We start from the raw sequence: 72,089 nt of genomic DNA on the forward strand, positions 1-72,089 counted from the left end.
ATCTGTCACAATCAGACCATCCGTCTTTCGGGGTCCTTTTCGGGAGGCAAGACAGGCTCGCTTCACCGGCTGTCGAGTCTTGGCCCTGAGTGGCACAGTTTGGAGTGGCGAGACTTTCGTTCCTTCGTTCCTACTGGGTGACGGTGGCGTAAACTTTACCACTTCAGGCATGCTCCAAAACCGGCAATCCGGTGTGTATCTGTGTGTGTCTCTGTGTGGCTGGTGCCAGAGACATCGTCAAAGCCCGGCCGGTAGTAGGATGCTGGCACCGAATCTGGCACAGCATATGGTACACTAAATTTCTTAATTATGGATGTGTAGCACCAGCGGGATGGTGCTTTTATCCAAGAGGACCAAGGCGCCCGACCACCCCGGCTGGTAATGAAGACAAACATGCTGTCGGAAACAGTAACATTTAAATTAGTGTTTAGGCACGAATTGGGGCTGGAGGTGGCAGTCGCTTCGAAAACGGAACGATTTGCTGGCGTGTAGCTGTGGGAGCTTCTGTGGCCCTTCGCCCTTGTTAAATCATATCCCACCTACCTAGCTTGCTAGATGGTAGTCCGTCTTTCCCTGATCTAGTGTTTGTTGGCAGCCGTGTTTTGCCAGCGTAAAGTGAACATGAAAAGTGCCCGTGCTAGTGACATCACGCGCGATGCGCTGGATGCTTAAGAGATGAATAGAAACGTGTAAGGAATTGAAACGGTAAGATGGATAAATTGATAAAGATGCATCAATTAGAGCCAGGTTGTCTGATGGCTTGTTGGCGCTGGCGTGGGAATAGACATTCAACATGTGTCACTTGCAGCTATTTTGGTTCAACTTGGTCGGGGGAGGAATGGTGGACCGAAAACATGGAACTGAAATGAATGCTTACACTGTTGCCAAAATTTCCCCACTTACCAATCGTCACAAAGCTAGGAGCGCTTGTGCGCCAGTTTATTCCCATCGAGCACACAATGCTGCTGAGCGAATCAATCCGCCAGCGGTGGAAAATGATGCTGCCTTTCGGCCGTGTCGTGGGCGTATGGCGTGGGGAGAGAAACGCAACGAAACTGACACGACTCCATCACTATGTAGTCGATGATGGAACACGGTTTTCCATTTAACCGTGTGAGACGTACACAAACACACACACACAAACACACAAGAACGGTTGACGGTCTGTCGACTGAATTGTGGGATGTGATGGGATCACCGCAAACAAGCTGCACCATTTCACCGGGACATGTTTTCGATTATTAACGATAGACGGTGCTGGATCAAGGGGACAAACTGTGTTCGAGCGGGCGTTTCGTTAGTGGACTGGAAAGTGTTTGAGGCCGACGTTTGAGCAGGGCGGGCTTTTAATTTAAAGAGGTGCTCCAGGGATATGGAATAGATTTTTAATGTTTCATAGCCGAAAAGGGTGCATTGGTGAGTATTCACTCAACGCTATCTCAATGCTTTGTATTGATTTTATAATGTCTGGTGCAAATGTCGTGCAAACTGCACAATTTCATCACACGAATAAGTCAAAAACGCCTAAATGTATACACGAGACACTACATAAAGTTGTTATTAAGCACTATGTTCTTACATTTATTGACGAAACTTGCTTGAAATAAAAAGTTTGTAACGCATTTTTCCTTCTGTTCTATCATCGCTTATAGCAATGACGATAAAAATGGAACGTAAAACTGAGAAAAAAAGTTTTACCTGTTTCTTAAAATAGAAACAGTTTGACCTTTGGTGCTGCGATTAGTACCATAAAAAACAATCCTTATCGGAATGTCCAGCGAACTGTGAACATAACCATAACGGGCAGGTCAGTCTGACAGTTTTAACTACCGCTTCTACAAGATCAAACCACAATACACGGTACGGTTTTGGTAATGAAAAAATCTTAAAATCATATAGAACGTTTTTACCTATACAACGGCTATAAAAGTACACTGGTACAAATTACTACCACACTTGTCGCGCTGCGCTGGCCATGCTATAAATCAACCGCTGAGAAAACATGGAATTATGCATAATAATCTCGTACGCGTGGTTAAGCTGGTTTGCGGCAGCACCTCGCTGGATACCTTGAAATGAGACCTTTGAACCGTTTGGAACTAAGAAGAACGCGTGTCTAGCATTTTTATGACCTGTTATTTAAGCCGCGATGAGACATGGACGCGCAGTACGGGTTGGGTGTATCGTTGCACAGTAGTTCAGCTTAGACTTATGGATGGACGTTGAAGATGTTTTATTGATATATCGTTCTAGTTATTCTGGATGAAGTCGTCCCACTCATATTTTCACCATCTAAATAATATAAGTTAATTATTATCATCATTTTTCATAGGCTCTAACGTCCTTCCACGTCGTCTTTGAAATATGAATAGAAGTGTAGTATTTATTTAACGGATTTTGTAGTATAGTATTTTAGCGGATGAATGGGAGCCAATTAATGAGCATTTGTGTAATAAATTTGAAAGTTTGAAAATTTTGAAATAAAGCCTCAATACTAAATTATTTTACCAAAACAAGCGGATTTTTTTTTTTTTATTTTGGGTTTTCTGTTTTCTGTAATATTCGCTTATCCCCCATAAAAATCTTTTCCCCTGCTTAAAATTAATCTTTGGGACTTAACCCATTATCTCTTTAATCCACGTTTCATGGTTGTTTAAGTTGATTTGTGAAAAAAATTGAATAAACTAGTTTAATTTTCAATATTATTGTCTATTCAATTGAAATAGTGACATATTGCAACACTATGAATTACCTTGAATGAACTCTGAGACTTACACTTTCAAAATCAGTATTTAATCTTCTAATGTTCACCCATAGACCATCGTGCTCTGCCCTTTATCGGGCTCAATTGGTGTGTGGTGTGCAAGCAAGTGTCTTTAAATTTGGGTTATCTCCTCAGTCTGCCCGCGCAACAACCATGCGGGCGACGGAACGCTCCGGAAACAAATGATAAGCACAACAGGCACAAGAAGATGAACTAGTTATCAAACTGTTAGCCTGAGCATCTGAGACACGCTGATGGGAAATATCTTTACAGCTCGCTCACTGCCCATCGGCTCAGTCGGTTGCGAGCCTTGGGACTGTAGGCACTTTTGGGCCACTTATCTCTCGGCAGCTGTTGTTTCGGTGAATTAGTAATAGGCAGATAATAGACATTATTGTACGTTCCCGAAAAGCTGGTGATCTCGCACACGGAATGTTGACGGGCGAAACGGTACTGCTCGTCCAGATCGCTCTGGTGGTGATCGCTCTGGTACCGCTTGCAAAATGGTTCAAGAAGCGGCTCAACTTGCACGATGTGATCAACAAAATTCCCGGCCCCAAGGCGTACCCGATCATCGGAACGATGTACACCTTCGTTGGGAAGAAGTCGGAAGGTACGGTGGTTGCTTTCGGTTCGTTTGAGGTCACTTAAAAACGCTCTGCTTGCTACACTTCAGAAATCTTCTACATCATTGACAAACGCACCCGTGACTACCCGGAGATTCATCGCATTTGGAACGGGTTCGTGCCGGAGGTGCGCATCAACAAGGCGGAGTACGTGGAGAAGCTGCTCTCCTCCAGCCGGAACATTGAAAAGTCGATGACGTACAAATTCACCCGGGACTGGCTCGGTCAGGGTTTGTTAACGTCAAAAGGTTAGTATCTTTGCCAATGCAATAAATCCGAAGAGAGAGAAATAGAGAGGAAAAAAAATGGAGAAAAAAGTACAGATATTTTCTCAATCTGCCAGATGATCGATGGTTTCAGCACCGGCGGCTCATAACGCCCACCTTTCACTTCAACATCCTGGACGGCTTCTGCGAGGTGTTTGCCGAGCATGGGGCACTGCTGGTGGAGAAGCTGGCGGCAGCCCGGGCCGCCACCAGTGCCAGCCAGCCGATCAACGTGTACCCGTTCATGACGAAGGCAGCGCTGGATATCATCTGCGGTGAGTTGTGTGGAATAGAGTCGAGAGTCGGCGAGGTGTGATGAAGCTACTTACGCGTCATGTTATTTGTTGTTATTTTTCCCGTTGTGCCCGGGCTCAGAGACGGCCATGGGTGTGAAGGTGAACGCACAGACCAGTGGCATGGATAATCCGTACGTTGCGGCAGTGTACGAGTAAGTGTGTGTGTGTGTGTGGCCCGGTGTTTGTGTGAGAACTAAGATTAATGTACCGGATTTCGTTACCTCTCGAGCAGCTTGAGCAGTCTGATACAGTACCGTCTGCTGCGGCCCTGGCTTCATACGAACTTTGTCTGGAACAGGACGGCGGAGGGTAAGCGGTACCACGAGGTGCTGGCAATCGTGCACGGATACGCTCACAAGGTACCACCGAAGCACCGGAGACGTTGATGAAGTAGCTCTGTGTGTGTGTGTGCTCTGGAATCTGTAACTAAAAACTCATTAAATGATGCAAATCACAACTGACCCATTTTGTAGGTGATACGGGAGCGCCGGGAAGAGCGCAAGCAGCTCCGCACGCAGGGAAAGGATGGAATGGCGCAGGACGGTGAGCGGAAGCGACGACTCGCCTTTCTCGACATGCTGCTGGAGAGCAACGAGCAGAACAATCTGCTGACCGACAACGACGTACGGGAGGAGGTGGACACGTTTATGTTTGAGGTGAGTGACAATGCGCCAACGGCCGTACCTGTGCGACCAGCAACGCCATGCCCGGAGTTGATTAGCGCCAGCTCCCTCCTGCGTGTTTCTTTATGCGCGTGCTATTGCTATTTTCCAGGGACACGATACGACCACCGCCGGCATGTGCTGGGCACTGTTTCTGCTCGCACTGCATCCGGACATTCAGCATCAAGTTGACCAGGAAATTGATTCGATCTTTGGCGGTTCGGACCGTGCCCCGACGATGCGGGACCTGAACGAGATGAAGCTGCTCGAGCGCTGCCTGAAGGAAACGCTGCGCCTCTACCCGTCCGTGTCGTTCTTTGGCCGCACGCTAAGCGAAGACATACAGTTCGGGCACTATCACGTCCCGGCCGGCACGGTCGTCGGTGTGCATGCGTACCACGTCCATCGGGACGAACGGTAAGTTGGTGGTTGGTCTGAATGGAAGTTTTTTTTGTTGTTTGGACTGTGGCGTGGGATGTGTCTCATGCGTTCGAATTCCGCTTCGATTCGTAGGTTCTTTCCCGATGCGGAAAAATTCGACCCGGACCGGTTCCTGCCGGAGCGCACGGAAAACCGACACCCGTACGCGTACATTCCGTTCAGTGCGGGGCCGAGAAACTGCATCGGGCAGAAGTTTGCCCTGCTCGAGGAGAAGAGTGTGGTGTCGTCGATTTTGCGCCGGTTCACCGTCAGATCGGCAAAGACGCGAAAGGAGCAGCTGATACAGCACGAGCTCATCACCCGACCGAAGGATGGCATTTTGCTGTACTTTGAGCCAAGGAGCTAGGGGTGAAGATGCGGTGTTACTTGGTTCGCTGGTGTTTGATGACGACTGGTTGTGAACGTGAAATGTCCCTTTTGTGGGATAGTATGGCTTATAGCGAGTGATTTCAAACGATGTAGGGGAAGTTTGAATGTCCGAGAAATCGATAAAATGCTATTGAAGCTGAATAAACGGTTTGGTTAGTGCTAATGAGAATACGTATGCTCTACCTTTTTTTTCTTAAGACTGCAGGACTCAGTCACTAGGCAAGAATCGATTAATCATTTCTTCACTAACTACGGGAAATGTAATATCCCTCCTGACGGCCACCTACTGTATGCAGACGACGCGAAGCTGTTCCTGCCTATCCGCGACCGGTCAGACCAACTCCGCCTTCAAGCCACTCTAAGTGCCTTCCAGTCATGGTGCTCTTTGAATGGTCTTGAATTGTGCGTCGAGAAGTGTGTTGTCGTTACGTTTGCGAGAAAGCGGTGCCCCTTAGTGTATGACTATGCGTTAAATGGATCTACCATTGGTCGCAAAAGCTGTGTCACGGATCTAGGAGTGCTCCTTGACGAAAAGTTGAGCTTCCACGACCAGCTAGAGCACGTTGTCACTAAGGGTAACCAATTGATCGGCTTACTAAAACAAATAGCACGAGACATCACTGACCCGATTTGCATCAAGACGCTATACTGTGCTTTGGTGCGACCAGTGTTAGAATACGCTTCTGTAGTATGGTGGCCTACAGCTGCTCGTCCCCTAGCTCGTTTAGAGTCGATCCAGCGCAAATTCACGCGGTTCGCTTTGCGCTCCTGGAGTGTCCAACTTGACTATGAGGGACGCTGTGCGTTGCTTGGCATCGAGACGCTGAAGCAGCGGAACTGCAACGCTCAGAGGCTGTTTGTCGCGGGACTTCTTGACAATCGGATCGACTCGCCCGCGCTTCTTTCGAGGCTCAACATGTATGTCCCGCCGAGATCGCTCCGAGCTAGATCGCTACTTGACGTGGAGGAACGCCGCACTCGCTTTGGCTCCTCTGATCCGTTTATTCGTATGTGCCGTGAGTTTAATGTCATTTGTGATCGTCATCAACCTGACATGTCGCGCACCGCATTGTTGAATAGTATTCGTGTCGTGCGACCTTTTACATGTTAATTATGTTACTTAAGACTAAGCGTGACAAATGAATGACCGTAATGTGACTATCTTATAATGAATGAATGTAAATGAATTCGCTTCAAGTGGGCCACTTGCGGTCCGTTGAATTTTAATAAATAAATAACAAATAAATAACAAATAACAAATATAGTAACTTCAATACAAACTTGCCAACAAAATATTGACATAATTCCAATCGAAACGCTCAACTAAAACTTGCGACACCGTTGCCAAGTGTGCCACTCACAGCGCCACAACTTTGTAGATTTTCATCGATACAAAAGTAGCAGAAAAAAACAGCAGCTCTTCCGCAACAGTGCAAACGTTTGCAAAGCAACAGCCAATAAAGCGAAACGCAAAGTTTTCCACCCGCTTGACGCCGGAAATGGTAAGTAAGCTTCCTTCAACGCTGCAAAATGGCGCAATGGAATAATACAAAATACATAAACATTGAACTACATTTTGATTTGCACTTCCGAACTCGGGGGACAACTTTTGTCGCTGCTGGTTGAGACTGGTGTTGGCTGAAGCGCATCCGCTTTCCGCCGGGGAACCGGAAGTGGCAAGTTGGTCGCTGTCGTTCCGCCCGTTGATTACCGGTGACAGCATCGATGACATTGGCGCTGTCCACCTCGGTCCGGGAGTAAAGTGCATTACTTGAGGAGGGGTGTGCGTTGTGGGAAGTAATGTGCGTTCCGGAACTGTGCCGGCAAGTTTGCAGTGAGGCGATGACATTCGATAACACTTCAAAACTTGCGTATGATGAAAGAGCTGGGCAAAGTGGCTTTCAGATTGTATACTCGAATGCACATTTACGGTTGAGAAGATACAGCAAAGTCTCTCTAAGGCTGAAAGAACCTACAGTGCTTATTGCAGTGAAGCTAAATATATTTTGCTATAAATTATTCAGAAAACCTAGCTATAAAATGAATCATGCAGTGCTTTGGTTAATTGCTTCTGTGAATTGTTCAAGATACTAAAACGCAAAAACGCACATGCAGAAATTAGCCGCAGAGAAAATTGTATCTCATGTTCTGACTACACTGTTCCAAACTTCAACTTCGAACACATTGAACTCCTGTCCAGAATTGTCTGGAGGTTAAGCTGGATGAGTTCGATTGATTAATTCTTCATCACTTGGAGCTCAAATGCAAAAGAATAGCCCGTGCCTACATTTAGGGAGACATAACTGTGTACGTAACTGTGTATACTATAAAAAAGTCCAATTTAATATTAGAATTCGTCCTACCTGTACTTCGATTTGATGATTATTCGGATAGAAAATTACATTTGGAAGAATATTTTCGATTCAAAAGTTGAACTCAGAGTAGAATAAGCTTTGATGCTCAATAAACGCATTCTTCTCGATTTGCATAGACCTCAATCACGCTCGAAAAAGTCACGAGGTAAGGACAATGTTTCATGCAATTCCAGTTTGCGCTAGTTCCTTATAATTTGAACGTCTGCATTGAGTAATGGACTCTCGACGTCACATTCCTACACTCCCCAAAGACACACGCACACACCTTTGCTCATTATGACCAGTGTCACATCGGAATCAATCTCTGCCGATTGTGGGATGAACACTTGAAGTAAGTGATAAGTCTCCATTAATTTTATTGCTTTCTACCCCCATGCACACCATTGCACACCTCCTCGGACGGCATTCGGTATTTTTTGGTCCTTCGAACCGGAATTTCTCTCCGAAGCGAAACTAGAGCAGCTTGCGATTGCGTCTTGGAGTAGCTAGTTAGGAACCAATGGGAAGGGCAAGCAAAAAAGCCTAAAGCACACCTAAAAGCATCGTCTGTAGGCAAAACCCTTGATCACCTTGCTCCTCCACTCTTCCACCGGCTCCACCACACGCAAAACCACCATCTTTTTGCTCTTTCTTCAATAGAAGCGTTTGCGATTGTGCGATCCGTTAGTCATGGCTGCGATTAGGGAAGATAAACGATTGCTCGTTGAAATAATGTTTATTCTGATCGTCTTCCTAAAGCCCTCGGTGGAGTGGATGTGCTGAGTGGCACTACCCGTACAAAAGCATCCACCAGTACCAGTACTCCTCCCCAGTGTTGCCGAAATGGATTGGGACGACTCAGACCAGCGGCTTTGAACAATCAAAGGGACCAGCGGTATAATCGGACCACCACGCCTTTCAGCTTCGTTCGGTTTTGGTGGGGCACAACAACGGGTACCGGTCACTGGGTATCATTCGTCATTGGATAATTAATGATGCGTGACGCCCGAATGTTTGACCGGTTTGAGCGATGAGGGCTTCCGAGCTTCCGGGGCGCTTGTGTGCGCCCTTTCAAACGGATGCTCGGTACTGCCAAAACGGGACTAGTTGTGCATTAATCGAGCGGTCCGGTGCTATTATTTGCAAGTAATAAGAAGCTTGATTTGTGTGTGTGTGTGTGTGTGTGTGTGTGTGTGTGTGTGTGTGTGTGTGAGGCAACCACCATAAAGAATGGGATTGGGGCGTTGCCTTTCAGCTTAGCCCGGTGGAAGTATGATCTACTGGGTGAATAAAGTTTCAGGGCTTGTTTGGGTGTGAATACTGCCTGAGTGAAAGGGGTTACAGGCAGCAGTACAATCGAAGGTGCAAATCTCCACTCTCGTACCAACGATGCAGCATCAGACTTAATGGGACAATTCCTCCAAGGCACAGGTACTAGACGTGCATAGTTGTTATTTGCTGCCTGGCAGCACGCTCCGGTGATTGCATTCACTCTTTCAAAACCTATAAGAAAAAAAAAAAACCATTACAAAGCAAAAAGGGGATCTCCAGCATCGTTTTCCCCACACACACACACACACATGACTTCCTGGCGTCCTCTTCAGTGTTCGATAAAAGTTCATTCTGCTGTGGGAACAATGGAAATTAAAGTTTTTCCTACCTCGTCCGGGCATATCCCACCGCAGGAAAGTGCAGCGTGCGAAACGTAGCTATATTTCACCTCGACTGGGTCGACAATGTCATCTGCACGTGAAGAGTACGCATTGCCTTGGGACCGTTCGGTGGTAATGGTGGCTTCCCGGCTCCCAACACCATACAGCTCGAGGAAGCATAAAGCCCAAAAAGTCCTGGATACCTGCTTGTAAGGATAATCACAGGAATAAAGCGAACAGGGTTAGGTTTCGTGCAGTGTGTGAGTGTGTGTTTTTGTATGTGTTGATGTTTGTGTGCGGGAAGGTAGAGCTTGGAGCTGTTTTGTTTTGAGTGAAACTTTCATCATCCACAGCACCGGGAAGGGCAGCATGTGTAGGTTAAATATTATTCGAAACTAACGAAGCTTTTTCTGCTCACCTAGCACATACACAGATGGACAGACAACCCCCTTTGGCTTAGTGTATGTGTGGATGAGGGTGCCGTGGTAAAACATAAATATCCTGCGGTTTTTCAGTGGTAGAAATATGTTTAGCCATAAACATAGTTGTTTGTTGCTCGAGCGCTCGCCTTGCCTACATCGTCCTGCTCTGCTCTGGGTGGTTCTGTGTTTGATGATTTTGTCACGTTACCCTTGTGTGTATGTAAAAGTGTGTTGAAACCCATCCCATACCTGGTCCATTACTTGTGCCAAGGGGTGGGATCAAGATCCTTATGCAGTTTGTGGACATGACTGTGTGCTGTTTAATCCTGTTAAAAGCTGTGGTGCAGCAAATAAATGAAAGAGGGAACAAAACAGACTTAAGAAGCGTTTTTCTTGCACCACCCTTCATTGACTGCACACTGCACATTGACGTGGCAGGCACTTTCAAAAGGGCAAACAGGTGTGAAGCTCCACTATTTAGTTTTTTACAATCTAAACAAATAGTTTTCACATTTTAAACACGCTCGCTGCAGACGACACTTACATACGCGTACCATGTACCTTGGGAAGTTGTACCGAACACACACAAACACACACACCCATACTCATTTCGGCGTTGTAAAGCAACCGACTCGCGGGTAATAAACGGGACAAAATGGGATGTGCAGTCGCACGGGGCAAAAACTAATTTCGTTTCATCTCACAATTTAGCGCGGCTGCATCGTCGTCCTTTTCCCCTTACTTTGTAGAGGATGGCGCACCGAACACACCCATACACACAAACATACAGCATGCCCAGGGATACATGCAGATACATGGGTTGCAGCATCTAAATGCACCGACGCTACCACACGCGCGGTTGTGTGGCTGTGGAGAGGAAATTTAATAGCGTAAAATGAGACAAGCACGTGCAGCGCACGATTGCATACATTCGGGCGCAGGTGAGTGGGAGCGACTTTTCAAAGGGTTGGGTAGCTACATGGAGATGCTACCGCGACAGGGGGCGGGTGGGTTTGTGTGGATTGGCGTTACATTAGATGTGCAATTTAATTCATCACCCGTTAGTGCCTGGGAATGAATTATTCAGCCGAGCAAACGGTGGTTGGGTTTGGAGCAGCAGGTAGAGGGACCGGGGAGAGCGCAACGTCTTCATCAGGTGAGGTGCTACATTGTTGAAGCTGCCGGTTTCGCGGTACGAAGTATGGAAGAAGTTGCTAAAGCTTGCTGAAGCTCGGTCAAAAGTAATTTCGTTCTCGGTACGTGCTAACAAGATGATGATGAACGTAATCTGAGGTGCAATAAGTTTGAAGTGGAATTCATAAATAAGGCGAGTTTTGGATGAATCATGGAGGAAAAAACTTAATAATAAAAGACAAAATGATTTCTATAAATTTTGAAGGTAAAGAACAAATTTCAATTTTCCACACATTTTCAAACTATTTGTGGTGCCATGTTGCTCACTCGCCTGAAAGTATGCAATACCACACAACACTGCCCCTGAATGACTGCAATCTGCGAAACACAATGCATCTTTTACTGGATTGGAATACAATTGCTGTGCGCTTTTCATGGTAAGCTGTGACTAATGCGATATTTCATGTCTTTTTACGTCGGCCGCCCTCCGTGAGCTATCGTATTGAAAAGAAGGCAATCATAATAAAATCGGATAAGCACCTCAACATCCCGGCTCCCCTGCGCCACACCGGTGTCAATGCGGAACCCATGCCATTCAATCGGGTTCGGTACAAATATTATAATTATCTTTAGCCGCCTCTTAATCTCACGGAGGGTAAAATTTAGTTTCACAGCTCCATTCAAATCACAATCACAATTTGCATAGAGGGTTGGTAGGTTCGGCGCCGATCCTCTCATCGCTTCGCGCCCCAGCAAAACCATTCGGGCATTCCGGGAAGCTTATATTTTAATCCTTCCCTCCTGGTTTCCCACTTGGTCTGTGTGTTTTTTCCCCAAAGTCTCTCAGTGTGTGTGTGTGTGTGTGTTCTTCAATTCAATGCCCCCGTCCGGAGTTCACGGTTCAACCGGTTGGAAGCGCTTCAATGAATGAAAATTGATTGATAAGCGGACCGAGCGGCGGATCCGTTTTTGTTCTGTGTTTTTTCTCTCTCTCGCTCCCTCCTCCTTCCAGTTCCAGTTCTAAAGCGCGGAGACACAGAGAGCTATGAATGCAACAAATCCAACGCCGGTCATTGGACGAACCATGCCGCCCCCCCTTCCCTTTTGGTCGGTAGCAGCTTACAAAGCTCGGGATTTGCATACATTTGTAAAATTTGAATAAATCACACCGGTGGGTCACACCGGTTGCCGGTTGGGATGGATGGACGGCTGGGATGGATTTGTGCCCGGTGTGCCCGTAAAAGCTTTGCTTCGCCGTCAAACTGCCAAAGCGGCTCGAAAGCGATGGCTTAACGATGGTGGCAAAAGTGCGCTGTACCGTATCGACAGTGAATTCGGCAGAGGGTGAAACTTCTGGCAGTGCGGACACAAAATCTCCCAAAGCTAGCTCAGCTCGCGGGCACTCGAGTGCGGGGAAACACCAAGCGGACACGGGTCGATTCGTCTTGAGCGGTCGTCATCATAACGCGTCAACGGAGCGACGGAGGCGAATCTTCAGGCGAAGGCGAATTTGACGGAACAACCTCACCCCGGTAGAGGCGGAATCTCGTGAACCGTTTCAAGGAAATGCCAAGCGAATAACAGATTATCGTTTTGCGTTGGATTGGCTTCGCTCATGCGAAGGAAATTGTTACATTCCGTGGAATTCTGCCCGAAACATGGGGAGAGCCTTTTTTATTGCCACTAAGCGTTTTCATTAACCTTGGGTGGAGCGAGGAAGGAAGGTTACGGTAGCAAAGCCGCTTAACCGCTGTAGATTTGCGTTTGCTTTGAAAGGGTCAAGTGTATTGGCATTTATGATCGGTGGTTTTTGAATGCGAATCCGATTCGCAGTAACGATTGACATGAATCATAACCGCTCATTGACTAAATTCGTTTTTCACCATCACCTAGCAAACAGGGAGAGCCATTTCAATACGACCGACAGGGTTCGGGGTGTTCTTCCCTTCCGACCAAGAAGTCACGCAAACAATTAACACCTCGTTCGGATTGAGGCGGTCGGTTCGACAGAAAGGTAATGGTGAAACCCGAACAACCCGAAGCATCGTTGTGGCTTTTTACGAGTCCGTTTGATCCTAGCGATGCCCGCAGTGCCCGCAGATCGATCTGCTGTGTTAACCTTCACGCTGCAGTGTGCCCCGTGGGGCGATGGCCATGGCGAAAGTGAAATGGCCGTTTGGGTGCGGACGATGATACTGATGATGGTGCAGTTTCGAAATCGTTCCAGCTTCTTCAGCTATCTTGCCCAGGGGCTGGGGGCTGTTATCGGGTCATCGGGAAAAGTCATTTTATGGAATGCCGGGTGACAGTGGTAGTGCTGTGAATTACGGTCATTATCGATGGTGTTTAATTAAACAGTGCGCTCGGCGCTCGGAGCGTTATCGATGGGCAGCCGGGCTGCACCAACTTGCTCTCCGCCGTAAAACGTTTAATGAAACATTGAACCCCCGTGTGTGGGTTTAGCGTGCCCGTATGGGCGAGGCGCTAACATTTCTGTGGGTTAAGCAGTCGTTAAGCAGCACTAGAAATTGATGTTCGGTTTCTTTGTAGCGTAAAACGATTGGAAAAAGGGGTTTGTGCTAGTGTTGCAGTAATAACGGTTCGTTTAATGAATTCAGATACCAGTACTAGTTGGATGTTAAATCGGAGTAAGTAGTTAAGTAATTTATTTTATGGCACAGCTTTTAAGGATTGGCACAGCTTTTTTTATCTGGTTGCCTCCCAAAACCATCTAGTTGGTTCAAATGATGAGGCTTCGATGAAACTCGTAAGACATGAAGTGTTGAACCGTTGTTGACATTGCAAAAAGGCTTAAAATACGGTTTTATTATACTGCCTTAATGTATGCAAGAAAATATTTTTAACGCCTGAAACTATGCAATGCTAACAAATATAATGAAAACCCCCTACAAGTATGCAATTCATTGTATATTTAAAGCCTGAAGGTATGCAGTGCGGAATAAAATGTGGAATGTCCACTTTTTAAACCTAATGAATTATATATTGTTTACAAATGCAAACAACAATTAATCATTCTAAATATGCAGCAATGCAATACCATGCGTAGCTGATTACTATCTTAGCTAACATTCCTCGAGCTAAAAAATCATAATCGGTACCGTTTTTTGTTGTTGTTTGGCACAACCGTCACACAAAATCAAACGAATCAACTAATTCACATAAAGAAACCCGCTTTTCATCACTGTCACCAAACAGCGCAAATTGCAGTCCTTTATCACCCGGAATCCAGAATTCAATTCCAAGCGCGTTTTCAAGGTCCATTTGTGTGCATATGTGTGTGTGTGTGCGTCGTTTGTCCCGGCTCATGTACAAACACGCCACAACAATTGACAAATCGAACACGTAGCCATCGATACCACACGCCCCACAGTACCCCGGGAGCTGGGCTTTTGCAAACTCAATTATCCGGCAGGCACGCGTGTAAGTTGTTCACGGCGTTTTTAGCAAGATATACAGAGAGAGAGAGAGAGAGAGAGAGAGAGAAAGAGAGAGAGAGAGAGAGAGAGAGAGCAAGAGCAATGAACGGAAAAGGCAAGGGAAACGGTATCAATTCCCGAGCCCTATTGTGTGCGGGATGAGGAGGGAATTTTATTTGTGTCATGTTGATGGTTTTCCTCAGTTGTTTGGGGCTTCGCAAAAGGATTCTTGATTTGTTCGAGCTAGAATTGAGCGACACGCCAGAAATGTTTCGTGTGTCTTGCCCAACCGTTCGCTACAATATTTGGTTGCTTTTCCGTGCTGGTTTCGTCATACCCTACTTTGCCGGCTGCTGGTGGCCGGTTTTCGGCCCCGGCATTGATAAGTGGGTTCAACGATAAGATGTATTTCTTATCCCTCGCCCATACCCTTTTTTCGGGGTGAAGGAAGGAAGGAAGAGTGCCCGTAAAATGTGATTCTTTTTGTTCGTCGGTTTGAGCGCTCTGTTCTGAGCCACAACAAGACGCTTATTGTCGAACACAGCAAAAGTGTAGATGGACGAAAGGGGGTCACAATGGAGGCGAAAGGACAGGCAGAACACAATCAACCATCCGGCAATGAGTCAAACATCGCCACAGAGCAACGGCCAGAATGCCGGCAGGAGGTCTTCCTCCTCCAGAGCAACCCGAAATCGACATCACCTCACTCCGTCGTCTCGCTCATTTGAGGCTTTGAGGTTTTGCGGGCTTGTAGGCGAGCGCTAGAGCGAGACCGGAACGATTGCGCACAATGTTGAGCCTGCTGGCCGACTGGCAGCAGATAAGTATTAGCTGGGGCGAGGGCACCTCGGATGGTGAGCTGCTGAATTGGCCTTCTCCTGGCTCGTATGCTGGTTAGTGCGCTTTTTGCTCTGATTATTTGTTTGTTTGCTCTATCCAGAATTGCCCCGGATCAGTGCCTTTTTGCGCTGCTCGACTGGTGGCGAGCCAGCGGTTTTTTGATGTTGTTGTTGCTGCTGCTGCTGCTGTTGTCTGTTATTATTCCACGATAGCGGAGTGTTGACACTCCCGTACCGATGAGCCGAGGCAGAGAGCAAGCGAAACTCACCCTCACAGCCATGGTGGCTGCGAGTTTTTGGCTACGGTCAGCAATATTTCGGGTAAATGATCATTGTGCCGAATGGTTATGCTGCTCGAGAGGTTTGTGGCTTGCTTGGTGGCGCTCTATCCGTGGGCGTTGTAGGCAGACTTGCATAAAGCGTCTGCCCGTTCGCGAATGCTGCCCAAAGCAAAGGGGTCGCTGCGAGGTCTTCCCGGTGATCGAGAACGTTCGCTTCGGCGTTTGTTCGCCCGGGCGCGTTTTGGGAAGCGGAGATAAAAGTCTTAATTTGTTGATTTATGCCAATGATTATCATAACGATGGTTTCATAAGAGCCCCTCTGTGCGAGAGGGTTTGTTTTGGGGTGGGTGGGAAGTATATTTACTGAAGCAGACAGAGGGTTTTTTTTGGGTGTGTGTGTGTGTGTGTGTTTGTGCGTGTTTGCCCTTTTTCTTCACTTACCCTTGCTTTGATTTGTTCACCCCGTACGGCTACAGTGGCAAGACCTTGCGTTGGAACGCAACGAAATGGAGGCAATTGAAGCATAAAGTAGGAATTTCTATGAGAGTGGTGGTTGCACTCCTCCCAGGGTCGATCCTAATTTGCTCGATTGATTTTATGCCAGACATATTTTTCTGGCAGCTCACACCAGTCCGAGCTGCCGGGGTTTGGGAGGAATTCCAAAGGATATTGGTGGATTCGGAGGTAGCTCGCCACACTGTTATGGCTTCTGTGCTTTGGAGAAAAAAGGCAACGCAAATGTTTAATTTATTAGGTCTTGCAGAACGGCATCTGAAATTCATAGCCCGATCGGGGCACGTGTGCGCCGTATCGTGGTATTCAAATTTTGATTTAATATTTCGGAAAGTTTGAGCTTTTATTTCCAGCGAGACGAGTGCAACGAATCGCACATTCGGAAGATACTTAAAAGAAAGACAAATTCTTGATTTTGAAAATAAAAGTAACGCATTTTTACATATTTGTCTGTTGTTTGAGGGTATTGTATGATTTAAGGTACAAAATCAACATATTCTGAGGTTCTGCTGATTTCATTTTTTACGACACAATTTGCTCGGAATATTTGATTGAAAAAATGTCTACGCAAAAAGTTTACAAAGACAAACTAAAGTAAAACAATAATTGGGGCCCTTTCCTTTTTAAGTTGATAGGCTGAAATTTCAGCCTGCCAGCTGTTTGCATTGTATGGCAGTTTTCGAGCAGCTATCTAAGTGGGTATAATATACAGGTGGGGTTATCCCAAGGTGTATGAATTTAGAAGGCTGATTATTATCGCTTCTATTTCTGAATGAAGATTGTTTGAGCAAAAGTTTTCACCCATCCTGTCAAAAAGTGATGTTCAAATTTGGTTATAAAAAACATGCTATGAGACCACCTGGACTGCATACACTTTGATTTTAGATTCCATCACCAGATCTCTTTATAGAACCTAGGGATAAATGTAAACACCACCTTGTTTTGCCATTTTCGAGCAGGTACTCGAATCTAATTCTAGCTTTGAGGCTAGAATAATCCAGACTGAAAATTACAGGCTAGTTTTGTGTGTGGTTTTGTATGGAGTGTGTACATGATTTCAGCCTCCAACTGTCAAACTCCATACAAAAGAAAAAAAAACTGACTAGAATCCTGAAGGCCCCCATTGTCTGAAATGCGCATTAATTGGTGAGTTCATAGTCTTATTGTGAAAAGTGTTTTAGAACATTCTTAAAATCATGAAACTTTTAGTTTTTGAATGCCGTGAGAGATTGTTTTTATTTTAAATCTTTTTAAATAGTATTAAATGCACCAAATTTGTTTGCGTGAATTTTGTTTGAAAAAAAAAAATGTAACAAATGTTTGTCGGTACATTAACACTAGAACCGCCGATGGGACTTTTTTGTCCCATCGCACTCGAAAAAGGCGTGTTATTCCGCTTGCCGTCGTGACAAACCATTGAAATTTTCTGACTTTTATTTATTTTGAACGATCTTTCGAATGCGCTAATAAAAATAATTGTATCCCATATGGTTCTTTAAAAAAATCATTTTTATCCTAGAACCGCCATATGGGACATTTTTGTCCCATAGGCAAAAGACGTAGTAGTGACTGGTATATCCGCTGTCAACGAGTGACGGTGCTATGTGCTTCTGCAAGTTTGACAGCACTGGGTAGAAAGTATGCGTGGACAGTACTCCGTGAAAAGTGCTAGTAGAAGATGGCCTGTTCATTCATTTTTTTAATATTCTGGATTTGACGGGAATCAATGATTGGGGTTTGTGCAAAGAACTTACAACAGAAAAGATATCTAGACGCGATTTTCTTATCAAGCTAGGCAAAGAACTTTCATGTTTCATGTGAGCCAGGTTCTGATGAAACAAAGATGTGTTTTAGATGTTTGAAATAATTAATCTAGGTGTTCCTTTTGTTTTCGAAAAAAAAATCTTGTCCTCTTCTTTTGACCATTTAGAGCTGTGTTAACATCGAATTTTTGTAATGTTTCTAAAGCGAGTCATATACGTTTGCCTATACCCAAACAACTTTGAACATTAGACTTGTTTCATTATCATAAAAACCCTACTTATCAGTTTATTGTTTAAATAATTTATACCTGTAAGCCTAGATTTACTGTTGTTCAACCCTGTAAGAAATAAGTATCTATAATATAATTATCATAAGGAGTTTATCACTAGAAGCTCTGTAATGTTATATTATTGTACAGAAAACTGGCTTTGATATTTTTGATATGCGGTTCATATGATCGCAATTCGATTTTATCATTGATTGAGTTACTAAAGTTACTAGGTAATAATAAACATGTCCAAATATTTACACATAACTAATGGGACAAAATTGTCCCATCTGGCGGTTCTAGTGTTAATCTGTTAAGTTTTTAACCTTTTCAGGTTAACACAAATAGCTTAACTAATGTTTAAAACTTGTTTGCGCTAGGTTCATATTTTTGATAAATCATTGGTTTATGCTGATTTTAGACAGACGTCATTTAGTACCTTTTTAAAGTTTTCAGCGTTTGGCTTGTTTAGAAGACGTTTAATCCTCGACAAGCTTTCAGCTTCATGTGATTTGTTTTTCTTTGGTTGATGTTTCCAAATAAAGACTGTCTGTGCGATAGAACGATAGAACAAACGCTAAACAACAACCTGGATTGCTCTGAATTTATAAAAAAAAAAACATATAAAATGCAACGACAAACATTTGCGATTGTTTTGCGCAGCTTTGAAGGAAAAATTATCCCTAAAAATATCGCACCCATATCTTTTGGCTCGCGCCAAAGCAGCACTAAATCAACATTCCCATGTTCAGCGGGCTACCCGCAGAAAAAAAAAAAATGTCACGAATCTACTCCGTATTGAAATAATTGAGAATTTTAATCCGCAAAATTCTACCACAAATCGAACCCGGGAACTTTAACATCCAGCTTCCAAACGACCACCATCGCCCCATCAAGGTCTAAACGTCCGAAAGCGAATTGTTTTTTGGTCTCTGCTGCTTCTGCTCCTACCCCTACCGAATGCATCACCGTACCACTACTGCCTGTCAACTGATAAAATGGACCCTTATTTTTTGCTTCCGCTTGTGGAGCAATTTTGTTAAATTTTATCTTGCTTCCCAGACATCGAATCCGTCCGTTCTGTGCTTCCTTTGGACGTTATTTTTTCCTTCACTGCTTTCACACTTCTACGGCATTCTAGCGGAACTGATTGTGTTTTCTTGTCCTTTTTTTGTCTGCCCACCCGGAAGGACCAGTATTTCGCATACATTCTTTAGCCATTGCCGGTTTTAATGCAATTATCGGTTGGATTATTGGAATTAGTGTCCGGGGCAACCGGGCTCGGGTTTTGCTGCGGGTTTGAGCCGCGCTAAATGAGCTGCCCGGAACGTGTTTTTCCCTGCGACCCCGATACCTCTCCCCATCCCTCTAGTCCCTTTGCGTCTCGCTCGATGGGTGTAATTAGACGTCAGTCGGAAATTAATTCGAGCGTTTCCTTTTGCTCGAGCTCCTAGGCTCCGATCGCGATGAAGTATGGCGCTTGAAAATAGGGTGAGGATTATCGGAGTAGAAATTTTGGGAAGGAATAAAACGCTTCTTTTTGCATTTGCTCATTGGTTGTTCCATTTTTACGTGGTTGTTTTTTTGCAAGGCTGTAAAAGCTAAACCTTTCTAACACAAATACACTCTACTCTGCTTGTTGAAGGTGAAAGCTTGTTCTTTAATCCCGCTACCTGCAGCACACTTTTCCGCAGTACACTTCGAGTGGCAGGATTTGCTTTTACGGGCGCAGTTTGGTTACGGTAAGTTCTGGGCAGGTCGTGGCGTTGTAACCTACTGGTTCGGATTTGCGCTCTAATTGCATAAACATAAATTAGCATTCACTCATCGGACCCGCCGTCTGCTGCTGCTGCTGCTGCTGCCGCTAATTAGTGAACCGTCCGAGGGCGTCCGCGTTGATTCCGCGGTAAACAATCAAACCTTCATAGATAGACGGCTAAAAAGGGAACAGTTTCCTGGTGTACGGTGAAAAAAAATAACAAACTTCTCAGCACCACCAGAAGTAACAATTGGTCGACGTTGAAGAGCACTTGGAAACGATTAAATCGTTATTATGGGTGTAAATTACCCTAATTGGTGGCAGTGTTTGTAACTTTTGTTGCAAGAAATTTGCCACTCGGTCGAATTGTTTTCACACCGATGATGCTCGGTGTGGTGCTTGTTATCTTTTCATGTCTTCCCTTCTGCATTTGGCATTCGCACAATCGGTAGAGCGGATAGAGTTTCATCATAATCATTATCATTTGCCTTGGGGCCTTTACAATGTAACGAAAATGATTTCCCATTTTAAAAATAAATACCTTCACCAGTGCAGTATTGGGCCCATGGCAAGCAGAAAGGAACATTCATTTGCAAATGTTAATCTATTCCTGCGAATGTGTTGCTTGCATGCTGATCCGTGCCTTGTGGTTCCCCGTACCGGGTTAGCATTTTATTATTCATTAGCCGGGGTGTAGCTCACGGCAACGGGCCCAGCGGGACAGTGGGCTGTATGCTGGGGCTTAGCGCATGTCAGACAGGCAGCCGGGTAGACGTCGGGCCGCACGGTTTGGTGCTATATTAATTAGCCCCGTCAGGCACACATGCACCGTTTGATGTGTGACTGCAATCAAGCAACAACAGCAGCAAAGGCCCGGGCCCGAGCTTTCGCCGGTTACAAAACGCCGAGACGTTTCCGAGCAGTAAGAAAGCACAACGAAAAAAAAATTACATAAAATTTCTCCGAATCGTAAAATAATCAACGAAAATTATGCATGTGGCAGTAAACCGTGCCTGGCTGCCTGCACTGGTGCATGTAATTTAATGGTAGAAATGGCAAAAAGGACCCAAATGGCGTGCTGCTAAAAAGAAAAGGGCAACACTTCATCATTAAAACGGATCATAAATAAAAACGGCTGCACAAGATGTTTGTTTGTGTGTTTGTGTAAGCGCGTGTGGTTCCCATTTGCATTACAAATGAAGGCTGATCGCCCAGCCCCTAAAACTCCATTTGGCTATTTAAATCGCTTCGCTTTAGCATGCCGGATTATGCTTCTGCACCCCACTTTCCCAGCACGGGTTCAAGATTCGATCCCTGTCTGGCTGGCTGTTTGTTGCTGCTGCTTGAGTCAATAAACTCTTCGGTCGGTGTCTCAATCCGCTAATGGGTTTTCCACCTTGTGTTCGACATGATCCAGAGCGACTAGTGCGTGCAAAGGGGAATCAGTCCCCCAGGTTGGCTTCATACGTGTCCACTGCTTCAATTAGTGTCAACAACGCGAAACGACCGCAATCAATGGCACCACTGTTAGCTAGTGGGGAACTGCCCCTTGCATCCTCCGACAAACCGGCCATGTTCCCAGAACGACCGACCCGAAAGGGTTGTTGCGGTTTCTGCGATCACACTGTTTGCCAAGTCACGGGGCAGAATGAATGCCGCTGCCACCTGGACGAACTAATCAGCAATAGGCGCTCGATGTTTATTCGCGGGTCCTTTTGTTATCGCACCACCGTCAGCGCAGGGGGCGGGTTGGGGACTGATGGTTTGCTGTTCTGTCTAATTGGATCAGCAGCGACCGGTCTCAAAATTTAATGTCGCCAGTTCATCATCGGTGATTATGTTCTGCCTGGGCGGTTTTGCCCGAGCGCGCCAGGTGTTGTTGCTGGCTTGCGGGCCCGGGCCCGATCTATGATTTGTGCCTTTGTGTCTTCGTAATTGGCAAGACAGGGGCATGGCAGTGGGAGAATGGTAGGGTGTAGAACGGGGGCCTGGGCTGTGCGAATTGAGGCCAACAAGCTCTGGGGGCGCTTTGCTATTAATTTCATGCCGCCGAGCCAGTCCATCGAGAACCCTTTGGCGAACAAAGATGATAACGCAAGATCAAGATGGGTGGGGGAGAGAAACTCCTGCTTTGAAGTGACTGCTGCCACTCGGGAACGTCATAAAACTACAACGCTACGATGTTCTCAGCACGTAAGCACTAACTGGTTATTTATTACCTTCTGGTCCGATGCGGGGCTGCTATAGCTTGCAGGCATCGTCACTTGCTCATGACGTGAACTGTCAATAGGATGCTTTAATTAACATGCATTTCATCCATAATTGTTATTTAAAGCACAGCTCTAGATTGACGATGGCAATCGACAAGCTTGAAGAAACAATTTTGTTTAAAAATTGCATACTTTTAGGTGTTTATTTTCAGTATTGTTCCCTTCATTAATTCTATCTCAAGGGAAAATTGTTGTTTGATTTGAAATGAATTGGATTTCATTCGCTACATTGTTGAGTTTTTGTTAGACTATCCTTTCCAGTAGCGGTTTGAAGGCTAAGCGCCTCTCTTTAAAAATTATTAAATAATGAAATAGGTTTATTAAATAAATTACCTGGTATGTAACGTTATCATTTGCATTCTTCATTTCATCGTTATGCTTTCTTTCATATATCACAGTGGCAAGTTTTGTCAAGACGTTTCCTCTAAATAATACCATACAATATTTCATTTCTGGTGCATACTGTCTCAGCGTTAGTGAAATTAATGTTAAGTTAATCTAAACATATTGACGAGTGGAAGTTTTATTTAGTTTATTTATGTATTAATCTATTTGTTCGTAAAAATTCGTAAGTAATTTGTTATTTTTTCGTCATTTATGATGTCAATTTAGAAACGATTACTAGGTTACTCAGATTGGGTTATAATCCATGAATTATTAAGTAGGCCATCATACAGTGGCCGGCAGAATAAAGTGGCCACTACTTACAATTTTACAATTTTTACTTTATTTCCGTGAAAAATTAAGTTATTGTATTGCTTTATTTTTTGAAACATTGTTCGTGATATGCTTAAGAATGCGCAGTACCATAGCATGACAAAATTGAGAAGTTTGCTTCAAGAAAAAATATTTTTTCCAAAATTGATCAAAATCACTGTGCCAAATTAAAGTGCCCACTTTATTCATTCTACAGAAAATATTTTTCTGAACAAATATAACACCAAACTTATAATTTATACGCGTTCCTCTCGCATTCTTTACATGTTCGAGGATCTTTGCCATAATTTATTTTGTTTTTATCTGCACATATTTGGCATTGGTTCTTCCTAAGAGTATTTCAGAGCTTTAACATATTTTGTTTTTCTTAATCACGTCATTTTCACTACATTTGCATTAAAATTTGCACACTAAATCTCGATTGAATTAAAATTTAGACTAACTGGGAGCCATTAAAAAAAAATTATTCGATTTGATTGAAAAAATAAAATCAAAAAATCTTCGTGTATAACTTGAGTCGTCTTCCTGTTGTAACATCAATTTATTTACTAGCTCCGTATTTTTCACATATTCTCATATATTTCCACATATGACAATAAATAATTACTGCTACTACTACTACTACTACTACTTCTACTACTACTACTACTACTATTATTAAAAGTGTGTAACAATGAATAAGTCACAAGGCAACTACATTTGTTTTTTTATTACATTGTCTACTACATTGTCATTCATGTTTATTTAGTCTATGTTTCGATTTTGATACTTCTCCATAATGTATTTATATGCCTTAGCTGAATATGCTATTCTTTCAAAACGGGTTATCTCAGTTTATTACTTATTCCCGTCCTTCATATCCTTTGCTTCTAAACAATCCGAAACGATACGTAAACTAACACAATGCTAGTACGTACATTTCCCGCCAGAGTGCGCTTCCGGCTGTGCCACCCCGTAAACAGCTCGTTACGAAGTGTCATCCGACGTCGGAAACAGGCAAAGCTCATGCGCACCGGCACGAACCATCAGCTCACCAAATGAACCTCACCCTTGGTGAGCAATGTTTGCAATATAAAAAATGATGAGAAATGCACCCACAAGCACCTGTTTTGTGTTACCAAACCACCAGAACGATCCTACACCACGAACGGTTGAATTGTGAAAGGATACTGCTCACCGTGGTGAGCTGCCAAACCAGATAAAACCGGATGAACGTCTCACTACTCAGCAAGGCCCTTCTTTCGCTCGCTCTCTCTCGTTCTCTCGCAGTTGTTGTAAACAGTGTGCCGCCGAAAAAGCGCAAGGCGTGATGCGAGCAAAGCCGTACGTGAGTGCTGACCGTGCCCGTCAGTCTGTTCGCATAATCAACCGAAGCTGCTACGAAACCGCTGCGGAAGCTTGCTCAACCCACCCATTTGGTTCCATTCCAGCGTGCGTGCGTGTGTGTGTTTTTATGCGGTGGTGAGTGGGGTAGGTAAAGGCGGTAGTCCTAGTCTACCACCTCACAAACATCGGCTGGGGCATTAAGGCCTGGCGGAAGTGGTGGACAAGTAAAAAAAAGGCCCAACCGGAACAGTGAGGCATTACGTCAGCCTGTGCGAACACCACAAAAAAAAGAAAAACAAAAACCGCGTGCCATACCGCGCAACATTAAAGGTGGCCTTTTTTCCCTGTGCGAAACTGCCGCAGGGCGTTAGCAGAACGTCGCCGTCACCGCCGTCTGTCGGAAAAAAGGCAAGGAAATGTGGGAAAATTTGATTTCTCAGCTGATCGAGTGACGTGAAGCGTGGTGCAGATTCCGCGAAGTGCTCGTTCAGTGATTCTCGGTCGTGATTGTTCTGGCTGGCGCTCGTGCTTCGTGGGAAAAGAAAGCTTCACATCCGCTGGGTGGCTGCTTCTTTTTTGATTGAGTTGTAGCGTCTTCCGTGTGTGCGTGTCGTGGCGTACGATTTGTGTGGCTTAAAGCACATGGCATCACTTTAACATCTTCCCCGCCTTTCGGCATCGTACAGGCTGTGCAGCGGCCTGTGGCGGTACGAGCCGCTGACAACTGATGTTCGTTATTTTCCAGGAATTGATGAAATTAGATTTTCCACCAAATCATAATAAATATAAAGCGGAGCAGGGTGAAGCATCACAAAAAACAACAACAACTTCCCATTGTTTGCTCTGCCTGCTCGGCTCGGTAGGGTTTCGTACGTTAAAAAACGAGCAAAAACGTACCCCACTGCGTGCGAAACGGGCGCGTGGTCGATGAAAAAGTGCCCCCAGAAAGAGCGAACGAACGAGTGTGAAATGTGAAAAGGAGTGCAAAAGGTCAGGAAAAATCCACAACAACGGCTAAGGATGCCGCCCCCTTGCTACCCCCAAAAAGGTCCGGCAACCGTTTCGTCGCTCATGCGGAACGGAACACGTCTGGCGGGAAAGGGAGCGGCCTCACCGTCAAACTAATTGAGGTGGAAAAATGATCGCCCGGTCGGGTCCATCGGATTTTCGTCCCGGTGCCTTTCTTGCTTCATTCGATACTCACAGCAGGGTGTACACACGCGTAACATTCCCATCGAGGAAGTATTAACATAGGAAAAAAAGAGCGGGGAAAAACAGTCCGGAAAAGGAAAGTTCAAACCAGTTAAATTCTTCCCACCACCCTTCCCACTCGCCGTTTTGTCGCAGGAAGGTGTAAATTGTCATCTACTTTGTGTGTTGTGAGCGTGTTTCATTGCTTGCTTTTTTTGCTTTCTTTTTTGTTGCAGCAAACGGAAACAAAAAGTGAAGAGTGAACGGAAATTCCTTCAACCTGTAGGTGTGAGGGAAAGAGTGTAGGGGCCAAGTTTTAAAAGTGTGTAGGTGCTGGTGTGTGTGTGTGTGTTCGGAAGTGCTTGTTGCTTTGGCGTTGTTTTCCGGAGTTTTGAAAAAAAAAAACAAAAAGTGAAAAGAGGTTGGACGTGGTGTAGAGCCTATTGAGCATTGGCGAGACGCATTCAACCGGTGCAAAGCACTGGGCTCAGGGTACCAGCAACAGTGAAGGAAGCGGATAATGGATGTTTCAAGGATTAACTGCGCCGTTTAGGTCGCGCCGCCGTTTGCAGCTGTAGCGAGCCGTGGTGGTGGTGGAAACGATTAACATGAGCAGTTTTTAAAAAGGTATGTTGCGGCACGATCAACGATGTAAGCAGGGCAAGTTTTTTGTTAGATTTTTTATGGCTGTGGTGAGAGACGGAGTAGCCCGAAGGGCTGGCAGAGGCTTGCTTAATTATGGGCGCGGTTAGAAATTATGCGCGCAGAATTTAATTAATCAGAGCGCGCGCCGACACGATGAAGGCGCCTAAACGGGCGGGAAGTTGGCGGCACAGAAAATTATATGGGCAAGATTGCATTAAACAATTTGCTGCCAGCGTTCGAGCTGTTTTGCTGTTTTATGTTTCTGAGAATTATGGTGCAAGGAGTGGGAAAACTTGGCACACAGCTTACTGTAACACTTGATGGTGTGGCTGGCATGCTTTGTTTGCCATCAACATGTACTTACCATTTCTTGGCAGTGTGTGACGTCAGATGTGATGCAAAATTAAATCATGCTGTACTCCCCCTGAATCCCGAACGACGACTAGGTACTGCTTCCAATGAATCCCATGGCCCACTTCATCGTCTGTGCGTGGGTTTGTGGTACTATCGATCCGAACCGAACACGTGGTTTACCGGACAGGTTTTATTTGGACGCTCGATGAAATCCGCCCGCCCACCTACAAAGCTGCCTAGATAAGGCAGGCTATAACAAACGAAGGAACAAAAACACGTCCGAAAGCATGCCGGAACGTTTCACACACACACACACACAAAAGGCCCGGCGCCATCGAGTGGGCTATTTTTATTTTTGTGTGCTGCTCTTGTGTGCGCTCTCTCCCCTTCTCAAATCGCTCCTTCACTCACTCGCACTCGTCTGTCGCTGGAAACAGTTTCGGGCACCATTAATCCATTTCCGCACGGCTGGGAAGGTTTATGTTGGTGCTCGACTGCTGCTGCTGTTGTTGGAGGTAGATTTTTCGTTGGCTCCAAGTCCGAAGCACAAGCGTACGCCCGCCCGGAGCTACCGGTTTAGCTTGATGATAAATTAATGAGCTGTATGATGGGAAAAAGCTAAGTTCACTTAGCCGGTGGCCGGTGGTATTTGCTTTTGCGAAGAAGGGAAATTAGTAGTTTATGGGGCACTATATTGAGTAAGTAGCCTTTTTTTTGTTGGAAGGAATGAAAGATTTAGCACGATTGCCTGCACATGCGGGACAGGGTGGAGGAATGTTTGCGGGAAATTTAAAGCATTTTGAGACGGGGTTTTTTCTGTTTTCGTAGTATTTTGCTTGTGGGCATGCAGCATATTGGTGATACGAGAGTTTGGGAGATTAAATTTAAGAGGCTATTTTTAGTTTCCCCGTAGACCTTCCAAAAATGTTGGAGCACTAACTTAATTTCGTACAGAGCTTTGTTTGAATACGTTGAAAAATGGAATGAAAAATTTGGTGAAATGATGCTTTTGAAAAGTGCATAACGCCTAAAAGTATGCAATGGTTGATTTAATTTTAATCTTTGAGCTTCAAAAATGATTGCAGAAAAATATGCAAATTGCCTTAAAAATTATGTGCGTTGTTTGTTGAATATCAATTTGGAAAATTATGAATCAATTGTATGATTCAAGTAATTTGATACGTTGTTTTGAATTCTCATTTTAAGACTTCTCATGAAAACTCCAATGTATGTTGTATGTTACCGTGATTACTAAGAGGCGAGCAACGCCTAAAAGTATATAATGTTAGCTGGATAGTAGTTGCATTTGCAAAACACGTGTATCACATAAGCGCAAACGCTTTTTAAACGAATAGCTTTGTTTTACAACTTTGAAAACTCTTAAATAGAAATAAAATGGCTATAAACCTTTAATTGGGGGTTTTTAGATATTACCAAACTACATTTAAAAATAAAACAAAACGATTTTACACAAATGATGTAATCCAACATGATGAAACAGAAAGATCAAATAGATCCTGTCGGGATGATAAATATTGTTCCCTTAAATAGAAAACGAGCCAATACTGGTGATTGGCATTAATGTTTTGCGATACGCCTAAAAGTAGGCAATTTATAATTTACTTGAAGTTCAAATGTACTCCCATGATCTTGGATAAAGTCTTTAGGTCTGATACAATTTGTACTTCAAATTGTAATCGAGTCTAGATACCCCTCAATCTACGTTAGGAGTGATAAATAATTGATCATAGCACAAGATTGGTTGCTTCTTCTCTTGTTTGTGACGCAGGGTGTAGTTTTAATTCCAGACATGGTTAGAGCCTACGCACGATCGAAGAGTACCTGTAGGATGATACCAGCAAAGAGCATAAATTGCTTCAACATTAACTCAATGCACACTACTCAGTAATTGGAAATTCATCTCAATCCACTTTGATTTTGCTTACTGCTAACTACACTACGGACATCTACAAGAGGACAATACTACAGCAACTTTCACCGATGCAAGTGGTCTGTTATTCACAGCACTATTGCCATCACACAACACAGGGCTCAGTTTTCTGGGTATTCAACGATACATCATTAAACGAGAGTTACCAGATCGGAACCGATCTTTCAACGGCCGGCTTGTCTACTTACTCGAAAGCTCATCAACATTCAACTCACTGTCCATTCCGGTTGCTGTTACGGAGGCGACCGGATTGAATTTCCTGTTTTTTTTTCTCTCTCTCTCTCTCTCTCTCTCTCTCTCTCTCTTTCTCTCTTGCTCTGTGCTACGCCCGGTTCGCAAAGGCTCGATACTTAAAACGTTCCATTTTAATCAGATTTCTTACGGTCAGCGAAACCGGCTCCGGAAGTATCCGATACATGGTCGGAAGTTTTGCTGTAGCCACCGTCGGGAAGCAGTATTGTACGGCTACGGCTGTACTCCACTTTGTTCGCTGCCTTGCCCGCGTGGCAAACGCTCTGGAGCGTAACTTTGCGCCGTGCCTTCGGTGGGTGATTTTTGCTTTCGCTGCCGGATGTTTGTGGGGTTGTTTTTCTTTCTTTCACTGTGTTTTTTGTTGTTGTTTTATTCTTTTTGCAAGGGCAGCGAAAACTCAGCGGAAATGTTTTTGCCCTGCTTTCGCGCTCACAACGATTCCTTTAATATGTCTGCGTGAAGTAAATGCTATTACCCTCTCTTTCTATCTCTATATTTCTCTCTCGCTCATCCGTTTTATTTCTTCTATTCGTTCTCTTCTCTTTGAACGTTTGAAGCTCCTTATGGTAGCTGTGCGTGTTGAAATTTCAAATAAGCTTTCAGGCTTTGGATGGCAGGGAAAAAACACACGTCCACTTTCGTAGTAAGCCTTTCAGTTCAGTGTTTTCAGTTCCCTTTCACCCAGCAAATGCCGCTTTCGTAATGGCAATGAGCCCAAGCAATGATTCAAACTTAAGACGACAAAACAAACCGCGAAAGAGTGAGCGTTTTTAGCGTGTAACTTTACGTCGACGCAAACGATCCGGCACTCCCCGGACGACGGCTCGTTAGCAGTGGTGAAGCTTTCGCAAAAAGGAAACGTTCCCACTGCGTCGTTAAGCGGGCCGTCAGACGTAATTATGGTGGGCAAATAAACGCGGGGAACCATTTGAGTGGGGCTTTTTTGTTTTTTTTTTGTCTCGGGTAAGTGTGTATCGATTGAAAGGCGTGCGTTTCGGTTGAAATTGGGCACAATTTAATCTCGTTCGAATGTTCGTGGGGTTTTTTTTGTGTGTGAGAAAGCGTAGGAACGAAGCGTGCACTGCTTCAAGAATAATGCCTTTTTTGTTGGTGCTGCTGTAGTAAAGAGTGAGATGTCTGTGAGGTTGAGACGACGTCTGGTGCCAGCCCAACTGCCGTCATCGGCATATTTAGTCACACATATAGCATTATTTGCCATCAGACGTCTTCCTTTGCTCGGGTCGTCACGTCTGCTCGGCTTCGGCGTAACCCTGACATAAATCTCAACGAAAGGGAAGGCTAGCGGACGCCATTTGCAAGCGGTTGTAAATCTCGGTAAGGTCAAAATTGGCACACCATTCATCATACGGTCAGTGGGCGGGCGATGTACGACTTGAGTTTATGGTAAATGGTACCGAGGTTAAAGCGATTTGAGCAGCTAAGGATTCTTTGTTTGTTTGACGATAGAAAGCAAATCAATGCACACGAAAAGTAAGTTAAAGCTTATTAAACGAGTAAAAATATGTTGCTTAAACAATGTTCTTTGGAAGTTTTGACGCAAAAGCATTCCTTCATACAAGTATAATTAGCCTAGTCTTGCATAATTCTCTTTCTCAGTGATGAAATTAGTGAAACCATTTGTAAGCGCCTTACATTAGGCAATTTGCATTACAATTTAATCCTATTGCATCGCTTATGTTCGTCCGTAGGAGTGTTTTCAAGCGAATCGTGTGTGTGTTTTTAGGCACAATTTTAACTTCTTGTGACAGTGGCAAAATTAAGGAAAATGATATTTTATGTTTGAAGTTGAAAGAAAAGTTGCCAGGATTAAAACGATTTTAACTCCCACCCCGTCACCTAATTTTGTTGGCTGTATGTGAAAGCGTCTACCATACACTCTTGCCAGTCTGTGTCGTTTCCCACCCAAAAAAAGCTGTCATTCAAGCGTCATATCATTTCACTGCTTTACTCCGACCGACCTTATCGCACACCGCTCGCACACAACCCGAAAGCAGCACACGGATCAGGATGATAAATTGTTTGCAAAGTATCATCAAGCGTACAATCTGGCACGAAGTGGCACATTACACAAGCAGCATTCGCGTGGCTTTTGTTTCACTCAGAAGTAGGAAAAAGCGTTTTGTTTGAACATTTGCCTCGTGTGTGCGGAAAAGGGTTGTTGAAGGTAAAGCTTCGCTATTTGAGCTCCAATTTCACTTACTGATTGCTCGACCTGCTCAGCACAGCATGCACATGGGCTGTAAAATAGGCTTCTTGCTGTAAGCCGTGACAGTAAATTGGCTCCATCTGCACTCGTTTGGGGGGGGGGGGGGGGGGGATGGCGTTTAATTTGAAGCATCATTTTCATGTGGGTGCGAAAAATCCAGGAAAAAGAGCGGAATGAAACGGCGAAGCACTGCCAGAACAAAAGATAAATAGCATTACGTTCAATAGCCCTCGGGCGAGCATGGGTCGCTCGGAATAAAAGTTAAAATTCAGTCAGGTGTGTGCGTGCGTGTGGGAGTTGAGCAATTTGCACTTCCTGAATTACTGGTTACGGCAGTCGAACCGTTTCTCCGCAGGCATATTTCATCCGCATAGAGCTTGGTAGAATGCGTACGTATAACGCTTTTCAGTCCACCAACACCAATCAGCTACGCAACGACCCTGCAGCAGTTGCTAGCTGCCTTAGAATCGCGTGCCTTGTTAGCCATAGGTGTTTGTGTTAACCTGCATGTTTACGTGTGCTGTTTATTTGTGTGTTCCGCTCGCCTTCTGCGAAAGTGGAAGTAACATTATTTGTACAACCGGTCGAGCAACACGGTACACAGGCACACCTGCTTCCCGTGTTTTTTTTCCGAAACAGCACGGTAAGTGAAGTTCACTTAGCAACACGATCCCCGGGATGAGATTAAACAAAACCAAAAAAGCTTAACCTTCTTACCTGGCGTTGCTAGATGAGATGGGCCCTTCTGGAGAGGGCTGAAATAACCCCCCCCCCCTTCCCTAGCACCATTTACAATGTACGGGAGACGGGCGCTGCAGATAGCCGTTCCGTTGCAGGGTGGGAGAGTGAAAAAACAAAGCAACAGCACATACGGCGTGAGACCAGCCAGGGATGAGCCGCCGCAGCTGGAAAGCTTCAAAAGTTTTTCCCTTATCCAGTGTGCGTGTGTGTGTGTGTAAGTGGAGAATCACGGGTTCTGGGAGCAGAGGAGGGAGGCTTGTTGTTTTTGCGTTAAACCTTGTTTGCCCACTCACAAGGGTATCAATTTGGGGCGAAACTTCACCCTCCTTTTCTCTCCCCTTGGAAACACGTGGGGAGGGAGGGTGAAATCTTCGTTTGATGTTTGCCGGGCTCGAGCGCTTTGTTCTCCCTTTCGGAGGTGGAGGGTTTTTGGTGTCCAAAAGCGAGCGCAGGGATAGCCTCTGTTTCCGATATCCACACCGATCTAACGGCAACCTTTTATGACCTTTTTTTTCTCCTGCCCGGGTTCTTACACCAGTGGCTGAGAGGAAAAGTTTTCACGCTATGGGCAAGGGAGGCAGGGAGGGGCTAAAGATAGCACCAGCAGAATGTAGGGAGTGAGTCTTCGGGGGCTCCTTATTACAAGCGCCCCGGGGGAGGGGGTGGCGAAAAGACCTTCATAATTGAACAAATTGTACACGGGTGCGTATGGCCGACCGCGGCCTGGAGGGATGTGTATCCCGCGTAGTCTCATAATTTAGCGCTACTCAGCGCACGAAAAGTCCTAGCGCAGCTGCGGTTGCGGTGGCTTGCGATGGGCACAAACACAACACACAGACACACACACATAGAGCAGGAATTTTCGGGAGCTGTCTTTCAGCTTTTGTTTGATGAGCCCCGAAGGAATATGGTGAGGAGCCTTTTTTTGGTTAATGTTGTTGGTGTTGTTGCCGCGGTCTGGGACGTCTTTGCGGATATCCGTACATAAACTAGCAAACTTCACGGATGCACCCATACCATCGCACACAAAACGATTGTAAAACGAGTGGAAGCTCGTTTCGATTGCCGTTCATCCGCATGCAAACGAGAGTGGAAACACACAATCGGTGCTGCCATCTGCAGACATAAGCTTCGCTTAATAATGGTTGGGCCGCTCTTTTTTATATTACAATCGGGTGCACAGTTGCGTTACTCGTTTCGGTGATAGTTACCAAGTGGTTTGTAGGTTGTGTTCGTAACATTGGGACAAATCTCGCACTCAAATCCTTTTTCGCTGCTTCTGCCAGTGCTTGCGAGCCTAATGGAGCCGCCTGGTGCCTCATTGGTTAATTCACTTTATTTCCACCAACACACACTCAAACCCATCATACCACGGTGCCAATTGAATCTGTTTGTAGAGGGGGAGGTAGTGTTTTAGCGATAAAAAAGCAAGGCCCTTGGAGACTCGAGAATAAAACCGGAGCCCGCACAAGCGCACACACGGCACCGGTACACCATTAATCATCGCCAGCAAGCCGGCAAACGGTCGATCGGTCATGGATTTTCGTGGGATTCGTTGGGGTGTTTTATTTGCGTTGAAGAGAAAAAGTTTCCCTCCACTGCCAACCCTCAACCCAGGGTGGGGTGTAAATTTGTGCGAATATGCTTGCACTGATCGATTACGTAATGGATTCTTGGGCGGGTGGGGTGTTTTTTGTTGTTGTTGGTTTGTTTCCGTTGTTGCTTTCCGTGTTACTTTTTCACTTTTCTCGCTTTTTCCGTTGCTCTCGAGGGAAATTTTTTGCCGTGTGTTTCTGGAAAGGGATACAAAAAACTTTCCCCGCCACAGTCGTATACGCGGGTCGGGTGGGGCAAAAAGTTAACTCATTTATTTGCCCTGCATTCGCTGTAACCGCTTGGTGTGAGGGTGTGTGTTTTTCTCTCTGTTTGGAGGTGGAGGTGCTGCTGAAGGATCATATGAGAGAAGAAAAAAATGTATTGTGTTAGCATGGATTTTTTTTGTGGTGATTAATTAAAGAAGCTATGTACGGTTCCAGTTCGACATCGACTTCAAGGCGGCCTACGACACCATAGACCGGATTCGTTCGAATCTCACAGGGGTCTGAGGCAAGGTGACGGACTCTCCTGTCTGCTCTTTAACATCGCTCTGGAAGGTATCATTCGAGGCGCTGGACTAGACCACGACATCCGTGGCACGATCCTCTCCCGATCTCCCTAATTTATTGGCTTCGCGAATGACACAGACATCATCGGCAGGACAACAGCGAAGATGTGTGAGGCGTACATCCGACTCAAATGCGAAGCAGCAAGAACTGGATTGAGAATCAATGCGACAAAGACGAAGTACGTCATACTGTACACTGGGAAGCAGTGTATTAGTTGACGGCGGCAATCTCGAGGTGGTAAAAGAGTTTTGCTATCTCGGGACGGTTGTTACTTCGGACAACGACATCAGCAGCGAAATCCGGAGACGCATTGTGCAGGGGAATCGTGCATATTATGGGCTTCATGGACTCCTGAGATCCAGAAGACTTCAAGCCCGCACGAAATGTGCATTCCTCTAAAAGCATTCATGATGATTTCATGTGTGCTGCAGAACTATGATTTTATTAGTAAAATTGAACTTATTTTTTTGCTGTTTCAAACATCATTAAAACTAATTACAAATCATGTTTGAGCTGTATAAACAAGCGCTTCATTAGTGATCGGTTTTATTCTAAGAGGGAGCGTTTAAATTTAACAACGTGAATCAAAAAGGGCTTTGAAATGTTTTTTTCTTCTGATTTTGGCCTGAATGATACTAGACTTTATTAAAAATGCAGTTGTCATTATGATCTTATGATGATGGTAAGATTTTTCTTTATATATTAAATTAAAAAAAAATATTTAAGAAAGAGACAACATAGGTTTGAGTCACGCGCGTGTTAAGGTGGACAGTTGGAATCTATTTAGTGAGTTTATTGTCTGCACGTAGTCTAGGGGTCACAGCAGGATTCACTCATTTAGGATTGTAAGTGCCTAATTCCAGATACATTAGCTTGATCTGCTTCGGAAGGTAGATAGCCCTAGAACCAGCTGTTGCTACCAGAGACTCTGGAGCCAGTAGTTGGTATCAGTGGAACTAGCCATGTAGCAGTTGTGTCCTGATAAGTGGTGCGCCAGATCCGTTAGTTGGTTCTTGGCATGCTACGTAAAGCATGCTAGGGAGTTATGTTCGATGGAGTATGACCCGTTTTTTCTTGATGAAACAATGTTGGTCGTCTTGGGTGTGTGTATGACTCGATGGATTTAGCTGAGGATATTCAGATGCCACCACTTACTTGTACATTTCATTTCTTCATTTCTATCAGAGTAATTTTATCTTAAAGATACTTCCTTCTTTCCCAAATCAGTGTTGGGATAAGAGGAGGGACTTATCATCATCAAACATGCTTCAAAATATCAATACTTTCAAGTTACATTATGTTTTTATTTTAAGATTCAGTCAAGGAGATATAACAAATAAATTGATGTTTTCCGTCAACTTGATGCTTGTTCTTCAATAGTAAATAATAATTGGTACATTTGATGGTTTTTGAATTAAAAAAAACCCTATTTGCTGTTGTTTTTTAATCAGTAATGGTGATTAGTTTAGAGTAATTCAGACGAATCAGCAAATCTCGAAAGCAAAAGAAAGTGTAAATGCTTTTAGCTATAAACAACAAAAACCACTGCTTATGCATTGCTACCGTACCAATACCATCTCATTCCTTTTGTAAGTCAAAAAGATAACTATAAAATTTTCGTGTTCCAAAAAAAAATGTCCAACATTCTTTCATCACAAAACCTTCACTAGTGCTTAACAAGCTAGCAACAAGACTAGCACACACAAACATAAAGACACCTATACCATCGAACAACAAACATTCACCGAAGCGGTACATTCTTTAGCAGCTTTGCAAGCTTGCCAAAATTCGCTTCGCTTTGCACAGCCCGTTTGCCGCCCAGCAAGATGCAAGCTATTTGTAAGGCCCTCGCACTGTAACACTGTGTGTAAGCTGTCAGGCCGTGTGCTGGCGATTGTTGTTCAGCATTCCGGACGCAGTTTCACAGCTCCAAAGCTCGCCCCGTGCAGTTTTTTTTGTGTTGTGTTCGTTTGTGTGTAAGTGTGTGTGTGTTTTTTTGTGCCACCCAGAATGGAAGAAACTGCTACGGTAAGGCGTAAAGAAAGCAACGAAAACACGTGAAAGAAATGCTCTCTTCTACGGCACGGTACGGTTTTGACTGCGGAATCTTTGCAACGCGCACTAAGCCGGGTGTGCGGTGGATTGAGCGATGGCAAATGAAAGCAAAACATCATCAGCACCCCACGAGAAGATTGGGTTTGGGCACAGACAGAGAGAAAAGGGAGAGAGCTTTTCGCTCGTTTGTTTGGGATGCCACAGTGAAACATCAACGCAAGACGTGGTTTGATAACAAGCAGCGGAAAGTGCTGAAACCCGCCGATGGATGGTTGCTTGTGAGGTATCCTCTGCCAACGAGATTCAGGTTTGGTGGAGTTGGAGGTACAATAACAGCACCCAGAGGTGTGTGTGTGTGTGTGTGTGTGTGAGCAGGGTGTCCCAATGCTTCGGTGCGTTCCAATGTCGCAGGTGTAAAACGACAGGGCGTCTTATAAATATTGCAAACAGTAAGCTTGGCTTCAGCGCGCTTCGAAGGAGAATGGTTTCCCGGCTAAACCATTCGTCGTGGTGCTTTCCTTCTTTCGAAACCTCAAACTGCTGCTGCTGCTGCTGCTCTTTAAGTCCCGAGTGTCGATCCCGGGCGCGTGACGAGCGTTTGCGTTCGAAGGGTTCACACCAACCGACCGACCGTCGTTATTTTTATTGTTAGAAATGTGTTCTTGCCGCCACGCGAGGCAGGAATTTGTTTGTTTTGCTTGTCGCCTGTCGGCTCACGCTTGACACGAAGCGTTTCGGAAGCGGTGCAAAGAAAAATGTGCTCATTTCAACCGTATTTCAGCGGAAATGGCAAGCGATAAATTAGGGAAACACAAGCAGACAGTGGAAGACCATGGAAGAACCACCTTACCACCTTTTTCCCCTCCGTCGTCACTGCAAAAACGATCGTCGCTGTGTTAATGAGTTCCGCACAGGACCGTTTGCTGAAAGGTTGCAGTTTGGTAGGGTCGGGGTAGAAATAATTCAGCTCACCGTTGGGCCGCGTGTGCCTATCCAACTCCGCCCTGCCGCGAAACGACAGCTTTATTTCTGTCTCCTTATGGTTTTGTTTTTGGGGCACGCTTTGTACGATGCGAGCGGTTGTGTTGGCGGTCGCGGTTTGGCGTTGTTTGTTTGCACTTTAGAATTTGCATTAGCAGAAGCTCTTTACTGCTTTACTGAATGGATGTTATTTACGTTTCGTTACAGAGTATGGATTGGGGTTACACATGGGAACTATGAAGCAAATAGCGGTTGTGATGATTCTCCTCAACATCAGCTACAGTAAGTAAATTTTAAAGTCTGATTTTTACTTTATTTTGAATCAAGTTATGAAATAAATTAAAATTAAAGCGGGTTTTTATCCCCCTAAAAGTATGCAATTTTAGATTTTTGTTTGTTTTACTAATATTAGTTTGAATATCTTAAAATTAACTAAACATTGCTGGAAACAAGATACAAAATGTGATAAAATGTTCATATGTTAAGCATGGCAGTGTGAAAATCAAATTTAGTTAATAACAGCTTTTCAAAACGCCTTTTGTTATGCAACCCGCAGCACAAATTATCTTTCTTTACTCTGGAATTGCTATAAACACGTGTTGTATGTTGCACGTTGCTTTAATGTACAAGATTTCCAGTGAAGCGAACGTGTAACCAATCAAAACGTCTGGAAAGCATTACAACATCTTAACAAAAGCTCCATTCCCGTGTCCCTCTGCGAGCAATACACAACAAATCAATCTGCCAATCAGCGTCGAAGCACTGGGCAGCAGTAATCCGCTGTCAGCAGCTGGCCCCCGTAACGAAGCTAGCACCGCAAAACTGCTCTAAATCCCTACTTTGCTGCCCTATTTCTGCTGCAGGTCAGTTCTCACGCTCCCAGTCGGTCGACATCGACGAGCCGCACACGTACACACCACCGAGGCACTACTTCCAGACGTCCTCCTTCGACGAGGCCGACCAGGACGACGACGACGCGGCAAAGAATCCGCTCGACCGGGGGCCCTACTTCGACATCTCGGCTTCCCGCAACGTCACCGCGCTCGTCGGCAACACGGCCTATCTCAACTGTCGCGTGCGCAACCTCGGCAACCGCACGGTAGGTGGATGTGTGTGTTTGTGTGGAGTGGGAGAGCAGCAGAAGAAAAAACCCTCAGCGTCAGCGAAGAACAGTTGATTTAATTAAGCCGCTTTTTCGTGTCGTTCCCTGTGCTCCTTGTAGGTGTCCTGGATACGGCATCGGGATCTGCATCTGCTGACAGTCGGCAAGGCAACGTACACCTCGGACCAGCGCTACCAGAGCGTGCACAATCCCCAGCTGGACGACTGGTCGCTGAAGGTAAGCCATTGCTGGCAGCACAGCGAGAGGAGTAAAGATTGCGTGGCTTTCGGTGACACTGGGCCCTCCCCAGAGTGTGTGTGTGTGTCCCGGTCCCTACAGCCCCCCCCAACGCTCATTACTATTCATGATAATGAGCTAGATGTAAGTTATTTGACGGCATAAAAGCAGTCCCCGGCGCCAATATGCCGCATCAAATTATGGTTCCCACCGTGGCCATAAAAAGACGGTCATGTGCCGCCTACCGGATGTGCTGAAGCAAGACAAAGGTCGCCGGGGCCACGTTCGGTTAAGATTTTCATTAAGCCTCCCCCTCTCGCCCCGCGGTCGGTAATCTGGCCGTTTATGGGGTGTGGTTGTGGGGTTGTGTTTCGGGGTGTTCAGACAGGACTTTCGGGTAAAGCCCGACGGTTTCAAATCCGATCAGTGGATGGATTAGGAGCGTATTACATGACATTTGGTCATTCAATGGGGTGGTAATGTGGTTAATGCCCACTTGTTTCGAGATTTTCGCACCCTCTTCGGGGGAAATAAATTCCTGCACTTTAATAGAGCAATCTTTATTAACGGTCCATAATCGAACTTTTGGCAGTGTCAGCCGCATCTTGGAACGGAATGGGCAGGAATTAGAACGGAGTCTAATGGCTTGCTACGGGTATTAATGTTATTGATTAATTTTTGGGTTCAATATTTGTTATTATTATTATTTTATTCGATTTTATAGAGCATGAACAACATTCAATTCGGTTAATAAGACAAGTAAGCGTGTTTTATCGCGCAGATTGCATAGATTTAGGATATTTGTGTTTTATGCTGCATACATGTAGGCGTATTTGACTCCTTTAACTAAATCACTGAATATTTTCACCCATGCCATAAACGCCTACCGCTATGCAATGAGTCAGCGGCATGAAACTTGTATTGAAGAATAAAATCAACATTTTTGCTCCCCGTTTACAAACATCTCACTCAAAGCAGTCGAAAAGCACATAACATTAAATAAAAAAAATGTTTTTGCTCGCCAAAAACAATCACATCCAACTGGTTAGATTCCTTTTGCGTGTTGTTTGTGCACACGCGGTACCGGTGTACCCTGAACATATCTGGCCCCGAAGCCATCCGTATGGGTGTATTGGATTGTGTGCTTTGTAAAAGCCGCGCCTACAGATATACCGGCACCGGTACAAGCGCTGATCTCTTTTCGCACGTGTAGCTTCTCAAGAACAGCAAAGAGGATAAAGTTTCTCAAACACACGCAGGCACACTTTTGAGCAAACCATACAAAACCCAGCAACTCAATTATCCGTCCAGCATTACCCTTCCGTCACAACGAAAAAACCCCTACACAAGCCTTTGGGGAGAGTGAAGACCACCCCCAAACCAAAGAAGGTAAAAAAGCGACCAACTTCCAACTTTGAAAAAACCACAACCGAACTTTCAATCCGATGAAATCCGATCGTATCGTATCATGTTTCTTGCCGCCCCAGTCCTCCCCCCCCCCCCACCCCAAAACACGCAATCTTGATGGCTTATCGTGGGCGATTGGGCTCGTGTCTCGGTGGAGGAGGAGGGTGAGTCCCTGCGGTGTACCGCCGGATGCGGATAGCAACTCCCTCCCCTTTGTTGGCTGCCATCCATGGGACCCGGTGTTGGTGAAGCGAGCGTGAACGGTGTTCTGTTTTCGACCGAATGCGTCAATTTTACGGAGGAGCGTTTCCCGCTTAGTTTGGTTGAATGTTGTTGCTGTGGCGCTTTCTTCAAAAATCACATACACATTGTGACAGAGTGTTGTTTTTTTTAATCATGAACTTTCTCTCTCTCTCTCTCTCTCTCTCTCTCTCTTTCTTTCTATCTCTTTCTCTCTCTTTTTTCCAACTACAAACAGGTCCTGTACCCGCAGCAGCGAGACTCCGGTGTGTACGAGTGTCAAATCTCCACGACACCGCCGGTCGGCTACTCCATGATGCTGTCGGTTGTCGGTAAGTTGTTTATTGGTTTGCTGGACGAGGTTCCCCCGGCGGATCCGATCCGGCGGCGGCAGTGTATCGACATCGATATTTTCCCTTCGATCCCTTCGGGAGGGAGGGAGGTTGGTGATGAATACTTTCTGGTCGCATTTCCCGAGGACCCACGCCCCGAAACTGCAGTACAACATGGTGCGCTGGATGGGAGTTGAAAGGGGGAGCTGTGTTTGCCATTGAGAGGACACGGGATGGGGTATCCATTTATATTGCAGAACGAGGGAAGTAGCTATGCTCGGGAGTAGAGCGGGAAATGGAGATACGAGGAAACGTGAAATCGAGAACCAATTTCACACGAGCATTTGTTGATTACATTTTTTTTCTCTCTCTCGCTCCATTTCGCTGTCTGGGGAGGGGTGTATTTTCGTAGACGCCAAGAAGTGTGATGCTTTCCTGGAACCATCAGAAATGGGGAGTCTAACAAGCAATCAGGGAGAAAACCACACACACACACACACACACACACACACACACACACACACACACACACACACACACACACACACACACACACACACACACACACACACACACACACACACACATTTTGTTGCCAACGCAAGGTTCGTCGCCTGCTTAGATGGATGTTTTTATTGTTGTTGTTGTTATATCTTAACACGCAAAACCATCCCACCAAGATTGACAGACTAATTATATCGCTTACGCCGGTGCCTTTGGAACGTACCCACGTCTCCTACCAAGATGCCGCGGTACCTTATCGGTACCGTTTATCCAGCAATTAAACGTACATTAAATTCCGACTTCTTTACGGCGAAGAAGTTTCTCTCATCACCGATCGAAACCATGCTCCCGCTGCCCGTCTGGCTTTGCGTCCCAAAGCCCAAATCATACGCGGCGAGAAACCAACCGTTTAGTGGCTTAATAAAAAGCGATAAGCGATTTCCCGGTGGAAATCATAGACCATTATCATCCATCATGTGCGCATCGGTGGCTGGCAGGGAGTACGCCACGGTCCTGCCGGGACCAAAGTAATGTGCCGCGCGACTGCTGATGTGGAATTTCATTACGCGAGCGTATTCCCAGGCGCATCCCAGGGGGACGCGTGTACACGCACCCACAAGTTCACCCGCAGCCGCGCTGCCAGAAAGCATCATTGTTGTGTGCGTCAACAGTTTTGAATTCCTGCTCGCTGGGCCCGTTTTCCCGGAAAGCGTGCCAAACAGTACATCGGGATGCACGCTGAGTCGGGTGGCTGGGCAGGTGGATACAGGCACGCCTCTGCATGGCTGGCTGGCGCATAAATTATCTCATCGGATCGGGGCTGGCTGAGCAGAATGGAGCAGTGAGGGAACAGGTCGGCAAGATTTACTCGCCTTCACATTCTGCTGGCTGGACGCTATCGAAAGGTGGTACCATTATTACCGTACTGGGACATCGCCTGCTCTAGCCGGGCTAGCCATCTTGCCATCATTCCCGGAGCGGGAAATCTGCATCGTTCAGCTAATAAAGCTTTTGCACACACATGAACACACTAAACACACACACACACACACCCACACAAACAAGTGGGGGATGTCTTGAGAAATTAATAAACACCTCTCAGCTGGATGTAATCTATAGCTTCCTACTTCGGCTTCGGGACACCGGCCAGCCATTTTGCACTTCCCTGTGTGATTGATAAATTATGCACTTTGAGCAAACATTGCTCCGCATCGGGCACGGCTTTAGGTGGAAAATAATTAGCAGTAAAGCGTTTCGTAATGAAGTGGCCCGTCGACCCGAACGTTTAGCTTAAGCGTGCGACCTTCCCTCCAAAATGTTTTAAGTTTCACATGGAATTTAAATTGTATCTCGCTTTCATGCTGGTGTGTTTCGAATTTTGCAGAACCCATAACGACCATTATCGGCGGACCAGATCTTTACATCGATACCGGGTCGACCGTGAACCTAACCTGCATTGTGAGGCATCTTCCGGAACCACCGCCACTGATACAGTGGACCCACAATGAGCAGGTAAGTGCAGCAGCTTGTGGCGTTTGCTGGGAAATGAATTTGTAAGCATTAATTAGATTAAACTAATTGAATAAATTAAAACACAACTCAACAGAACTTATTTATATGAATTTTTACAAAGTTATCTTAAATTCATGACAATTTAATTAAGCCAACGTTTAGTTGTTCCAATAGCTGGATGAACTGAAGACATGACATTGTACACTCAAAAATAGTCGTTTAAATATTATTTAGCAATCTTTACTTTATATTTTCCTTATCTCCAGCTGGAGAAGAACACTCCAACTCTTTTCGTTGCCTTTTAAACTGATACGGTGCTACCTCACAAAATGATAGGAAAACCCAAAAAAAAGGAAACAGAACCTCGCGAAGCTGCACTTTTTTCCCTCCACTCCATGATACATTTTACCCATAAAGTGCAAACTCGATTTAATGCGTTCCCATCGTTAGCATAATTTGCACCAATTTGCTGAGTGAATGTTGGTTTCTGTTTCCGTTGTGTGTGTTATTTTTTCGCTCACGCGCGCATTTCTGTTCAGCCCCAAGAGTGCAGTTTCATGTTCGCCGCTACGAACGGCCAAACGATACTTTGTTACGCGAGAGAGGAGAAGGCATGCGATTGGGTGTGATCAATGTTTGCTTTTAAGGCTGACTAAATGAAGCAATTTACGCGCGTTCGGTTCGGGTCCGCTGCACGGGACTACAGATTCAGGTGCTGCACCAACTCACACACACACACAGACAGACACGTATACACACTCCATCCAGTGGCCGAGTCAGCGACTAGCGATGCGATGGAATGGTTAATTATTCGACAGCGCCAATTGGGGTTTTTGCGAACAGGCAACGAGGCCGATCGTTTATGTGTTTAGTTTTAAAATGCTGTTTAAAAACCTGTTTGCTTATTGGCAAGGGCCGAGTGCTTAATAACGCACCATTTGCGGCGAGCTGTTGCCAATTATACGGCTTGGATTAGAAGCAAGCGGAGCGTTAATTGATTCGATTTGTGCAGAAATTGTACAGGCTGGTTGTTTGATCGCGTGCTTTGATTGTAGATGTTTATTTAAGCTGCGTGCATTACGAATCAAATGAAAATTTATACAAAATTTAGTGGGGTTTGGTTTAGTTGATAAATAATTGAATAAAAAGTAGCTGATATACAACGTTTTATATGGGTTCTCATAGTTGAAAGACACTTCCTTCCCACTCTTTTTTATGAGAAATGAAGTTCATAAGTTTAGGGCCGGTCTAGTGGTACAATCGTCAACTCGAACGACTTAACAACATGCCCGTCATGGGTTCAAGCCCCGAATAAACCATGCCCCGTGCCGAATAGATACGTAGGACTGACTATCCTGCTATGGTAACAATAAGTCACTGAAAGCCAAACCCACTTCTCTAGTGGGTACAGGCAGGCCTTGACCGCCAGTGGTTGTTGTGCCTAAAAGAAGAAGAAGAAGAAGAACTTCATATGTTGGAAATTGCGCTCTAATGCACCCTTTTTGGAAAGGCTCCTTGGAAATTCCTATTGGATTTATCTAACAATGGTGCTATAGAGTCCAATTCCCATTACAAGAAGTTTATTTCACTTAAAAAAGAGCCAATAAAGTGTCCCACTGCTATGAGAATTCCTGGAAAACCCTGTAATGACAATTTTGATAAATTATTCTTAAAAAACAATCGTTTGCTGCACGTGTTGCATAAATGAAGGCAATTTGTTTACAACGCCTGAAAGTATACAAATATCAGCACTTCAAGTCAAGCAAGCGGTTGAATAATTGGATTAAAGATAAAATTAATTACAGATAAATTGTTATTGAGATTGGGTTTGGCATTACCTTTGTTGACACTGACAATAATAAAAGGCATCTTTGTTTTTATTTTACATGGGTAAACAATATTTGAGCAAAAATAAAAGTAACAGGGTAAGATTCTTACCCAACGCTACAGGGATAACAAACATCTAATGTCTTCTTCTCAGCAACACCTACTCCAAGTAAAAATGTCAGAATTGTTGTAATTTCTAGATAGCACTCCACCTGAACGGAGGTCAGCCGTTAGATTCGAACTAAATTTATGATCACGTTCAGTAGCTCAGAACCATATGATATACTCTCCCCGCAAATTTATCTTGCAAAATATCAAAGCCTTGTGAGTTCTATTCCTGGAGCAGCCTGAATGGAACAGACACACTTCCGCTGGTATTGTATGTCTTTTCCATGCCGCTCAAAATAGAACAAACGAATTCGAGTTGTTCCGGTGACTTTATGGCTGCCGGTTTTCGGGGGTGCCTCTGTCTGATGACGCAGAAGCCGTGATCATTTCAAGGTTGACTAGAGGTGGGAGTCTTTTTTCGTTCATTTGCCTTAGCTGACATTGTACACTTTGCAACTCCCACGTTGGAAAATGCCATTCTTCGGTGTCACATTTGTTTGTGTCGTTTCACAGCGGAAATGTATGAATCTTTCTATTTTAAGGGCACAATTTCAGCAGAAGCCGGATAAGAGTTTGCTCCCTCGGCTTTGGGTTTCACTTTCCTGTTTGGCTGTTAGGCGCTCATTTGCTTGCAAACGGGCCCCTTTGCACTAACCTTATCCTTCACTCGATCATTACAGGAAATCAACTACGATTCGCCACGTGGCGGTGTGTCGGTGATCACGGAAAAGGGCGACATAACGACCTCCTATCTGCTGATCCAGCGGGCGCGCAGCACCGACTCCGGCAAGTACACGTGCCTGCCCTCGACCGCCAACCCGATGACGGTGCACGTCCATGTGCTTAATGGTAAGTGGCAATTTGCCTAGTGGTGGCTGTCCCCACCCGTTCCTTAACCCCACCATGCTGTGGCGCGGTGGAAGATTAGGTAACGCTTCCTTCGCAAGCCGTCTAGATTTACTTGATTGAAATTACTATCTTTGCATTTGTCGCGCGCGCTGCGCAGTTGCAAATCGTTTCGCTCAATGTGTTTCTTTCCCGGTTTTTTTTTTCACCATACGATTGGTCGGTGGTCTGCTCTTCAACGTTGCGACCGTTTTGCTGCAGGCGAACATCCGGCCGCGATACAGGGCAGCAAAGGATTGGGGAGCAGTGCCGTGGTCGTTACGTTCGCGCTGCTGCTGCTGGTGCTGCTGGCGACGGTGCGGGCATTCCCAGTGCGATAAGATTCGTCCCGCAGCAATTCATTTGCATGTCAATCGATGTCATTTGCCCAAGCGAAGGTAAGGATTGAGAGAGTGAGAGATCGCGAACGAAAGGGAAAGAGAGTGAGAGCGAGCTAGATAGAGAGGTTTATTTATGCACCGATGGGTTTTAACGACGGTTGCTGCAATTCGATAGTGGAAATTTGTTAAGTTTATTTCACAGAAGAGTGTTCGTGCGTGTTAATGTGCAGATGAATTTCATGTAGCGAGGGTGTAATTGTGTGTGTTGATACGTTTATAACCTTAATGTGTTGTACAAAGTTTTTAGTTTGAAAGGAGCTCTCTTTAAATAATCCAAACAATACAATTTGAAATTTAATTTGAAACGTAAGCTCAACGAGGCTAGAGCTCACGTTAACGTGCATACGCCTAAATGTATGCAAACCTGATTTCATTGTCTACTTATTAGAATGGGTTTGTAGCTGCAAACCATCAAAACAATTGAATTCAATGTGTTTACCATGAATTATGCAATGTTGACTACCATTAAATAAATTTTACAGAAAAGATTAACAAAATGATTTTAAAAGGAGTCTCGGAATTAAGTTGAAAGTAACAATAAATGCTTTAACTGCGTATAGGTTTAAACTCTCTTCAAACAAAACTGATACCGAAATGAAGAAATAAATAATTTTTGTTGTGTTATGTTATCTTGACGCAAATGGTGCCATTTATGGTAGAATATGTATTAATGTTAAATTGTAAAGGTAATAATATTGACATTTTGTTCGAAATTGAAGTTGTAGAGTAATGTAGCTAACTAATAATGTACATATTAAATTTTCCCATTGAATTGCTTCCTATGATAAGTTTTATACGAGGAAAGGAACCATTCAGAAGCTACAGTAAGCAGTAAAGAGCGAAAGGGTAACCTTAATCTACAAATAATGGCATTTTCTCCCCGCTTCACGTTTTTGATTTATTCTGCAAACCTGCACAATGTTGCGCGTTTGACATTACTTTGCAAACCGATTACCAAACCCACGGCACCGGGTTCATGTGTGCCTGTGTATGTTGACGCAACGATTGCGGGAAATTACATAAACCGCCCTCCTTAGCCGCTTGGTTTGACGTACGCACGTGTACACAGCGCCCATACCACAGCACCACCGTTTGTGTGTTTGGCATGCGAATCTGTAAATACACATATTCATCATGCTGCAAACTACTACATGTGCTGTGCTGATTCGCATACTTCCCCCCCCCCTCCTTCCACTCACCCAACTCCCACCCCAACTCGTGGCAGAAGAGCAAGACAGATGAGGTCCGTTCATCTTTGACAGTGCAAGAGGGCCACGCAACGGGCCCTCACTGGCAAGCCGTGCCAAGCCGGGTTGTGGCAAGTGGGCACCGGTGCTTTTCGGGCCAACTGGTTTTGCAAACCTTTGTTCCGTGTCAAGGTTATTTTTTTGTTGTTACTTTTCGCTCGCTCCCACCTGCCTTTTCTCTTTCTCTTTCTCTCTCTCTCTCTCTCTCTCTCTCACTCTGGCTCACTCACACACGCACGGTGGAATCCTTTTGTTGCGATGGGAGGTTTGAATAAAATAAAATAATACATCAACGAGCGTGTTTCGGCAAACAAGGACATAAAGGACGATCGATGTGCGCCTCTCAGGCCTGGGGAGAGCCTGAGCTTCCCAGACCTTCCTGGGCTGATAAAAACAAATCTCGTGAAGATAAATTATTCCGAAATGAATGTAGCGTACTTTGTTCGGCGAAGGTATTTGGCTGTTGTGAGTGTTTTTTCTTCTTTTTCTTCTTTGCTTTCTTTTGTTGCTGTTCTGGCCTTCGCTTTGTCCACCGCACTGGATGGACTGGGCGGGTTTTTGGTCGTTTTGTTGTTTTGAGATGTGCTTTTGTACCTTTTTTGTTGTTGTTGGTGTTGGTGGTGCTGCCGCTGGTAAGCTGCAGAGTAGTAAGCTGCGTAGGTATAAAATGGATGACTTTGGCTAAAAATTTTGGCAACCATGACTAAAGATTTTGTAACAGCGATAGAGTTGGGGATGAAAAACTAGGCAGATTTTTCTTGTGTACAAGTGCGCACCGTATTGAGAGGAGAGAAGCATGCCCTTTGTTTTATATTTCAAAACTGAAACTCTTCTAATTTCCAAACAAAGCAAGGCTCTATTCAGTTGACAACTAAACGTAAGAAGGAATGAACTTGTTTGTCATCCACGCCAAACGACACAACATGATTGAAAAAAACACTTGTAAATAGTAAAATATGGCTCTCGATAGGATAAACAAAAAATAAAAATAAAACCACGGATCGAAGGATCGAACGCCCATTTCTTCATTTGAAAACGAAGGTGAATGTAACAAGAGTGTTAGATTGATAAACTGAAATTTCTTCATAGAAGCAGGTAGGAAGAAAATAGTTGAAGCCACACGGTTGATATTCATTTTCTCCTGCTCCTCTGTTTTCACGAAAACGGGACCGCCGGCGACCGACCGAGATCGGCCAAAGGCCGTGGACGGTGTGCGTCCATTCTGAATGGGGGCAAACACACACTGTTCGTTTAGAATAGGGCGAAGCCACAAATGAAGAACAGGTAACGAATAATAAAAGAATGCATTAAGAGAGAAAAACAACCATGGAATAATCGTCTCCAGAAGGACGTAGGACGTATATACATATAAAAATAGATATTTTACATTGAATTCATTCCGCAACAAGCTACATGAAACAGAAGAGAAAAATGAAGATGAAAAAAGAAAAGAAAAAAACAGAACAGAAACGAAACACATTGAAAACTGTAAAAGAAAAACTTGAATCCTAATGTACTGGAACAAAAAACCGAAAGAAGGGAAGCAACCGGGCGATACGGAAAGGAGAATGTGAAAATAAAGAAGAAAATAAACTGCAGATAAATAAAAGGTGTATTCTGTTTTTTTCCGGACATTTATCACACACAAATAGACCAATCGAATCGAGGCGAGAGAACTGGGGATGAATGGCAATATATGGTAAGTAGGTATCACATCACGTCCATTCGTCAAGCACGACGACGTAGCTGGTGAAATAACAACGCAAAAAGCACTTCACGTTTCGTTTTGCCGGCTGTGATTTTGTTTCTCAGCTTTGTTCGCAACCCGCCAGTAGAAGCTCTGCTGTGGCACATCCCTTCTTTGTGGCTTTGAGTGAGTTAAAGAAGAGGTACCGGAATCATCCTTCAGCCCGGTACGGATCCATCCCCCGTTTCCATTTATTTCATTCTTTTCACGATGCATTTCAGTTGATATCGAAACCCACCACTTTTAGCCGGCACTTGCTACTGTAGGACTGTAGGAAGGTTGGTAATCCTTTTGGAGTAGTTTTTTTGTTTGCTTTTGCTTCTGCCTTTGCTGCGAACCCTTTTGCTTTATGCATTCTTTTCACGCTGGGTACGCTTCCGTCGATGCCGGTGGCGGCGAAGCAGTGCATCGAAACGCTTTGTAGTGATATTATGTTTCACTGTTGAGATATTTTTCATAAAATACCGTGCTTTTCTTCTTCTTTTGCTTCTTTTGCATCTTTTCGGTGTGCTCAACGGGCAAGTGGGTGGGTTTGTCAGATAAAGGTAGCACTGCAAAGCAATTACCGGTGCGAGCGATGGGAGAAAGCAGAAGCGTTCAAAGTATACCGCATTGTTCGGTTGATTTTACTTTGATGGGTTACATTTAGCGTGAATGTTACCAACCTGCTTTCATGTTTGCGAGTAGCAGAAACTGGTTGTGAAATTTCGGTGCAAAGAGCGGAACATTTCATAAAGAAATAAGCAGCTCAACGATGTGCAACAGTTTTCTGGCTGGATGAAAAACACTCGCTGTGTTGGAAGACCGTTTAAATATTTTTCCCGTAATTTCTCTGCCGATCTTTAAAGCCTTTGTGTGTGTGTGTGAGTTTGTGTCATGTACTCTCTAGGGGATGGAGGCGATAGATAATCCATGTTTCGCGTGACCTTTTCCTGGTAATACTTCCCATCGACGACGGCAATAAAGGATTAATCCTCTTTTATGCAAGGTAACGGATTAAACGCGTTGGTTGTCCTACGACATTGTGCCAGCATCGAGAAACGGGACACTGATTTTACATCCTTCCTTTTTCAAGGATGATACCTTTTTTTACGGATTTCAAAGAGAGGAAGAATTAAGTTACAATTTGATGTTTTGTTGCACCAAAACGTCTCCGATCTTCCTCATTCAATTAACCAGTCTTCAAGGCTGTGTTAATTGAATATCAAAGAAAACTGCGAAAACCCTTGGGTCGTTCGGTGCAAAAGCTGCAAATGCTATAGGTTGCCGTCCTAGGAAAAAGGGTTCATAGCTGTTGGGGGTTTTTTTTTTTGTTTGTTGCTGTACCGATGCTCTCCGAATGCTCGAATGCTGCCAACAAAAAGTGGTCGTGACTTCATCTTTTTCGGGTGGGGGGCACTAGTTGCCGAAATGCGTTCTTCCGGCTTTCCGGATGGATGTGGCTAACCAGCAAAAGCCCCCCGCCGCCCGTGTGGTGTTGAAAAGGATTTTTAATTACATTCCCTAATTAACCTTCCAGCTGCGATGGGCGAGCGAGAGGTGGTGCGGATGGATAAATTGTGGCTCGGGCTCAATCAGATGAAAAACCGAAGGGTTTATTTGGGGCAGCGTTCCCGGCCCAAGTTAAAGAAGAAAATTAAATTTATAACAGTTTGTTTTTTTTGTTGTCGTTTGTTTGTTCAGCGGTTGCTTGAACTTGGGCAGCCTTTACGCTATTGGATTAGGCTGGGCAAACGAGATCGACATTAAAGGCGAGTTGCAAAATACTTTCATGTTTTGTAGGTTATGTTCAAAGTTCGAGTGCGCGAGAAAGTGGATTAGTTTGTAATCATGTTTCAAAAAAAAAAAAAAAAAAACTGTTCCACAAGCAATTCAATTATCGCTTATTATTCCTAAACAGCAAGACACCATTCCGCTCGTTCGCTTGTAAAATGGATTGAATTTATGTTTTCATGTTGTATCCGACGACAACAACGCTGCACAAATTGATTGGATGCCGGGTTTGCCCACCGTAGCTCCCGTAGCGTTTTCGGGCTCGCTGCCCAATCAATTGTGGCGATCGGTACTAAATGACTGTCAGCAGTTGCTGAATGATTCATCAGGTGAATTTCAAAAAACGCCCAAACCAATGCAATGCCTCGGGACAGGAGCTGTCAGCAGTGCCGGAGCTGTGTGGAGGCGCCTTGTGTGCCTTCGTCCGATTTCACTATATTTCTCAGTGTGTGTCAGTCTGTGTGTGTTTCTGTTTGCAATCATTTTTCTAGTGAAGCCCCTTCCAATGGGTCTGGAGTTTATCGATTTTCCTTCGCAACTCTGTAGCTCTGTAGCGCTGGCGGAAGTAGTGGTGGAACCGTTTGGCAAGCTTTTTTATTTTTCCATGGCACCGCTTGCCATGCAAGATTTACGAGCCAGCTTTCTTCGCTTTCCGCTTTCTGAGCTCATCATTTATTGAAGGGGACTCGTTCGGCACAGCTCGCTCGATCGGACGCCGTTTAAAAGCATCAAACGGATGAGCCAATCGTGATGTGATTTAATTTCCTTTTCTGCTCCCGTTACCCCCCCGGGGCTGTGAATAAAATTCCGGCCCGCATAGTGTGGTGTGGTGCGGACAGCTGTTAACATTTGTGGCCGCAGGGTGTAGGTTAAACAGGTGAGTCGTGTTATTATTAACAAAAAAAAACAGTATATTAATGAATTATGTTTCACTTCGTTTTGGATGCTTTTGCGGAAATAAATGCGCTCATGAAGAGAAAAATCGCCTGAAGGTATGCAACCCGTATGACAGATTTGCATTTCTTGACATCCTGACAGACAGTTTTAGTGTAGCGAAAATAATAGAGAGCAATTCGTCGAAATTTAATCATTTTAAGTTCAAAATCCAATTTGTCAACGAAACTTCTAATGTTGAACGTCTTATTGAAACGTCCCCGTACTCAGCATCTGCCAGTGAAAAGCTTTGAAGCGTTTCGAGCGAAAACGATTTCACCTCGTCTTTTCTCCTCGTCGGACCAGTTGTGCATGATGAGGAGGGAGGGAAAAAAAACGAACTACGTGCTTTCTTCGTTGACTACATTTACATGTGACGGAGCGTGGATGCACTTGAAACATACCGAGCGGTGGATCTGCTCTGAAAGGATTGATGCCCATCCGTGCAGGAAACATAAAATCATTCGCCAATCACGGGCGGAAGTGATCAATGCAATTTGCTTCTCTGCTGCTCCTCGGTGACTGGTTGCAGCGATTCAAGTAGCGTTGCAACTTATCGAGTCGACATGCAATGGAGTAGCATCAATGTGGACATCTTTTTTTTATAGCCCCCCAGAGGATGCTTCTGTGAAAGGGATGAGAAGGCATGCATCTGGACACTTTTCCTGATTTAATTTTAATGCAAACAAGTGCTTGGAAATGCAATGAGCTACCACAAACATCATAAACCAGTTACTCAACAACCATTTCATGGGCTGGAATTGGCAAAGAGTGCACTTGATGAATACTTTGCATTTGAAAAATAAACTAACTTCTATGAAGCTACACTACAACACTGCTAACAAGCAGTTAATTGTGTGTGCGTTGGTGGTTATGCGGGGTAGAGCAGGTTGGATTTTTTTAACAGTTGCATTCCCGGGTCCCTTCACCTGTATCCCGGACACAATACCAGGCATTTGTTATGCTCCTCGGGCCATACATAACATTAAACTTGCGCCATAATAAATTGTTAAACCAAACTGGCCGGCCGAGGCTCGGTTGTGTTGAAATTCATTATGAGCGCTTGTACGCCCGAATGCATTTGCATTTGTGCGCTGGATTTATTCATAGCGTTTCGGAGTGTTTGGCTTAGTCAAATAAACTACACCACCAGCAAGCGTGAGTGTATGTGTGTGTGTGTGTGTGTGTTCGGCGACAATAGGAAGGTGGAAGCAGAGCGAAGCACAGGCACAAATAAAGAGTGACCCATCCAACCGGTGGCTGCGGTTGTCGTAAAAACCAACAGCCAACTCTAACAAATCATGGCTCGCGGCCAGTTTTAGTGAACCGCAAACTGGCGGGAAAGGTCTGGCGTACTTGAGTAAGTGTGTTTGCGCTGTACATTCTGGCTCATTGGAGAGTGAAGCGATGGGTCTGGAATATGCGAGAGACTTATTTTTTTTGCTCCAAGGTTTTGTTTGACCGGCGCCAGCGAAGAATAATTCACCTTTGTCTAGCAAACAGGACCGTGCGGAGGCTCGGTTTTGAAACCTTGAAAACTATCCTTTGTGTGATGCATTTGTTCTCGCCTAGGGTAGACAATTTGCTGCAGAATAGAATGGTTTACAGTAGACAGACAGAGCATCCTTATCTGAGGACATTACTGGAAAGGAATAATTTGAGCTAAAAAGACTTTCAAGCTGACACGCTGCTCCAGATGCGGGGAATATTTGCCTCCATTATCGGATAACTTCGGTGCAGTTGTACGGTGCGCCACGGTGGCCTATTCAAGGCGCAAAGCATCAATCTGCATGCCGGCACACGTTCGGCCAATGTTTAATTGGTGTAAACAGCGCATTCTGCACGGAACTGGCACGGGGTAACACAATTTATTCCACCAGCGTTTCGTGTTTGAGTGATGATCTATGCTGCGCTTACCCTTGATTAAGGGCATTAAGTAGGGGCTGTTTTTTTTGTCTGTATGAGTGTGTTGCTTCCCATACTCAAGCACCATCGAGCGATCTTTCTCTGTTTGAGTGGCAAATAGCTAACATTTGCTGGGATGCATTTTGCGATATATTTTTCCTTCCCCAGTTTACTCTCTGTACTGTAGTATGTGCATGCATAGGCAAGTGCGAGCAGTTATATTGTCTGACTGTAGAGCTCTCTTACCAGCACACACACACACACACATACACACACATACACACACACACATAAACACATCCACACACAGAAGCACACACGGTGGTCTGTTGTGCTGTCGGTGCTCGGTCATTAATATTAATTGCCCGCATGAAGAGCTGCAGATGCAGCGGCCGACCGCAGCAAACGCTTGAGCGGTGGAGTGCAATTTCTCATGTTGCAAGATGAAGCATGTGCTACTTACCGAAGAATTTACCGTGAGTGGATGCATTTGGCAACAATGAGTTACACACAGTGCAGTGGTTGTGTGTGGTGGTGTGGGGCACTCTTAAAGATGCAGGTACTGGACTAGTAAGTGTACGGTCGTTTAAAGTGGTGCGAAAGGTTATTTTTGTAGGGTTTTTTAGGGAAAGAGTAAAGTAATTTTTGTTTAATTTATTGTTACAGATGTCATTTTTGTTAATGAATTCTACAATTTTAATCTGTACGTACGTTGTCTCTTTCAGAATGTTGTAAGCTTGATACATGAGAAAACGCCTAAAGGTATGCAACCTACATGCAATATTGGATTAATTGACGTGGTTTATTTCGGTTCAGTGATCAAGATTGCTTTTCTACATTTTCTCCAAATTCAATAGCAATAAATTGTCCGCGATATATAATTTTAGTAAGCCAAGCTTAATTTTTTTATAATTAAACCTTTTAAATCATATTTACTGTATATTGTTGTCGCTTTTCATGATATAATAACACGTGCTCATTTGCCATATTTCGTGTGTAGGTGAATGAAATTCAATATATTTTTTGATTTTTTTTTCGCAACCAAACCTTGTCATATCATTTTATCCTTAAGCACAAAAGATAACACACAACTCTCCTCGCGTAATCAAAAAGGAGAGTAAATAAATCAGGCAGACTACTACATGTACTTCCGCCGGTACATACTCTTACAAGAACGGACATCTTTTCCTATTACCTGACACCTATCATCACGTATTAGATCGCCATTTTCGGGCACACCTGGTGATTGGTGTTGCAAACTAAACATGCCCTTTCAACCGACTCTACTCCTAGATGCAGAAGGGTAACCATCGTGTGCACACGAAATCCGTACCGCTTGTTTTATGGTTCGATTCGCATGTCCTAGCATGATTTTATGAGCCTTTGGATACTGCCTTCGATGCCTACAGCGCTCGCTCGTTGGCACTGGCACGTTTGCAAAGGTGTTAAAGGTAACGGAGGAGCAGAAGCAAAAAGCTCCAGCGCACGTGAGAGGTTCTACCGGGGCTGTACTATGTCGGCTTCCCTATGTGCAGTCATGCTCAATGCAGGTTCAAGGTACGGGCCAGCAACACATCAGGCACAGTAAGATGCGTTTTGAGCGAATGGTAGGCAGAAGAAAAAAAACCGGCTATTACGTGCGTACACTCTAGAACTCCCACCCCATTTACTATCACATCCGGATTATCCGGGCAAAAGCTAACATCGAAGTTGATCTAGCGTCTGGGAGGTGTTTGGGCAAAGAAAAACCAAACAAAAAAATGGTTTGAACTCAGCCCATCTTCCGTGTTACTGAGGGCATAAAGGATATGGCGAGCAGAACGTTACCAAACGGGCCATCTTACACAAGTGGTTTGAGAGTGCTTTTAGCTAAGCGAAACGAAGGAAAGGGAAAGAAGAAAACATACTTTCTCCCCTTTTTTGCCATCGAGAACTGGCGCTCGATTCTGGGAATGGGAGTTGGTTGATTGACACTTTTATTTTTGCTGATCATCGCAGCAGTTTTTGCTCTCGCACACAGCCACACACCCTGTGTGATTGTGCTTTTGCTTCGGCAGCAGTTGGTTTGTCTGCCATCTTGACGCCCAGTGGAGGGGGGAGGCGTGCGAACTGGTCGCTCTGTTTGAACTTTTGCCCTCAATGTGTTACCAGAAATGTGTTCAAACACTCGACCTAAAGCAAACAAAAAATCGTTTGAATAAAAAAAGGAAAGGGATCTCCGTTCGGTTTCGTTAGCAGTTTGTGAAGCATTCTTCCTCCAACTCTCTCTCTCCTGCGCTGTATTTTCTTCGCCCACCAGTCAAATGTTGTGGTGCCCGCACGGGGCGAAAGACATGTTGGCAAAACATAGTGATTTTGTTTTGCACGAAACAGTGCCGAAAGAAGCTTCGTGTGCTCGTTAACACCAGCGAGAAAAGGACTGACGGTGCCTTTCCCGGTCCCCGGCAAAATCTCCCCACTGAGACAGTTGACTCCTTATATTTCTTTTTTTTCTTCTTTTGTCACATCAAACCAGTGCACCACACCTCTGCTTTTGAATACGCCTTTCAGCTAACCTCTTTTGCTTGCGCCACAGCAGTGCCAGTGTTGAAGAGCCAGGAAAAAAGCTCATTCGTTTTGCTCTGTTTTCCTTTCCAGGAACCGGCGAAGCACGCAAATGCCACTTTGGCGAAATGATTGCTTTCAATTTAAGGTTACGCATATGTTGCTTAGCGCCATCGATGGAAAAGAGAGGGAAGTTTGCAGCCTGCAAATGAGAGTGCTCCAGTCACAGGGCACTCTCTCTGTACGATAATGATGATTTAAGTGTCGTTCAATGCGTGCTGTTGCACGTGTGCCCCTTGCTTGATGCGTACGGGCGATGGAAGGAAAGCGTGTATGTGTGTGTGTACACTGATCTGGTGAAATTATTTCCGCATTACTTTCCGACCTTTCCACTGACAGAAACGGGTGTGTACGATAAGCCGCGACGAAAGATGGCAAATAAATTGGAAACGGCTTCGGCACAGCCATCAAACAGCCTAAATGTATGCAGCATGACATCTTATTTGCCTAAATGTATGCAATTCAGTCGACAAAGGTATGTTTATTACCGTAAAGAAAAGGACCTGTGTATTGATTAATGATCAGATCATTAAGAAGTGCGACACAAGCACATCTGATCAAAATAATTCAAAAAAAATCGAACAAATTTTAGATTTTTTTGTTGGGAAAATATTGGCAAACAACCAGTAGGTACTCGGCAAAGATCCCTAAGAGCATGCTTTTTTATTTAACAAACTTGAAGCACTTTTATTAAAGTTTGCGATTACTGATTACTGATATGCCGATTGTGATCCTGATATCACTGATTATTTACCTACAACTTGTTATATTTTTAGTTTTTAGCCATTCATTTTTGCGCACCTTTTCCTTGGAAGAATGATTTGAAAGATTTTAATTATGAATAAAACTGTAAAAATGAGTACTTTTTTGCCGCAAAAATTAAATTCTTATCGGTGGTTTCGTTGTTATAATTACAGATTGTTATAACGATCGACATAATGTTTTGAGTCATGCATCGTGATACTCCATTTTAAAATTATAATCTTTTAAAACGGCAAAAGCTCAAAATAGCAAATCATGACTGGAAAGGATTTGAAGCAAAGCTTATTCCTGAACTACCTTACCAAGTTCTACGTATGATTTGCTGCATGTGTAGGGTCCTTGTGGTGGTTGCCATTTCTCAAGGGTTGAAGATTTAATTTGCATTGAGCTTGAGGTAACATTCTACCAGAAAAGTAATATTTATTTGGTTTTGAGGGTGCTAAGCATACTAACTACGAGAAACTCTCCACAAACACGAGGGAAGAAAAATGGATATGAGCTAAAGGGTAAGAGTTTGTGTAGAGATGAAAACTTCCCCTGCTATCCGCTCCAAACAACACTTCATTGAGAAAGTGGTGCACAAGAGTTTCTCCAATGTGCGGCAGCATTATAATTACACTTGAAAATTTTACCCAGCAACGTTCAAGTACCCGTTTGCTTGGTAAACTTTCAACCCCTTTTTCTAGAAATGTTCCCTTGTTTGAAGTCTTGTTTCTTGAGCGAGTTTCGCCTGAAATCGTTCGCCCACGACACACAGCTGACAAAGCAGTAAAACCTTCGCTTGTAATACTTTTAAGTGACAGGACGAGCATTAAATTGTCCATCACCAGCACGAACGTGTGGCTGTGAGTGTGTGTAATAACGCAAACGTGGCTCATTCACCTCCAGCTGCAGTATCAAAGAGGATCTGTCAGGTTTGTGGAAAGGGCGTTATGTTTTATACATATCACATCACACATCGGAGCGTGTGAACAGTGCCGGCAACAAATGGAAACCAAAACGCCAAAATTGCTGTTCAACTACCGCATTTTTGGCACGCCAGCCAAGTGTCCCATCTGCCGCCCTGCGACCTTTCACCATCCACGCCACGACCACGGTGATCAGATGAAGACACGAGCAAATCAAAGATAAATCCACATTTCTGACACACCAACCACCACATCAACCTGTCGTGCCGCGTCGTGGTTACGCATTCGGTTCGCGCACGATGATGGGCACTACGCGCGAGCCCGGTTGCGCCAAGGGTATTGGCTGTATTCATTTGCATAAAATTGAAATTCTTTCCGCACTCATATTGCCGTCGTCCGTGTGTGTGTGTGTGTGTGTGTGTGTGTGTGTGTATATGGCAGTGCGCACACGATGGGCTGCCAGCACTGCTGACAATATTATAAAGTGAAGTGATATTGTCGCCCAGCACTTGACTCTCGGATGTCAAAGGCCATCCCGTTACGGCGCGCAAACGAACGAGCAGGTGAGTGGTATTGTGTATTTGAAGATTGCTTTTCTTCATTTGCAAAAGGTATCCATCACGTGGTGTTCATTCAATTGCCGAATTTCCCATTGGAGTTAGATTTCATTTTTGCTGGCTGTTTTTTGCCATCCTGATAGGTTCGGCCCATGGGTTTGGAAAGATGCCATTTGCGTTGGTTCGATGCGGGAAACTGTTTGATCTATCAAAGAGCGATCGTTTTCCGGTTTCAGTTCTAGAGTCAGGTGTAATCGATGCTGTGTTCGAAGTTGATAAATCCTGGCAAAAAAAAAGATTTGTTGGGCTTGTTTCATTATGGAAACGGGTAATGTGCCACACAAAGAGGGGTACCATTAGCTAATATGACTCAGCGTGTGTTCAGCTTGCCGTAGGAGGAAACGTTTGATGTGTTTTGATTTATGAAATGGAAGTATTATTTTTATCATGGTTTCCCACAAAGGATGCTAGTTTTGCACAGTGGTCCGATTTCCCATCATTCAGGCATTGAAATGTCAATAGATAATCGCACGAATATCAGAACCAAGTTATTATGCAACTGATAGCAATGCGCCTAAACGTATGCAATACGACAATGTAATCACATTATGGCACTTGACCGGTATTACGTGGTTGATAAGCTTGCAAATTATTTAATACACTTAGCAATGAGCCACATTTGAATGGCCTTCTTTGTGTAGAACCCTCCAGCCTGGATAAAATGAATAGCATGATTGTATCTGTAGTTTGCAAAGAGTTTGTAGAATGGGAGTTTGCAATTGGTCAGGGGGAAAGAATTGCAACTGTTTAAAAATTGAAAACCTTGCCTACTTGTGAACTAGTGATGTGCAGTGGTGTACGAAATAAAAAAAAAGATCAAATCGACTTTGTTTGGGTTATAGTTTGATCAAGAATGAGCATTTTAGGGTTGTTGCAAGCATTTTACTTTGAAACGCCTGCCAGTATGCAATCGTAGAATAAAATCACATTTTCAGCGGAATCATTATGCTTACGAGATTCGTGTAGTTTATATACATCCGAGAACGCATTCATGGTGTGTAACGTCATAAATTTCGCGAAAATTTCGTTTCAGAATTATGTGAACGCACCATCACATACCAGAGTTGCGAGAGGATTTATTTGCAAAATCTATGAAGTAGGCATCTCGTTACATTTCTTTCTTGCTTAGTTGTTTACCCAGAAACCTTTTTAGTAATTATTCAGTTGTGTGCAGTCGATGTTTGATGTTTTGCGAATGCATAATGAGCAAAGCTGCACAGTGTGCATTGTACATAATATCCTGCAAAGTAGTACATTTTAAGCAGCATTGATGTCAATATTACCAGTCGAACATATCGCACGCTACGCAGTGCACGCATTTGCGTAAATTAATTATTCCGACACATGTGGCTTTTATTCAGAGAAGATGTGCTGTGTGCTGTAGCCGAAATAAAAGAAATAATTTGTAGTGAAGCGGAACAACTGACTGCACACTCATAAATGTACGGCAATTTCAGTTTTTAAATACCTAGACTTTTTGGTGCAAGAGCTAAACCCAGTATGGAATCTTTCATCAGCGAATAATGCAACGCTGTAACATGCACAACCGGCTTCACAATACATAGTTACCACGTGTAGCTGCATTGTGAGTGGGTGAAATGTTTTGGGTCTATCGTAAACTGAGTTGTAGCTGTAATTTTTTTTACAAAAACTAAAAACTGGTAACGCCTTCGAATTCGAAAGTAATGTAACGACCGCAACAGCAACAGTCGCAACAAGGTTGTTTCAAACTATAGGAGTAAAAATAAGCTGACTTCCCATACCACGATGAACATTCCCTGTCCTCCATTTTCACCATCATCCTTCAATGTGCATAGCGTACGCAACCGATCTAAACCCTCTTTCGAACGAAACGCGAGGGCGGGTAATAATTTGGGAATGAGTGGAAGGTAATGATTTGGCACAAAATTATGCAGCAGCACACAGCCAAACGCACGTGCGAGCACCGTTGGTGTAAATATTTGCAAAATGTGATCATAAACATGTGAATTAATCGAACGACGGCAAGCATGGTTTCTGGCGGCACGGTGGTCAGGGTTGGCAAGCCACTAAAACGGTGTGACATATTAATTTGATTAAATGGTTTTGGTTTTCCGTTCGGGGTCACGTTCACCCTACCGAACTCCTGGTGAGCCGGGTGCAAAATTTGTGTGTTTGTGTGTATTTGTGGTATTGGTGTTCGCTTTCGTCGGTTTTGCCATACGTGGTTTCGTCGGGTATTAGTGAGAGCTATATGAGGAAATTCCTACACAGTTTAGGTGAACGTTTTTTATTGCATTTTACCAGATGATTGTCGACAGTGCAATAAATGCTTCTGTTCTTTTTTTCCCATCCCTCCGTTTGGTTCGGTGGAACATTTTGTTTTGCGGCTGGAATTTGATTCATTCAGGAAAGTCATAATATCACCATTAGTGGTGTTGGAGAATGGTATGGGTTTTAGTCGATTTGGCCAGATTTTGTGGTAAATTATGCATAGCGCTTTGTATGGTGGTGAGTTAATTTGCATATATCATCGGAAAACGGATAAAATGGTTCACATTTTTTGGTGATTGTGCAAAATGTGTGTAACCGGTCAATTAGAATTGCCAAACTATTATTCGGCAGGTTTTGTGATGTTGATTGCATACTTTTAGGCGAATAATTTGAAAGTTCTTTGTTGCTAATCGAATATCTGATTGAAGAAAAACACAAAACACACTTCTTTGGGTTTCAATAAAGACATGTACAAATCAATACGATCATGCTGCATGGATTTGACACAGTCTCACAGCTTCCCTCGCAGTAATGAACCTTCATCAGATTAAGTAGGTTTATATTTTCTTTGCCTCCGGTGCTTGCCGTTACTGTTGTTTGTGCTCATCGAAACTAGTTCTCAATAAAAAGAACCTCCCCATCCATCCAATTTTGTTTTCACAGTGCTTCCCCCTTCCATCGCCCACACGCTGATAAGCACAATCGGCCCTCATCTGCCGTATGCTGCCACACCGAGTAACACTCCGTACAGTCACAGCCGTGCAGTCTCGTCGTTGTTTTGACTGCCAAATCCGTAACACTATTGGCCCGGTCCCATTGCAGACAGTGCGGGCACTAGATAGTGGCACATCCTCGCTCAAGAACGCCCGGAAGACGGAAGCTTTGCGCCATTTGTGTCACAAATATTTGCTCACCGAGTGCCGCATCCGTGGGCGACTTGGGTCCACACTTGCGCCGAGATGGGAGCGTAGTCCGTAGCATGAATACCATTTCGCGGCTACCAGTGTGCGCCTGAAGGGGAAAGACAAACAGACAGCCTGGCAGGCAGGCAGGCGTCGGGGCGGAGATTTTGATGATGAAGCAATGAGCGAGTCGAAGCGCGGAAGGAAATGCTGCCGCGTGTAAAGCCCAAAGTGGCCGAGCGTCGAGCGTGACTCGGTAAGTAAATTGGCATCATTTTCTTCGTAACCCGTGTGTGGAAAGGCGCCCCAGCGGCCATTGACAACAGCTTCGACATGGTTGTAATACACGCTGCTCGTCATTTCTTGGTCGTGATGGTGGTGGTGGTGGTGGTGGAGCTTTTGTTGTGATGCTTCAGGCACATTCATCGATGCGTGGCACGCACGTGGTTCGGCGCACGCTTGTTCGTGAAGATTTTCGACAAACAAAGCCACGTTCGAAAACACGTTCCTTGCACGTTGCTGTGTCGTATGTAATGCCGAACAATGCGTGGATGCCTTGGAGTGATGATTTTGCTTCCTGGAGTGTTGTTGCTGCAGCAAGGAAAAGTAATGTTTGAAATTATTCGATTATTTTTGCGTAGCAAAAATCATGCAGGAAGTAAGGCTTGATTCAAAATCGTTAGACGCAGGGGAATTTTTCAAACGAAGTTGCTCTCTTACCGAAATAAACCATGGGCAAAGAATGACAGCAAATTAGGTAACTAACGTAACATAAATACAGGTCACAGTGAGCGCCTAAATGTATGTAAGCTGATGTAATTTTTATTTTTTATTTTTGTTGCTCATTGAAAACTGTGAACTGTTTTAATCAAAATCGTCATATCTGTGAATTGTTGTGGATTCATAATTGTCGTAGCTCGTCACAATTGTGCGTTGAAATAGAAAAATAAAAACAGCCAACAAGTTGTTAAAAGTTGTACAAAAATCCCCCGTTCTGCTAGTTCCTCATTGTCGACGCTTGCACAAATGTAAAAGCCACTCGAGAAACAACAAAGCTTTGCACAGTGTTAACGCATCCGTAGCAACAAGAGGCAGCAGTGTCGATTGCTTCTGTGCTCATTTCCGCGAATGCGGAAGTGAATAATGTTTGCCTTTCATCCTTGCAAAACTCGCTCACTTTTAAGAAATTCGCCCTACCCCCTACAGCAAGCAGCAATTATCGTTACGGAATCAAGTGGCACGGTTTGTTTACCCATTTTGCAGGCGTTTTCTTACTACCAGGTGGCTCCTTTAACTTCAAAGCAAAACACAGCGGAACGCAACGCGCGGCATCGACGAAGCATAGGGTATCGTTTGTACGCCGTTTCGGCGTCAGAACCGGGTCGAGTGTCTTTCGCAAGGCTGCGGCAATTGGGTGTACAAAAATAGGAACCTACCTATTCGGTCGCAGCACATCGCTAAGCAGGTGGAAACGTGACGCGGCGTACAGTGTCCCTAGCTGTTGACTTTCAGGCTGCTGGGATATGGGACAACTTCGTTCTTCCATTCTTGTTCTGCGGGTGTCCCTGCACGGCTCGGCAAAGTCAACATCACGGGAGAAGGCGGACGAATGAGCCACCCGGCCGCCCCGTGATGATGAATGACGCGGCTTAGGGTTTGCGCGTACCAACTGTGCGCGAATCACCCGCGGTTGAAGATGACGGCTGCTCGTTAGCATTAAAGGACAATGGCGCGTTGCACACGACTGTCGCGGTCGTGTATTTGTCGTTTGCGGATTTGAAATAGAGGGACGGGTAAGCTGATACGGTTCTGGCATGCCCTGGGTGGTGCTAATTCCCGCGCTACAACTGCGAGAGTAGTGTCATATGGAAGGCGCCAGCTTTTGAGTCTTTTTACTCCACGTGCTTGTTTATTTTTTCTTTCTTTTTTGCAGCACGCTTCACCGCAACCGGAGACCGTTCGTTTGCTGCAGGCTCCCGGCTGAAGGATCCGGAAGAGAACAAATAGAGAATGGTTGAACGGGTACGCTGTAGTACCCGCGGGACAGAAATAAACGTCATGTAGTGCAGCTTTTGCTTTTTTCCCGAGAACGGGGGGCGCAGAGAAATCACGCGGCGTGAGATTAATGTGGACAAAGCGGAGCGGCCAGCAGCAGTGCTTCGGGGTCCATATGTTGCCCTACGCGACGGAGGCAACCTTTACGCATAATAATGACGAAAGCACTCTCCCCCCACTGTCTCGGCCGGTTTCGCTGGCTGGTTGGTCAGGGCAGGGACGCATACGAGAGCTAACCGGGAAGGCCGGGAACTTTACATTTACTGTGCCGTGATTTATGATTTAATTACTGCGATTAAATCGCAACGATCTCACGCTGGTAGCTGTGCTTTCGTGGCTTTAATGGCGAGCGTGCTTTAACTTTCGCGTGTTGCGTGTGGCGGGAGGGACCAAGGTGCATAAAATATGAGCTTCATTGTGCTTGGTCGCATGAAGTGATATTTTAATCAGCAAACGGCTGAATTCGATTAACTTTTGTTTGTTTTTTTTTGTGCAAGTACATTTTCCGAATGACCATGTGGCCCGAATGTTTAAAGGCGAAGAGCTTAAATAATGGTTTTTCGTTAAATATTGACGACACGATTGACGATAATGACGTCCAACTCATTATTCATACAAGATAGAGGAAAGTGCTGACTTTTTGTTTTATAAATTGGCTTACGATTTTAAAATTATCTCCGTTATGTAATGCATCCACTAAAATCATTTGATTATTCATTCCTCTACTTTGGCGTAGAGAGGTTTTAAGCAGCGCAAATGCAAACAGGAAGTAAACGTGCGTGTGTGTATGTGTGTTGGTGAGTCAAAATCCAATAGCGAAGGAACCGTTCGTCCGAATCCTGTATCTCCTTGCTATTGCACGCAGACACACACACACACCCTTCTCCAGTGCCATAAATCAGCGCACGACTAAATCATGTCGGTCCAAACGTGTCCTTAATAAACACAACGCGAACGCTCCGATGAGCCATCAGCGGCCCGGGTAGGGCCGGGAGTGTCCGTAACAAGTTCACAACAACTTCCGCCGCACTTGAACGGAATCCCGCATGAACTCGATGAGGCTGTGTAAATAGTCGCTTTCACCGTTGAACGACTCGAAAAGGTCGAGGTAGCCCTGCCCTTGGAACACCTGTTTGGTGAAGCTCCCTGTGCGTTTGTATGGAGAGAGAGAGAGAGAGAGCGTATTGGTTGTCTTTTTTTCCTCTTCTTCTCCGAGACACAGAACGGCACAGTAGCGCACGACCAAGAGCAGACGGGGCCGAAGTGTTTACATATTTATGAAATAAATCGACACCATAAATTCTTCCGCCTGTCAGCCGCCAGATTGCGACTTATCGGGAAGCGCTAACGATGGCGGAAATCGTCCAGCTAGCGCGTTCGCTGGAGTGGGGGGCGCAAGCCGTGGACATATTGCTTGCCGCACTGTAACCATAGAAATGGTCAGTGGGGGGATTGTTTTTTTTTTTTTATATTTCACACTTTTGTTTGGCGATAGGCTTTTCCGAAGGGTGTTGTAGAATTCTTGAGACGGTGTAAGAAGCTATTTTTAATGGTGTTTACTTTTGCTGGGTGTGCTGCTTATCTTTAATCATAGACACTTGAAATAGATTCGATTAATCTTTTTGCTATCACTTTTTTAGATGTTCCTGTTTTTTTCTATTTCAATTTGACAAAAACTTATCTTTTGCTATTCATGATGCTGTATAAAATTGTTAATAATTGAAAAACTCATTCCTACGGTGTTAAAACTCTAGTATCATTAACTTTTGTTTTATTGCTTTTTACAACTTTGCTTACAATTACAACATATTTCTTGTTAGCTGTTTTTTTCAAGTCGATCAACAACTGTTGAGACATTCAAAAAACGTCCCACTGTAACGTGGGTTTGCATACTGTAAGGCGTTTTTTTTGGTTGGGTTTGAAAACTCTCCGAGGTTTTTATGCGTTGTCATGGCATCATTTCAGACAAATTCCCACATTCGCCCCACCAATCCGAATAGCCAGCGCTGTAAAAACTTTCGCTAAGAACCGTCCTAAAATAATACATCACTTAGCAACCTTCAATGCTTCATCATAATGCATAACATTTCTTCGATATGATTGTACCCAATAAACATCACGAGTGAGTGGAGCAGGAGAGAAAGGTGGAAAACTCCCAGAATTATGAATTCTTTTCAAACAACACCGGTCCCCCACCCGGACCCCAAAATAAGTCAAATCAAAACCACACAAACGCACAGCCCCCTCAATCGGAAAGGGTGCGGGCAATGGTTTCCTTCCCACCGCACCATTCTCAAAAACCTGTCATTGCGTAGCAAAAATTTTCCAGAAGGTTCGCCACAAACAAGACGTATCCGTATGGGAGATTGTTTAGGACAAAAACATTAAGATGAATCAGTAGCCGGTGAAGTGAACCCTTTTTTTGAGGGGCATCCAAAAGCATAATGCATAAGTATGATGGCGTACTGCAGTGTCCGCTTCTTGGAAGGTTTGAGGGATGTTTTGCCGACCGAAAGAAAAAAAAAAAGGAAAAAAGGGGAAGATTTTTGTTGCGGAACAGGTACGCTGTACGGGAAGAGTGTCGTGGACATACAGTTGTTTACTTAAACATATTTGCCATATTTTTGTGATGGCACCATTTATATTTTACGATGGTTTTATGTCCTCTCGAACGAGGTGAGTGTTTGCAACGGTTATTTGCTATCAAAATCGTTTTAGTTCTTTTGCCTACCATCCTACGGCTGTACCTTCATCCTTGTTTGCTGTGGTGGTTCAATGTCAATCGCTCAATCTTATTATGCAGTTGCGCATGACGTTGCGCTACCGTACGAAGCTTGTCGAATAAATGAAGAAAACATTACAGTGCCATCACCGTGATTCAAAATGGCAATCAAAGCACTTACGCTCATGAACCCTTCCCATAGCAACGATCGAAGTGTATCGGTACTCGTACTGCCTCAATGCTTCCTTTGCCAATTGGCTGCTGAAAGCCAATCTTTTCCCAATTTATCGTAAACCAAGCCACAGTTGCTGACGTGTACCGCACGAACCCCCTACCCGGGTCCGCTGTACTCTAGTTCTTGAATCAGCCTATCGAGCAGGGCACAATTGGGCCCAGGCGTAGGGCTCCCGGCACAAAGTAACTCGCCTCTCGAGTGGCACACTATCGTGCAGGCACCCGGCATTGATTTGCATGAAATACTGACAAAAATCATGCAAATGTAAGGGGGAAACAGAGAGAGAGAGAGAGAACATACTCGCTTCAGTGCTTGACTTCGGCGGCATCGTTTTGACTGTTCCGCACGAAGCAGAAAGTAGAAATTGGTGCTTCGAGTGGCTCGAAAGGTTCGAACTTCCAGTTGGAGTACTAGTTGTGTGCAGTCGAGTTGCTGCTATCCAATTCATCAACCCTTCAACCACAATCATGCCTAAATTACCTTCCCCTCACCCGCATTGTTTCCGCTGCAGGAGTGATGGCAGTTTCCCGCTTTGCTTTCCCCGAAGCTCTTGCGCCTTCCCACCGAATCCGTGCACTTCCGGTCGTGTTTGCGTGCATGATGGCTTCCCCTATTTTGCCCGTTTTGCCTGACACCGGTTGATGTATTTGGGGGGGTTAGGAGGATCCGCACACACACACCCACAGGAAACCTGTTACCGCTGCCCGACACCGGAATGGATTCCTGCACAGCACCTGCGGTTGCATGATCGGTGCCGGGAGGTTTGGGTTTTAGCTGTGGCTAATAAAGTGAACCGCTCGAATGACTTAATTTATTTTTGACACGAACCACTCCCCTTCTCGGCACCCTCACACACACGCACACAGGTTCGTGTTGCACATGGGAAAACTGTTTGCAGGGGGGAAAATAGAAGAAAAAAAAACCCGTCTGACACAGCGTTTGCTCCACGTGGCTTAACAAATCGGTTTGAAATTATGCACGACATGTTTGTTGTTCGAGGGAGAAAGAGGGAGAGGAGGAAAGGCGTTAATAGTATAAAAAAAATAAATCGGCCACCAAACACCCATTTTCGTTTCGGTATGCAAGTGTGTTCGCTTTTTTATGCTGCGGTTGTTGTTTTTCTTTGTTTGATTTTCAACACGACAACTTCCAATGCGATTCCGCTGCTTCAAAACCGCTGATGATAATGATGATGATGCGCTGTTTTGAAGTTTTCATTCCACTTATGTCGTTAGCGCGCGCACACACACACTCACACGGACATATGAACGCGCTAATTCGGGGGCGGTCCCATTTCAAAGCACACTATTTAAAATCAACTTTTGATTTCCGAACCGGGCGCTTCCGGGTGCAGCTTTGACAGTTCAGAAAAAGGCGAGCTTCATTTTGCGACTAGCCAATCGGGCAAAGTCACACGGGGGGGAGAGGCAATGCATTCGCCACACGGCTCGCATATCACGTACCCCACGTTGATGAGCGGGACGTGCGCTAACGAGTTTCGGGACGTTCGAGTCGCTTGTCACATGTCGGGACGGAAGGAAGCCGTACTGATTTGTTCGGTGAGCCACGGTGGATGATGTTCAATGTTTGGTTCAATGTCGGATCGATAGTGGAGGTTGCAAAGTCTAAAATAAGTAGATTGTGGTCTTGTTTCAATCGATAGTGAAGCTTGTTTGAGTTGTACAAAGCAGTCACGAGACCTTCCTTTCAGATGAAACAGTTTCAAATCAGCAAATCAAAGCACTACAGCAAACATGACTAATAAAACGCCTTCAGGTATGCAATGCGCAACACAAAGTGACAGTTTTGAACATTTATGACTGCAAGACGAGTTTTTTATTCTGTTTAATCTTTATCTAATTATTTATCCAATTACATTATCGTATCAAAACAATAAATTTGAGTATCATTGTGTTCCAGAATCCTCAATCACTCGATTTGTTCTGCCTGCCTACGACTCAGCCAAGCCGTGGAAACACTTGGCCGTTGATTTGGTTAGGATTTATTAGTTTGATTTTTGACAATTTCTAAATTGAACCATACATCATCCCACCCCAGTGGAGCTAAACTGTCCATCTCCATCCAGCACTGGACGGTCCTGAAACCTACCCCCCAGTTCCGTAAACACCACTCACCGAGCCACCGAAACAGAAGAAAACTCATTCCGAGACGAGCGAGCCGATTTGCCGCATGATTGCTGACGGTGACCGTAATAAATCTTGACGTGGTAAGCCTTTCGGATCCACTCGAGAATGTCCAGGCGGAGAAAGTTATTTTTACTTTTCTCCTCGAGCGCGCGCGCTCGCTTAACCGATTCACCCCACCGTGAGCTTTGATTTTCCAACGAATCGATCTTCGTTGATGAGCTGATGAGTCGGCCGGCCCTGTGGAAGTTGAATCGAATGTGCAGTGAAGGGCAAACTATCACGAGCGAAAGCAATTGTGCTTGCAATGACATCTTAAGCCGCTGCTGATTGATATTATTCTTTTGGCGTGTTGTTTGTTTGTTTTTTTTTTGCGCCCACTTCCCGGCAAAGACCCAGCGATGAGCTCAAGACGCATCTCGAAGGCACTCGAAACCGAACCGTGTAAACAGGCGCGTGTATTGAATTGCGTTGCTAGGAATTTATTCCGCTCCATTCAAAACTGTTTCCGTATCAACCGGGGAAGGGGATTGAGGGTGGGAGTGGACCTCCTCCGCAAATATCGCTGCCTTCACGGGAAAATGGTTTTTCGATTCGCGCAATAAACGGTCGTGCGTAATGAATTGCTTTTGAAACAAATGCCCCCAACAAACCGCCACCAACACAAAGCAACGCAACGGTATCCACGGTGTGACGTCGGGTCTAAGGCAAGGGCCAAACATAAAGGCCGGCTTCGACTGATGACAGCGTCCCATTCCTCCCGCCAGCAAAGACAGCGATCGCTCAAGGGTGGCTCGTTAACGGTTACGTATTGCGTTTGCGAAATGCTGTGACTTCGTCAGCACGCGCATCCATCCAGTTTCCAGGCACTCTGCAAAAGCGGCCAGCCTGGCAAGCTGGGACGTCAAAGACAAGACAAAGCAGGGTGACTTGGTGGTGTAAAGGTGGGGCAAAATAAAACAAATCGCTCCAAACGGCTTGCGTTTAGCGGGCGGAAAAACGAACCATCAAATCGTAATCCGATTACGTTCAATTGTGTGATCAAAGGCAGCCTGTACCAAACGTCACCCGGTGGTTTGGGAGGGCGTGTGGCCATTTATGCTCGTAACCGGTTGGTTGGTTCGTTTAAGCTGTGTAGTTTTGGCCATTCTTTTTTTTTGGGTTTTGGTCTTGGTTTTGGGTTTGGTGGCAAATTGGCTTAGATATTAGGTTTACTGATGGTCGTTACGCATCCGTGGTTGTGGTGTCGTTTAAGGATTTTTCGGTACTTCGGTGATTCGGAATCTATATGGTCGATCTAGAACATTAGAATGCTTGATTTTGTTGCATTTGAAATTTATTTGAGAGTTAAATCACATTATTGGTATGTAAAATTAATCCTTTTCGTCAGAATTGTAACGTGAATTGCATACATTTCGGCGCATTACCTAGAAGAAAGGGGTTATCCATAAATTTGGTAACGCCGAAAATGAGAATTTGTGTGTTTTACAAATTGTATAATTTAACAAAAAATGGCCTTATTCTGGCCTTTATTGATCATACATTCAATAGGAAATTCTATTGCATTTTTGGATAACGTTCTTTTGACTAACGGCTTTGGTTCTAAAATTCAACGCTAACGTCTAATGAGAACGTGTAATTTTTCAAAACACAAAAATACAAAACATGGTATGTACAACATAATAACATACTGTTCAATCATTGCATCCTGTTAGCTCCCGAACTAGTCGCGTAACGGAATAGAAATTGTTTTCTCATAGGAGTCAAAAAATGTTTATTCGCCGAGTTTCGCTTTGGGTGGAAACTTTATTCTGTCGCGGTTTTTGTACACCTTTAAAAAGTTTTTGACTATTCTCGCTCGCTGTCGTGATGCTACTGTTTAAATCGCGATGGCGAGGAACCCGATTCCTAATCCTAAGGTCATTCGCCTTCCCTGTACCCGAACCCGTTACAGTGCCCTCTGTAGGTGAGATTGTGGAATCTCTCGCGATCGCAAGTGCTGAATATTTGACTGTCAGCCGCGGTGACAGTTCTACTCTGTTTGTTTATGATCGTCGCAACACCCCACCCCGTGAACCGGTTATCTGTCAATTTTCTTACCGGGTTCACTCCATGTGCTTTGGCGATCTATAAAGTAACTTCCTTCCTAATCTCTAATAACTTCGCTTCCTGACTTGCGCTTCCTAGTCGTATAACATTGTTTGTGTTTCGCTTTCCGTCTGCTGTCGTACCGGTAAAGCAATCGTAGCGGTCAATGCCATCGAGTTTGTACGGGATATGTGCGACGGCTGTTGTGTATCGTACGCGTTGTTGTTGCTGCTGGGATTGTTGCTGCAAATGTTTGGTTGGCTGCAAATGCTTGCATTCGGCCGTGGTAGCGGTTGTTTATCGACCGCCGTGCTGCTGAAGGGTGTCAGGATTCGTCGACGCTGCTGTTCCTGCTGTATGTTTTTGGTGATGGATACTACCTCACCACCCGGTATCGTCACTCGGTGATGATGGTAGTCAGCGCCTCTGATGGTACGGTAGCTGGCGGCCGTTGCCGTTGGTGAAGAGAAGTTGCAAGGGTGCTGCTGGTTTGCCACAGCATGATCATCACAAAGCAGCGATACTGCGTTCATCTCTGGCACATGTCCGATAGGGGCCGATAAATCCTGCTGCTGGCTCGCACTGTTGCTGTTGGCCATCGCTGGTTGACGCTTGGTGGTGTTTTCCTTATGTGGCCCGTAAACAGACCATCCTAACACCGTCCTCACTGCGATCGGTCCTCCAGATTGACCTGACCGAGACTCCAGCGGCGTAAGTAGGTGTACGTTCTCCAAGCCGATAAGGATTTTCGGCATACCATCTTCGTGTTGTTCAGCTGGCAGATCCTGTAAGTAGTCATAAGAACTTATCAGTGTGGAATAATCATTTTTTTGTTGTGGCAAACTTAGCTGTTTAACCGTATGAGCGGCCGCTATTGGATAGCGCCGCTCTCCCCCGCGTGCAGAGATCTCAAGGCTGGTCAAACGCGAAGATTCCTCCTTGCGCTTTACGTTGGCGGTCCACTGCAGCTCAAGTGGGTCCGGATGACCCTTCAATCCAATACTCGCAGCTAGCATATCTTCAATCAGCGTCAATGATGATCCTTCATCGAGAAATGCGTGCGTGTCAACTCGCCTGTTCCCATTGTATATCGTCACGGGCACTACACGAAACAGAGTTGAATTCGCACTATGTTGATGCGTTTGACACTGTGCTGTTTGGGTGGTCGCCCCTTCCATCAACCGGTGCAGTAAGCTGTGATGCCGTTCACCACAACCCGGGACGCCACAGGAGAATTTCGACCGACAAGGCTTCGTTCCGTGGTTTGCAAGGCAGTTGCGGCACAGCTTCATCCGTGTCACAGCCTCAACACGTTCCACGGGAGACATGCGCTTGAATGCTTCGCATTCTCTTAGTTTGTGACCCGTGTTCTTGCACAGGTGACACGGTGTCGAAGGAATTTCGAGTGTAGGTGTTTGTCTCTCGCGAGGTGGTGTGTTTAGTACAACAGACATTTCACTACTTGCACAGCTATGCACTTGCATGCGATGTGCTGGGCGATGTACATTGGCCTTCGGTTGAACGTACTTCGTGACTGCACTAGCCTCGTCAACCAGCTTGTCCATAAACATGCCAAACTCCTTCAATGTTGGATGTAGGTATTTCTTGCTATATCTCACCCATTCTAACTGTCTCGTTGCAGGTAGTTTTTCCACCAGTTCTTCTAACAGCTCCGGGTTAGAGAGGTAATGTGCCAAGTCTGCGTTGCTAAGATGGTCGCACAAATGTAGTACCGCCAGTCCAAACGTGATGAGCTCGTGTAGCTGTTCTGGCCTGGGTGCTGCTGTGCGCCGTACCTTTTCCAGCAGATCCTTCACGACGAGTGAAGGTCGCCCGTACAGTCGCTGCAGCGTTTTGATCACGAGCGGCACTGACGTAGGATTATCGAGCCATCCTTCGACAGCGTCTCGTGCAGGT

General features: G+C 44.8%; 2 protein-coding genes across 2 annotated transcripts; both read left to right on the forward strand.

The window, feature by feature from the left end:
- The first annotated feature begins 3,040 nt into the window (after positions 1 to 3,040).
- On the forward strand, positions 3,041 to 5,593 carry LOC120958581 (cytochrome P450 4C1-like). The gene is made up of 8 exons (XM_040381485.2): positions 3,041 to 3,377; positions 3,441 to 3,638; positions 3,734 to 3,931; positions 4,032 to 4,104; positions 4,185 to 4,311; positions 4,426 to 4,608; positions 4,727 to 5,031; positions 5,128 to 5,593. Exons 1-8 carry the CDS (start codon positions 3,197 to 3,199, stop codon positions 5,399 to 5,401), a joined length of 1,539 nt encoding a protein of 512 aa, XP_040237419.2. The 5' UTR covers positions 3,041 to 3,196; the 3' UTR covers positions 5,402 to 5,593.
- An 18,534-nt stretch (positions 5,594 to 24,127) lies between these two features.
- On the forward strand, positions 24,128 to 47,995 carry LOC120958044 (zwei Ig domain protein zig-8-like). Its single transcript, XM_040380583.2, has 9 exons — positions 24,128 to 24,304; positions 25,588 to 25,978; positions 36,930 to 37,004; positions 37,586 to 37,821; positions 37,945 to 38,061; positions 39,947 to 40,040; positions 41,929 to 42,056; positions 44,672 to 44,840; positions 45,099 to 47,995. The coding sequence occupies exons 3-9, from the start codon at positions 36,950 to 36,952 to the stop codon at positions 45,215 to 45,217; spliced, it is 918 nt and encodes a 305-aa protein (XP_040236517.2). The 5' UTR covers positions 24,128 to 24,304; positions 25,588 to 25,978; positions 36,930 to 36,949; the 3' UTR covers positions 45,218 to 47,995.
- Positions 47,996 to 72,089: the final 24,094 nt, after the last annotated feature.

The sequence above is a fragment of the Anopheles coluzzii genome, chromosome 3 (assembly GCF_943734685.1).
Source record: "Anopheles coluzzii chromosome 3, AcolN3, whole genome shotgun sequence".
NCBI lineage: Eukaryota > Metazoa > Arthropoda > Insecta > Diptera > Culicidae > Anopheles > Anopheles coluzzii.

Bases quoted from the DNA above. Each gene is read 5' to 3' on its own strand.
- LOC120958581 (XM_040381485.2), top strand. From the start codon at position 3,197: ATGTTGACGGGCGAAACGGTACTGCTCGTCCAGATCGCTCTGGTGGTG. The intron at 4,609-4,726 runs GTGAGTGACAAT...GCTATTTTCCAG, and splicing joins TGGACACGTTTATGTTTGAG to GGACACGATACGACCACCGC. The intron at 5,032-5,127 runs GTAAGTTGGTGG...TTCGATTCGTAG, and splicing joins CACGTCCATCGGGACGAACG to GTTCTTTCCCGATGCGGAAA.
- LOC120958044 (XM_040380583.2), top strand. From the start codon at position 36,950: ATGGGAACTATGAAGCAAATAGCGGTTGTGATGATTCTCCTCAACATC. The intron at 37,005-37,585 runs GTAAGTAAATTT...TTTCTGCTGCAG, and splicing joins TCTCCTCAACATCAGCTACA to GTCAGTTCTCACGCTCCCAG. The intron at 38,062-39,946 runs GTAAGCCATTGC...AACTACAAACAG, and splicing joins TGGACGACTGGTCGCTGAAG to GTCCTGTACCCGCAGCAGCG.